Source organism: Hyla sarda, chromosome 1, assembly GCF_029499605.1.
Source record: "Hyla sarda isolate aHylSar1 chromosome 1, aHylSar1.hap1, whole genome shotgun sequence".
NCBI lineage: Eukaryota > Metazoa > Chordata > Amphibia > Anura > Hylidae > Hyla > Hyla sarda.
In genome coordinates, this window is record NC_079189.1 from 287,022,903 (window position 1) to 287,094,991 (window position 72,089).

Genomic DNA, 72,089 nt, shown 5'->3' on the forward strand with positions numbered 1-72,089 from the left:
TTAAATTGCATATTTCATTTTACAATATGTGACATGTAGATACTATTCTATATACTATCTAATGGCATTATTCACATATTTTACATAATTACATAGTACGGCTGAAAAAAGACACAGGTCCATCAAATTCAACCAAGTAGGTAAAGGGATAGATAAAAGGGAGGGAATGTGATACTAAATGTTCTATATACATTATTATTATTTTGTTGATAAAAGGGAAGGAATGTGATACTAAATGCTCTGTATACAGTAATATTATTTTGTTCTAAGAATGTATCTACGCCTGTTAGGAAGCCCTCACTTGTGACAAGTTCCTGAGGTAGATTGACCCATTTGTTCACAGTTCTTATGGTAAAAAAGGCTTGTCTCCCCTGGAGACTAAATGTTTTTTTCCCCCACATGAAAGTCCCCCCTTATCTTTTCGAGGGGATTTTACCTGGAACAGTTTTTCCCTATAATTTTGGACAAACTTTTTCTGTATTTAAATAAGTTGATCATATCCCCCCTTAAATTTCTTTTTTTCAAGAATAAAACCTTTTTTATAACTTTCTTTTTTTATTCATATTTAAGATGCTCCATGTCCTTATTAATTTAGTTACATGCCATTTTACCTTTTCCAGCTCCAGGACATCTTTTTTTATAAACTGATGTCTATTGAGGCCGTCCATGCCTCTTTTGATACATGATCCAGGCTGCTATCAGAAATTGTGTGGATTCTTATACAGCTCAAGGCCAGGGCCCCCAGTGGCCTGCCTGTTAGTCTGTCCCAGGGCCTGGCCTCTGTACATTAAGAGGAAATATTGCCATTATATATATATTACCAGTATACAACATGACAAGAAATTTGCCACCATATATATTACCATTATACTGTTACAAATCCTTTATATTAAAGGGGTATTCCGGTGGAAAACTTTTTTTTTTAAATCAATTGGTGCCAGAAAGTTAAACAGATTTGTAAATGACTTCTATTAAAAAAATCTTAATCCTTCCTGTACTTATTAGCTGCTGAATACTACAGATTCAATTCTTTTATTTTTGGAACACAGTGCTCTCTGCTTAATCATGAGCACAGTGCTCTCTGCTGACATCTCTGTCCATTTTCGGAACTGACCACAGCAGCATATGTTTGCTATGGGGATTTTCTCATACTCTGGACAGTTCTTAAAATGGAAAGAGATGTTAGCAGAGAGCTCTGTGTTCCAAAAAGAAAAGAATTTCCTCTGTAGTATTCAGCAGCTAATAAGTACTGGAAGTATTAAGATTTTTTAATATGCAAATCTGTTTAACTTTCTGGAACCAGTTGATTTAAAAAAATAAAAAACCTTTTCCACCGGAGTATCCCTTTTAAGACCAATATTATCAATAATACCATTATATAAGGATAAATATCTCCTTTATATAGTGATAGATAGCAGCTCAACAGACCATATAAATGATTATATACAGTTACATTGGGTGACTCGCAGGTGACATCTTCTCTAATTGAAGTTTTTTCTATATCAAGTGCCATGACAATTTCTTCCAACCACTCGTCTCCACAGAACCTGCCAAACAAAATTTTGGGCTCCTTCCTCCAGCACACTGCTGGACTCTCCACAGAGTAATTTGTCCCTTTTTGTGCCCCAATACAGTTGTAGGCTTAAGTGGCCCCCTCTGGGCCAGTCCCCCCCCCCCCCCTGTATAGTTGTTGGGCTGCCCCCTTTGTGCCAACTTGCCCCTACATAGTTATACGACCCCCTCTGTGCCAGCTTGCCCCATATTTTAGAGGGCAATGTGGCACAGAGGGGACCCTACAACCATATATGATATACAGTTGTAGGGTCCCCTCTGTAACAGCTTGCATCCATATATTTTTGTAGGGCATCCCCCCATAGATATAGTGAGGCCACGGCTCCCAGACATTAATGCCCCCAGCTCAGCCATATATGCTTCTGTGTTCCACTACTCTTCTGGTCCGAAGTCGCAACCTACTGCTATGGGCCATAGCAATAGGCCACAACCCCGGACCAGAGGAGCAGTGGAGCACAGGGCCTTAATTGCCCTGGACGGTCGAACCTCACAGACCAGGGGGTGACAGCAGTAGGGCCCAGGCTTCAACTGCTCTTCTTCCTCCTGTGCCGCTCCTCCTGTGCCATTTCATTTTATGTTACTTGGAATTTTAACCTTTTGCTTGATAACTTGTACACAGAATTTTCTCCTTAAAAGCCGCATGAAAACCTCAATGACTGACACTATAAGTGCACAAACCATAAATTAAATGCATATAGTCTATACTTTGTTGGTCTATGCTGTAGTGTTGGATACAATGCTTGAATATATGCAAATATGGTAGGACAGATACCTTAAAAGATACGATAAATAATATTAATCAACCAAGAGATAATCAGTATTAAAGGAAAACTGTCAGCTTGCTCCCCCCGCACTAACCAGCGCTACTGGCTGGTAGTGCGGGGGACGCTGATCAGTTTGATGCTTACCGTGCCTGGATCCGCCCCGCCGCTCGGCCTTAATCTTCTATTTTCGGTATATGCTAATTAGGTGCTAACTTGCACCGGCCGGGCTAACTGGCACTGTCATTGTCTTTGTCCGCGGCGCCGTCCAGCTAATCAATATTCCTCCCCTCCCTCCCCCTCTTCTCCCGCTCTGTTATGAAGAGGGAGATGTAGAGGGAGGGGAGGAATAGTGATGAGCTGGGCGGCGCTGCGGCCAAAAACAATGACGTCAGAGTGCCAGTTAGCCCGGCCTGTGCAAGTTAGCACCTAATTAGCATATACTGAAAATAGAAGATTGCGGCTGAACGGCGGGGCGGATCCGGGTACGGTAAGCATCAAACTGATCAGGGTCCCCCGCACTACCAGCCAGTACCACTGGTTAGTGCAAGGGGGAGCAAGCTGGCACTTTTCCTTTAAGGAATGTTGCATCTGTGACTATAAACATTCAAAAAATTTACGCGTAGAGACAAACGTATCTTTTTTAAGAAATATGCTTTATCTTCTAGTTTAAAGTTACAAAAATAAATATTCACCCTAGTGCAAAAAAGTCTCATGCATGCAGCACTAGCAGAAGAGTCCATTGCTCCAGCCAGAGCTTCAATATCCCACGCCGTTCATGCAGCCTTTTCTCCGGACTGATTTGAAAAAGCTCACAAGCCTATGAGCAACAGCAGCAATGTTTCAGGATCACGTCCCTTTATCAAGCCTACAATCGCACACCCTCCACCAGAGCAATAAACAACAAAAAAATTGCCTTCAAAAAATACAAATCTGATGGGTCAGCGATAACATTTAAACAGTACAAAGAGCTTAATAAAATCTGTAAAAATGTAATAAAAACAGCAAACATTCAAAATGAGAGACAGGTGGCCAAAGAAAGCAAAACTAATCCTAAATATTTTTTTAGATATATAAATGCAAAAAAAAAAAGGACAGAGCATGTAGGACCCCTTAATAATGATAATGGGGAGGTTGTCACAGGCGATCAAGAGAAGGCGGAGCTACTGAATGGGTTCTTTAGTTCTGTATATACTAGGGAAAAAGGAGCTGACATTGTCCAGGTCAGTGCTGGTAACACATCATGTAATGTACTGAACTGGCTTAATGTAGAGTTGGTACAAGGTAAGTTAAGTGATATAAATGTAAGCAAATCCCCAGGGCCGGATGGACTACACCCAAGAGTTCTTAGAGAGGTAAGTTCAGTAATATCTGTACCCCTGTTCATGATATTTAGAGATTCTATGGTGTCTGGTATTGTGCCAAGGGACTGGCGCAAGGCGAATGTGGTGCCAATCTTCAAGAAGGGCTCTAGGTCTTCCCCAGGAAACTATAGACCGGTAAGTTTAACGTGCATTGTGGGTAAATTGTTTGAAGGACTTATAAGGGATTACATACAGGAATACATAGGGGATAATTGTATTATAAGTGATAGCCAGCATGGGTTTACTAAGGATAGAAGTTGTCAAACCAATCTAATTTGCTTTTATGAAGAGGTGAGTAGAAGCCTTGACAGAGGAATGGCTGTGGATATAGTGTTTCTGGATTTTGCCAAAGCATTTGATACTGTCCCTCACAGACGTTTGACAGGTAAGTTAAGGTCCTTGGGCTTGGAAACTTTAGTTTGTAACTGGATTGAACACTGGCTCATGGATCGTACCCAGAGAGTGGTGGTCAATGATTCGTACTCTGATTGGTCCCCGGTAATTAGTGGTGTACCCCAAGGTTCAGTACTGGGCCCGCTGTTGTTTAATTTATTTATCAATGATATAGAGGATGGTATTAACAGCTCTGTTTCTATCTTTGCAGATGACACCAAGCTTTGTAGCACGGTACAGTCTATAGAGGATGTGCATAAGTTACAGGATGACTTGGATAGACTAAGTGTCTGGGCATCCACTTGGCAAATGAGGTTCAATGTGGATAAATGTAAAGTTATGCATCTGGGTACTAATAACCTGCATGCATCGTATGTCTTAGGGGGGATTAAACTGGCAGAGTCACTGGTAGAGAAGGATCTGGGTGTACTTGTAGATCACAGACTACAGAATAGCATGCAATGTCAGGCTGCTGCTTCCAAAGCCGGCAGGATATTGTCATGTATAAAAAGAGGCATGGACTCAAGGGACAGGGACATAATACTCCCCCTTTATAAAGCATTGGTACGGCCTCACCTGGAATATGCTGTTCAGTTTTGGGCACCTGTCCATAAAAGGGACACTGCGGAGTTGGAAAGGGTGCAGAGACGCGCGACTAAACTAATATGGGGCATGGAACATCTTAGCTATGAGGAGCGATTAAAGGAGTTACAATTGTTTAGTCTTGAGAAGAGACGTTTAAGGGGGGATATGATAAACGTATATAAGTATATTAATGGCCCATACAAAAAATATAGAGAAAAACTGTTCCAGGTTAAACCCCCCCAAAGGACGAGGGGACACTCCCTCCGTCTGGAGAAGAAAAAGTTTAGTCTCAAGGGGCGACACGCCTTCTTTACCGTGAGGACTGTGAATTTATGGAACGGTCTACCTCAGGAACTGGTCACAGTAGGAACAATTAACAGCTTTAAAACAGGATTAGATACATTTATGGAACAAAATAACATTAATGCTTATGAAGAAATATAAAATCCCATCCCTTCCCCAATATCGCGCCACACCCCTACCCCTTAATTCCCTGGTTGAACTTGATGGACATATGTCTTTTTTCGACCGTACTAACTATGTAACTATGTAACTATGTAACTATGTAACTATGTAACTATGTTACACAACACGCAGTACACACAGCACATGTATAGTGTAAACAACTTACAGAAATAGCACTACAATCATAAAAACACATTAAAGTTAATGTCATTAGGAGTAGGTGCAGCTGTGACTATAATCTATTGGGCTCCTCAGGGTGAAGGTGGGTGGTAGGTAGAGCATCTCTCTTTCTTATTGCCCAAGGCCCCATTTTCCCTAAAACCCTACACCTGAAACCTTTTTTCTTTTTTGTTTAATCACGCACTTTACATTTGCAAGAACAGGTAAATAAACCTTGCCTTGATCTCTGCACTGATTTCTAATAAAATGTGCTCTGATGTTTTCTAATTCAAAACAATAACCACAATCTAAGCTAATGACACACAGTTATATTGTATATACCTTTTATTGAGAATATTGAGTAAAAAAAAACACAGTGACGGGGGTAAACTGTAAAAAAAAATCTCAATAATCACATTCACCAAATGTTCATGTAAGTGCAAATTAGTTTGCCACGGGTCATGCCACAGCATTACAATAAGGTCAAGGTCGTGCCTCTGACTTGGTCATTCCAAACCTCAAAGTCTTTTCAGCTTCAGGCCATGAACTGCTACTCTTACACTTTCCTGTAAAATATTTGAATATACTTTAAGTTCATTGTTCCCTTGATGATCACAAGATGTCCATGCCCTGAGTCAGCAAAGTGGCCCAAAGCCATGATGCACTCTCCATTGTGCTTTAGAGTTGAGATGAGGTTTTGGTGTGTGCAGTGTTCTTTATCCTTCAAAAATATTGTAGTGCCTTTATTAAGTGCACTTAAAAAGTACATACATACAAAATGCCTGGAACACAATTATCTTTCATCACAGAGAAATATTAAAGGGGTACTCCGCCCCAAGACATCTTAACCTTTGGATAGGGGATAAGATCGCAGAGGGTCACCACTGGGACCACAGCCATCACGCCCCCCTCCATTCAAGTCTATGGGAGGAGACGTGAGGAAATAAGAAGTCTTTGGACGGAGTACCCCTTTAAAACTGCAAAACCGCACCATCCCCTGAAAGTCCTTACTATAAAGATTATTCTACTACTTGCTCCTGTACAATGGACATCCTAAGAATGGGTTCACACAGCCGAAAATGTGTGAAATGTCCACATGGAAAACACAGCTCATTTGATATTCTAAGACCTCTTGAAAATGCGCTGTATCATAGACGGCAATGCTTTTCCAAGCGGAATCCACAGAATTAATAGACAATTCTATTCTTTCTGTAAACTACAGAATCGGGATTTCTAAAGCAGAAACATCTGCCATGGAAATTCTGCAAGCCATATGCATGGTGGGAATGTCCGTGCAGAATATTCTGGCAGAATTCTTCACAGACATTCCGCCGTGAACATAACCTAAAAGTGTAAAGGAAAAGACATGAATGGTATGGTTGCTTGTATGTTATTAGTTTAGTTACATTTTTTATTTATTTAAATAACAGTCAGACCAAATTTTATTAGTGACCAATGCAGAAATCCAGGTAATTCCAGTGGGTTCACTTAAAGAGTACCTGTCATCAACAAAAACTTTTAATATGTTGTTCATAATCATTAATGAAGAGATATTGTAATATATCTTCATTAAAAAATATTAATATTTATACCAGTTTTTTCATTTTATACTTTTGGCCACTAGGGGTCTCTCTTCTATGCCTGGTCTGCAGGTAGCTTCCTATGCTTTTCATAGTAAGTGTACAGCTTTTAGGACTAATGCTGACAGGGTTCTGGTCCTTCCACCGGAAGTTCAGTACTCTCAGCTCACTGTGAGCTACAAGCCTGTGAGCTGAGAGTACTGAACTTCCGGTGGAAGGACCAGAGCCATTTCAGCATTAGTCCTAAAAGCTGTACACTTACTATGAAAAGCATAGGATGCTGCCTGCAGATCAGGCATAGAAGAGAGACCCCTAGTGGCCAAAAGTATAAAATGAAAAAACTGGTATAAATATTAATATTTTTTAATGAAGATATATTACAATATCTCTCCATTAATGATTATGAACAACATATTTAAAGTTTTTGTTGATGACAGGTACTCTTTAATTTTCTTGCACTTAGACGGGTACTCTGGTGGAAATTTTTTTTTTTTTTAAATCAACTGGTGCCAAAGGTTAAACAGATTAAAGGTTAAATCTATTTAACTTTCTAGAGACAGTTTATTAGAACAAAAATGTTTTCCACCATAGGACCCCTTCAACCTGCAGTAATATTATAAAGGATTACTTTTACTGACACAGAAAATTTCAGACTGGCCCTCCACAAAATCTTCTCACACCAAACGCTTACATTATATTATTTGATTTAGAAAACTCATGAGGTTTATAACTTTTTGGGGCATTTAGCAAATAAGACACTAATGATATAGCCTGTATGTAAACAGGAGGATTTACAATATACCTTTCCACATGCTTTTATTTATAGCTGGCACGCAATATCATTCCTTATGGTGGTGGATTAGCCCCAATCTAGGCACTGCTCATAAACGTTAAAGGGGTATTCCAGGCAAAAAAAAATGTTTATATATCTACTGGCTCTGGAAAGTTAAAGAGATTTGCAAATTACTTCTATTAAAAAATCTTAATCCTTCCAATAGTTATTAGCTTCTGAAGTTTTCTGTCTAACTGCTCAATGATGATGTCACGTCCCGGGAGCTGTGCATGATGGGAGAATATCCCCATAGGAGCTGGACAGCTCCAGGGATGTGAGTCATCAGAGAGCAGTTAGACAGAAAACAACAACTCAACTTCAGAAGCTAATAACTATTGGAAGGATTAAGATTTTTTAATAGAAGTAATTAACAAATCTGTTTAACTTTCCGGAGCCAGTTGATATATAAAAAAAAAGTTTTGGGCTGGAATACCCCTTTAAGTACAGTATAGGTTTACTGAGAATTGGCATTTTCCATTTGCTAAGATTTGGCACTTTCCATTTACATTATGTCAGTTGCTTCTTAGCAATGTAATACAAACTACAGTTTTCATAGGATTCACAGCTATGAAATCTGGTGCTAAGTTGCAAATCTCAAATGACATCTGGTAAATCTAAGCTAGAATAAACTTATGCTTTAAATAATACAGAGTAAAAATATAAAATAGAATTCTATATCCTTTAAGTTGAAAAGAATCAATGACTGTCTTTTCCATAGTAATTATTTTAATTTTTATAGTGATCTATCATATCCTACAAATGACTTGCTCAAATGCCTTATAGATAAACTTGCTGTTCTTCATTTCCTGTGGACAATAGGTCAAGGGATAGGCTGTGAGAAAACTGCACCATGTAATCTACCATCAATACACCTCACCCAAAATACCATACAAGGCCTTTATTGGCCTTTGTTGGCAGGTTGGGAGTCACAAAGGTCCAGATTCATAAACATCCTCGTTATTTAAAGAAGAACACGCAGGAAGAGCCAAATTCTGTTTAGGGAAAAAAATGTGGTTTATTTTGGCCGAAACAAGCGGAAACAATAATTAAACCCAGACACGTTAGTATAGAGAAGGAATTAGAGCAAAACATGGAGAAAATTGGTTTTATTTTTAAAGTAAACTTCTGTGTGATGGAGTAGGTGACAGCCCAAAATGATGTACTGTATAATAGTGCTGTTATACTATACGGTAACTAACCACTGATATTTAGGCAATGATGGGAAAAACAAATAGATATTTCTGGGAATATTCTGGAGAGTCAAATAAGATTACATTGCTAATATTTCTGTACATGTCAATTGCTATAGAACCTGTAGTCCGATGCCAGTCACAGTTGTGTTCACAAGGGCATGATGGCTTTCACAGCATAGTCACACTTAAGTGGGGTGCCCAACAGGTGTAGATGGTGGTAGTTTCCCTAGGGCACTTCCTCTAAAGTGTCCAATTTTAGGGAAACCACCGCAAAGCAAGAAATAACGCAGCATACAGAGCAAAGTGTGAACACGTCCTCAGGGGAGGTGTATAACAACTATATAACCTGATCCCATAGCCTGTAATATGGGATAGAATTAGCAGCCGCAGTATACAGATAAACCTGGGAGGTGAGGTGAGCAAGAAGCAAATATAATGGGGCAGGAGCTTACCCTGGAGGTGTGGAAAACCTGGAACCACTAAACTTAAATTTTTCTCACACTTCAACTCTAGTCTTGATTTCTTCTTCCTGAGAAAGATGTGCCACAACTTGTAGGTTCCAATTGAATTCACATGAAGTGCTTATTCACTTTGGGGCTACAATCCCCACTACAGGATGCTGGTTTCCAAAAAAGTGTAGATGGGACAACCACTTGGTTTCTAGGCCTAGGTCCTAGGGTAGCTATGGTGCAAATGCAAACTTCTTCCCACTGGCTGCCCTATTGTGGTTGGGGTCGGCTCAGTGACGGAATTCATATCTAGTTACCTTGTCTGGTAGATGTCTCCCATCTTAAAAGAGATCATAGAAACATAGATCCTCTCCTTCTTAAAGGATACAGGTGATTTAATCAAATATCTGGAGGAATTTGAGTGGAAGAGTGAATACTCTCTGGCCTTTATAGATGTAGAGAGACAGTACACCCGCATCCCTCACGATGTGGGTATACAGGCAATGGAGAAGTGTCTATGATATACCAACAAATATGTTGATCTTGTGACTTTTTTCTGTGAGTCACTTAGATTTCTTTTGACCAATAGCGCTTTCCAGTACAACAACAAATGGTACGTCCAAAGACAGGTGACCACAATGGGGACCCCTCTATCATGCGTTTACGCAAAAGTTTTTTGGGCCATTTTTTAAAGCAATTTCATCTTCACCTCCAGGAATCACTTTGTAAAACACAAATTATTTTTAAGATTTGTAGACAATATTTTTGTATTATGGGATGGAGGTTAAGATGAATTTGCAGGGTTTGTGCAATATTTGAATTTAACTATTGATGTTAATATGTTGTTCACATACCAGTTTGATGGCAAACAGCATGATTTTTTAGATTTCGAAATAATTGCTGCAGAAGACACCTTAATCACCCCATCATTCCGTAAAAGCACTTCTAGAAATGCTTTATTGCACTTTCAGAGCTCGCATCCCATGCACACTAAAAAGAGCATTCCTTATAGTCAATTCGTAAGATTAAAGCACATTAATAATAATAACAGCAAATATCTGGAAAGAGCAAACGATCTCAATGAGCGTTTAATAGCACAAGGTTAACCAAAAAAATTGTAACTTATGCTTTTGATAAAGTGGAGACAAAGACACAAAGGGAATTATTAACTAAAAGAAGAATAGAGAACATGTTAATAATAATAATGGAGAGAGCAGATTTATGTTTTCCTTTAAGAATTCTCCTATGAACAATATAATAATTAATATCATTAAGAAAAATTGGTTTATATTACAGGAGGATAATGATTTGAAATCTTGTACAGCCTCTAAACCCATTATAACGCAGAAACGAATTCATATGTTGGGATCCCTTTTAAAAATCAACTTCAACAAAAACAAACTAGACAAAACTGATTAACAGATTGGCTATTTTAAATGCCATAATTGTACCATTTGCTACCAAAATATTTCCAAACATTCGTTCAGACTTGGTGATCCCTAAATAGTAGTAAAAGAGTGAATTACATGCCAAAATGTTTATTTAGTCTATTGTCTTGTTTGTCCGTGTGGACATTACTATATAGGCAAAACTAAAAGAAAGCTCCTGTTGTGTATTAAAAAAAAAAATTGTTCTGTTCGCATAGGAATTTGGGCCTCTCGTTTTATAGCCCAATCAGTTATTTTCATAAAGGAGATGTGTCCAGTATCAAGTTTGTTCACATTGAGAAAGTTGAAATTACCCCTAGAGGTGAAGACAGACACTGCATTCTCTTAGAAAAAGAAGCCTGCTGGATAATCCGGCCAAATGAGCTGGGTCTGCTTAAATGATAATGAGATGGGTGTCTTCCTCCACTAAGTCTCCTGGCTTTGATTTTAATAAGGTACTGTTTTTATGGATATTTTGTTTGCACGCTACTTTTATTGTGCTGTTGTTATGTTACTATGGTAACGCCCGCAAGGCCACTCCATAAGAACATCACCTTGACGCTTTGACGTCAGTATAGGCCAAATGAAGCGCCATAGTGTGTGAAACATGTCGCCTCACCTGTACCACCTCCAGCTTCCTGTGTACCTGTCTCGTTGGACTGAAGTGTTATGTTCTATGAATAAAGCCTAAAGCATTCTACAATGCCAGTGGGGAGTGTGTTATCCTTAACCTTAATGTGCAATAGTCTCTACAGGAGTGATTTATACCAAGTAATCCTGGATGTTAGGCTTAACTATGGAAGTTCTGGGAGATACTAAAGGATACTTTTCTGTCTTCCTTACTCTACTGTAGACTACAATGAGCTTCCACTCTCTGCAGAGACAAAGACTGGGCTAGAACAATCTCCTCTCCACTCTAGAATGTTTCCAATATATGGGCCTGAATTTAGTGTATGAGTTAATCTCTTACTTACAGCCAGCATAATTGTAATGTTAAACATTATGAAAAATAGTACAGAGGTAAAAAGGCTCAAAGCAGATGAAAACAAGGCACTATAAACCATCAATCCAACCAACAAGCTCTGCAGGACACAGAGTAGGACACTACATCTTCAGCTTTAGCAAATAAAGTGTGGGGCAAGGTCTGGCAAAATACAACTTCAGTAAGAACTACTGCCCTAGAAATGAGCAATGTGGAATAGCAATGGTGAAATAAAACTAAAGTATGTCTATAAAAGGGTACTACAGCGCTATACAATTATTCAGTGAGAAATAATAGTTGTATAGTTATGCAGCTTTCTAAAATACAAATATTACATTTTGTGGCTGCATGTACCTTTTTTCCATATTCGCCTAATATGTGTTAGAGCAAGCTGGTCAGTGAATTCACAGTGGAATGAGGGCTTGGATTTTGGATGCTCAGAGGCCCGCAGACCGAAGTTGGTGGCCGAACGAGGAAGTGGAAAGCTTTAAAAAAAAGAAGACCGGATCTCTGGGGGTCCAAAAAAAACAGCAATATTTTTGCACAAAGGCAACTTGGGGGACTAGGTTAGAGCATATAAAACTGTTTAAAAAGAAATGTTTTCAGTTAAATTGCTAGAAAACCTCATTAACTTTAGTTGAGTCCATTTTGTAAAATGTTATATTCTGCATTGAGAATACCTTTTAATTCCTCATGTGTAGATTTGATACATTACTGAATCCAAACATTACTTACTATTGGTGGGGGTGTTTGGTTTAAGGAAATTGGATTTATATGTTCCGGATCTTCTGAAGTGCCTTTTTCTCCCATAAGTATGTAGTATTCCAAATACCTTTACCTCCTGCTCCCTTGCTCTTCATGTTGGGTTGTGTGCAGGATGTACCATGTGATGATTACATTAAGCGTTTTTTTGCATATATTTTATACAAATCTAGGAGATTAATTGCCTTTCATTGGCTCAGGAGAGGAGAAAGTGTTGTCATGTCAGGGAAAATACAGTGCAGACTTGTGCTCGCCCCATCCACTGTTGCTTCCTGCTTGGAGGATCTGCCCTAAACATTTAAATATCTTGTCACTGGGAGGTGTGAGCGCCGGTGGCACGGCTGATTGGCTATGGACACTGCTGGCAGCATGCAGAGAAGTGCTGGAACCAGGCCAGGTAACTTTGTTACAGTATGGTGAATTTGAATGGGTTTCCATGAAACATCCTCACAATTATCCTGGTTAAAAATTTTGTTATTTACTTATGGATCACTAACAAATTACCATACTTTGATACCATACCAAACCTCTTGTTATAAAGTGTTGATGTTCTATGTACAAACAATCCTGATATATTTGTAATTCATCATACTTTTTTTTTTTTTACTTTACTCTGGTCATTATTGATCTCAGGAAGGGGAGATTGTATGTATGTATGTATGGATTCCTGAAATTTGTATCTATACATAAAAAGAAAATCACGAGAATGAAATTGTCACCTGTATGATTTTACATGATTTTTACTGTAACCCTGATAAGATGAATGTCCACGGCCAACAAAAACTAAGCATACTAACAGAAAATGCATTCAGTAGCAAGGAAGACCCCAAGGAATGGACAAGTCTATTACATGTCCAATACAAGACTCCTCCTCCTTCCTGCTTCAATTTAGTGACGTCTGCATCCAGATGATTGTACATATAATTCCAATGTGTGGTCTTATCAAAGGGTTCCCTCTGAAAAAAAAATGCTCAAAAAGTGGTTTTAGTTAGGCAAAGGGGTTGTCAGCTTATACAGGGGCATATAGACTACAATGAAAGGAAAATTGGTCACAGAAAAAAGTGGTCTAAATGGGAGGGTGTCTTATTTCATTGTACTTTTACACAGCATAGCAGTACATAACCCAAAAAAAACAACTCATGCATTTGAAAATCAGAATACACAAAATATTCAAAAGACATTAATTTATCATACAAAGAACTTGTTTTGTGGATGTATTCTTGCAAGTTTGGTTTATTCAATGGCAATAACGGGATAAGGGTTGAATAGTGTTAGAAAATGGTGCATGGTAATATAAATTGTACTAAATTGGGTACTTGTTTTCACTACACACCTGTTGGGACTCACACTGTTTACTCTAAGGCTATGTTCACACTATCGAATGTTAGGACCAAAGAGGATTGTGCTATCTCATAGACGGCTATTCATTCTGTGCGGAGTCCACAGAAAGAATAAACATGTTCATTCTTTTGTAGAATAAATAACTTGGAACTCTATCATGCAATAGGAGTTTTGTTTAATCCGCAATCCAATACACCAATAACGTTTCGGTCAAGAATTGACCTTCATCAGATTCAGGATTGCTGCAGAGTCATAGTAAAACAGTCTCACGCTGTTTGTTTAGTAGTAGGTGATGCGACCAGCTCCAGATCACCTAGCGACCGCTGATCGCACCACCTACCACTAAACACATGGCGTGAGGCCGTTTTACTATGCCTAACTCTGCAGCAATCATGGATCTGATGAAGGTCAATTCTTGACTGAAACGTTATCTAAGTGTATTGGATTGCGGATTAAATAAAGCTCACATTGCATGGTAGAGTGCCAGGTTATTTATTCTATGAATTAAAGGAGTACTATGGCACTTTTTATTATTAATCCTCCGTGCCCGGGCTACAAAATGAAATAAAACAAACTTTTTTTTATTTTTTTTATTTCCATTTTTATTTAACTTTTTCCATCTTTAACATGGAAAATATCCATACTCCTTGCATCAAGATAAGCTTCTTTAAAAGTACATAAAAAAATAATAAAAGAAGAAGCTATAAGAAAGAGAACCCCACCACCAGAGAGAGGGGGGAAAAAAAAAACCTATGATGACCAACTAACCTAAAACTGACCATCTTTTTTCATTTCTCTTAATTCCCTTAACTGTTAACCAATCATTATTTTTTTAATTTATCTATCAGATTCGCCCAAGCTTTAAAGGGGTACTATGGTGGAAAACGTTTATTTTTTTTTAATCAACTGGTGCCAGAAAGTTAAACAGATTTGTAAATTACTTCTATTAATTTACAAATCTGTTTAACTTTCTGGCACCAGTTGATTTAAAAAAAAAAGTTTTCCCCTTAAAGAGTACCCCTTTAACATTAGGAATCACCTCAGAGATCCACACCCTGAGTATAATTAACCTAGCAAAAAAGAGTAATTTCAATGTCAATTCCACTTTATTTCTTGTCTTAACTTTAAAGGGGTACTCTGGTGGAAAAACTATTTTTTTTTTCTTTTTTAAATCAACTGGTGCCAGAAAGTTAAACATATTTGTAAATTATTTCTATTAAAAAATCTTATTCCTTCCAGTACTTAATAGCTGTTTAATGCTACAGAGGAAATTCCTTTCTTTTTGGAACACTGATGACATCACGACCACAGTGCTCTCTGCTGACATCTCTGTCCATTTTAGCAACCGTGCATAGCAGATGTATGCTAAGGGCACCATGGTGGTTTAGTGGTTAGCACTGCTGCCTTGCAATGCTGGGGCCTTGGGTTCAAATCCCACTAAGGACAACAATAAATAAAGACTTATTATTATTATAATAACGTCAGCAGAGAGCAGTGTGTTCGTGATGTCATCAGAGAGCATTCCAAAAAGAAAAGAATTTCCTCTGTAGTATTCAGCAGCTAATAAATACAGGAAGGATTAAGATTTCTTAATAGAAGTAATTTACAATTAACTTTCTGGCACCAGTTGATTTAAAAAAGAAAAAAAATAATGTTTTTCCACCAGAGTATCCCTTTAACTCTCTCTGCTAGGATGGCGTGTCTGCATTTGGAGTCTTACATCTTGGACAGGCTGCATCTCCATTATTCACAAATGTATTCAAATCTCATGGTGTTAAATACAATTTCCCTATTAACTTAAATTTAGTAAGTCTATGTTCTCTATTTATTGGCATACAATCTATATTTTCAAAAAGGGTCTACCAAAATCCCTGATCTTATTCCCCCAGCTCGTTCTTCCTCCACCATAAACAAATTTCTCCTGTTTACTTAGTGCAACAACAACTTATAAATATACGTCATATCTCTTCTCCCCACACAATTGTTAGTAAGAAAGTCCAAGATACAATGTGAAGCAACCTGAAAAATGTATTTATCTGCTGTGTATTTATAAGCATAATATATTTGATAATATCTTAGCCTATGTGCATCATTTATATTCCATTTCACCTTCATGTCTTCAAAAGTGCAAAAGTGATCATTTACATAAATATGGTTTACCCCTCTCACCCCTTGTGTCATCCAGAAATCATCATCTGGAATCTTCAAAAATTCTTCAAATTTACTATTAGCCCAAATTGGTGTTATATTTAAACTATTTTTAAGTGACAAATTTGTTTAAAGCTACTCCAAACCTTCAGAAACAAATTACATATGTGTTAAACCCTGCAGTGCCCCCAACCCCAAATTTTGCAACTTTTTTATTGTTTGTTATAACATACTCAAAAAATGTACTATTTCCCCAAAAATTTATTTTTCCAACTGTTTCGCCAGAAAATACACTCAAGCCCATCTTCCCTATGTGCTGTCAGGGTAGAGTATTTTAGTCATGCTCGTTTCCTCCCCCGCAAGAATAGCATCATTTTGAACCAGTAATCTGGTATCCAAATTGGTGATATGTTTATAATAAATAGAATTTGAGGCAGAATATTCATCTTTATCAGTGCTGACCTGTTTGACATAGAAAGAGGGATTTTCATCCACGTCATTATCTTCTTGCTAATAGCATTCATGGGAGGTTTCAGATTTAGTTTGAGATAATCTATTAAATTTGATGTAACTTTAACTCCAAGGTATTTCATCAGCCTATCTTTAGATACCTGGTGCATACTAAGATCTACTAAAGAACCTACAGTATTCAAAATCAATGGTACCGATTTGTTCCAATTTATCTCTAACCCTCCCAAGTAATTAAATGTTTCAAAAATGTTCATGATTTCTGCTATGCTCCTCTGTGGATGTTCCACAAAAAGGAGGGCATTGTCTGCATCTAGAGATATTTTATCCTCAGTACCACGTAAACCAAACCCTTTAATGCCTGGGGTACCCCTTATTGCCATCGCCAATGGTTCCATATATAAGGCATAGAGCAAGGGGGACAGGGGGCAACCCTGCATAGTTCCTCGACCCATTTCGCAAATTCTCTGTTAGTTCCCCTCTAAATCTTATTCTAGCCCTAGGTTTCTGGTAGAACAACTTAATCTACCTTGTTTAAGGCTTTCATGTTGTCCAACGACAGGATGGAATGTGGCCCCTCCCCAGCTAATTGCATGTTTACAAAGAGTTGTTTTAAGTTAGTATCCATCAATCTACCTGGTATGAACCCTGTTTGGTCCCCATGTATTATCGATACGACCACCCCCCTCATCCGGCCAGCTAACAATTTTGAAAATACTTTTGTGTCGGTATTGATCAATGATATGGGTCTATATGATTCCACTAAGCTCGGATGCTTATTTTTATTATTTTTTTATGTAAGAACCACAACTGGGAGAAGACAGGGACCGGAGAACGGGACACCGATATTGGAGCAACGGGGGAACGTAGGCAGGTGAGTTAAAGTTTGTTTTGTTTAATTTTGCAGCCTGGGCATGGAGGATTAATAATAAAAAAGTGACATAGTACTCCTTTAAAGGGGTGGGACCCTACTTGTGCACCACCAAAAGTATTTGAGAATGCCATATCCTACTATATTGACGTGTTCAATCCTTCTGCGGACACAGAAAATGGAATTTAAGTGCCAGAAACATCTGAAACGGAAATTCCACCATGTTCACAGCGCAGCAGAATCCCATTGAATTCAACAGGACTCCCATGCTGAAACTCTGTGCTGAATTCCATGCGGAATCTGGCACAGAACATGCCGAACATGGCCTTACTTTACTATAAGTATTTAGGTGCAGACAAAGTTGATGCTATTAAAATTAATATTTTTTGCAGTCTTTACAGGTAAGGCCAATTTATTATCTTTTTTTTTTTTTTTTTTTTTTACTTATGTAGTTTAATGAACATTAATGATTGCCAAAGTATAAATAAAGTGTTCCCTTTACAATAACATCAACACTTCTCTTAATAACTATTGAAAAAAGTTAAAATTCTTTAAGAACATTTTTGAACTTTACAGTAAGCAGCACACTGGGTTACCAGAAATGTCTTATCCTATTATTTACATAAAATGAATATCTGGAGATAAAGAAATCATATCATAAGAACAAACAATGATGTATTATCTCTCCTGGGTGCCTGTATACTAACATGTTTGACCGAAAAAAAGGGTCCTGTTTAACCCCTCCACAACATTGGATGTCCTGGAGCCCTGGTACTTAATGCACCAGGATGTACATTTACAGTGGGGAGAACAAATATTTCATACACTGCCCATTTAGCATGTAGAGGTCTGTAATTTTTATCATATGTACTCTTCAACTGTGAGAGACGCAATCTAAAGCAAAAATCCAGAAAATCACATTGTATGATTTAAAAAAAAAATGTATTTGCATTTTATTGCATGACATAAATATTTGATCACCTACCAACCAGTAAGAATTCCGTCTCTCACAGACCTGTTATTTTTTCTTTAAAGGGGTACTCCGGTGAAAACCTTTTTTCTTTTAAACCAACTGGTGGCAGAAAGTTAAACATATTTGTAAATTACTTCTATTAAAAAATCTTAATCCTTCCTGTACTTATTGGCTGCTGAATACTACAGAGGAATTTCTTTTCTTTTTGGAATGCTCTCTGATGACATCACGAGCACAGTTCTCTCTGCTGACGTTATTATAATAATGATAACACTTTATTTATTGTTGTCTTTAGTGGGATTTGAACCCAAGTCCCCAGCACTAGCAAGGCAGCAGTGCTAACCACTGAGCCACCATGCTGCCCTTAGCATACATCTGCTATGCATCTGCTATGCACGGTTGCTAAAATGGACAGCGATGTCAGCAGAGAGCACTGTGCTCGTGATGTCATCAGTTTTCCAAAAAGAAAGGAATTTCCTCTGTATCATTCAGCAGCTAATAAGTACTGGAAGGATTAAGATTTTTTAATAGTAGTAATTTACAAATATGTTTAACTTTCTGCCACCAGTTGATTTAAAAGAAAAAAGGTTTTCACCGGAGTACCCCTTTAAAGGGGTATTCCGGGCAAAAACATCTTATCCCCTATCCAAAGGATAGGGGATAAGATGTTTGATTGCGGGGGGCCCTCTACTGGGACCCCCCGTGATCTCCCTGCAGCACTCGCATTTTATGTGGGGCTGTGTCTCTAGTTTTGGAAACTTCCAGGTTGCCGGGACTGGGGACAGCCATCACACCCCCTCCCATAGACATGAATGGAGGGGGTGTGGCATTACGTCACGTCTCCAGTCCCAGAAACCTTGAGGTTTCCAAAACTAGAGTTGCAGTTCCGCATAGAATGCAGGTCCTGCAGGGAGATTGCGGGGGTCCCAGCAGCCGCCCCCCCCCCCCCCCCCCAATCAGACATCTTATCCCCTATCCTTTGGATAGGGGATAAGATGTTTTTGCCCGGAATACCCCTTTAAGAAGCTATTCTGTTCTCCATTCATTACCTGTATTAACTGCACCTGTTTCAACTCGTTACCTGTATAAAATACACCTGTCCCCACACTTAATCAAACAGACTCCAACCTCTCCACAATGGCCAAGACCAGAGAGCTGTGTAAGGACATTACGGATAAAATTGTAAACCTGTACAAGGCTGGGATTGGCTACAGGACAATAGGCAAGCAGCTTGGTGAGAAGGCAACAACTTGGAGCAATATAAAAAAATGAAAGAAGTTTACCATGATGTTAAATCTCCCTCGGTCTGGAGCTCCATGCAGGATCTCACCTCGTGGGGCATCAATGATCATGCTGAAGGTAAGGGATCAGCCCAGAACTACATGGCAGGACCTGGTCAATGACCTGAACAGAGATGGGACCACAGTCTCCAGGAAAATAAAAATAAACATATTTGGTAGTGCTGTGTGCAGCATTTTCCTAACTAGGAAAATATAACATAATACAAGAAGAATCCCTACAAATAACATTTTTAAATCTAAACAAGTGCGCATGTCCATGGGTTGTTTTCAAAATCCTACAGATTTTTTATTTAAATCTATACAAGAATGCAGGGTTTTATTTTTATAACCGAACTGTAGATTTTTTCCATTATTATTTTTCTATTAATTATTTGTTTAAACTGGATTGGAGAGCAATATTTCATATTAAATTGTTTTCCAAAACTTTTCTGGTAAAAAAAAAAAACCCAAGTTGGTTAAATTCAAATAGGGGAAAAAAAACCTATAACAATAGGAAAACTGGGCCGTTGGTTTTTATGATATGCACTGTTCCTAAACTGGTACATGCATTCAATATATTGGCAAGACGTGTGGTGCCTGCAGCTCCGTAACACTAGTGAAAACAGGGGAGGGTATAGAAGGAGAATGATATAGTGATAATATGCTTAGCCTCTACACTAGTTATCAGCATGTAACATTGTAATGCAGCTGTTTCCTTTCTATACTAGGACCGAATCAAAGACCTTTGCAGAAATGAACTGTGAGCACAGACAAAAATAAACAAGATGTCAAACTTCCATTTTCGACATTGTACAAGAAGGGCCTTGTTTATTGATTAATTTCTCCATATTTACATTGTAATTTGGTAACGTAGGCCAGTTCTATGTGAATCATGTCAGTTTCAGCTGCGACTGATTAAAATAATATCTTCGGCTGCACAAAGAGTGCATGCATGTTATTGGTATCAGGAAACTATTCAAAACAGGTTGAGTTATAGAGCATGGGCTGCATTCCAGAACATTAAAAGAATCCCTAATGCAAGGAAACATCACTTTACAAAACACCCTACCACATGGAACAAAGGAACTGTTTTGTTTTATGGGTCTTGCCTTCTAAAGTGGCTGGAGGGGGAGGGAACCCCATGGGACAATTTGGAATTGTAGAGACCATGATCTACATCGGTAGGGCTAGATTATATTAAAATGACCACACATACCTCGGGTGTGAAAATCTATAATTCCCATCTGTAAGACTCTTATTAAACCTTATTAAAGGGGAAAGCTGGGGACGTGAAGGAATGTATGTTCTGCTTTCATTTACTTTTAACCCACTCTTCAGTAGACATAAACATGTAGCTTATTACTATGTCCTAATAAAAATACAGTATGGCTATCTTTTCATCTAATATATATATATATATATATATATATATATATATATATATAGGTTGCTGTCTGTCTAAGATAAAAAGACACTGACATATTGATAAACCTGGGAAATTAGATAAAAGTACTTCGATGGTTTTATAGCTGTTGAACAAACAATCATCTGATTTTAAAAAATTATATCGCAGACACAAGCATCCGTTTTAGTCCTGTATGCTGCTACAGTGGTTTATTCTGACAACACATGATCAATGATACCAGGCAAACAAAGCAAAATGTTTCCTGGAACATTTTTGTGATATTATTTCTTGAAGGCTTATTCAGGAATTAAAGGGTTACTCCGGTGGAAAAAAAAATTTTCAAATCAACTGGTGCCAGAAAGTTAAATAGATTTGTAAATTACTTCTATTAAAAAATCTTAATCCTTCCAGTACTTATCAGCTGCTGTATGCTACAGAGGAAGTTCTTTTCTGTCTGACCACAGTGTTCTCTGCTAACACCTCTGTCTATGTCAGGAACTGTCCAAAGCAGGAGAGGTTTGCTATGGGGATTTGCTTCTACTCTGGACAGTTCCTGACACAGACAGAGGTGTCAGCAGAGAGCACTGTGGTCAGATACTAGCAAAAGTAGCAAAGAACTACACAACTTTTCCACTGACAAAGTTTTATTAGGGTTTCTTTTTTGTGGGGAAAGTTGTACTTTTAATTGGCGCATCATATAATGCACTACGGAGCCAGAAAAAAAATATATGTGTAAGGGTTCCGGCAGGTGGTGGATCCTCTGGGCCTGTGTGGATGATGATGTGAGCCGTGCCAGGGAGCTGAGTCTAAGATGCCGCTCGTTTTCACCAGAAACCGCCGCAAAGAGGGATGGTCTTGCTGCGGCAGGCAGCACCCAGGTAGCTACCCCTGGCACGACCCGTCCACACAGGTTGCTGGGATGAAGCCTGGCACGGAAGGATACAGACAAGATGTGTTCAGGATAACTAATGGACAGGACTGGTGGCACAGTAGCAGGGTAAGGACACGGAACAAGGGTCAGGTACACGGATAACAGGAACAATGGAATACAGAAGCTTTCTCTAGGGCACTAGGGCAACAAAGATCCAGCAACCAGTCATGGGAGGAACTGATACTTATAAGAGAAGGTGCAGGTGAATTCACTAATTAACCCCTTAAGGACCAAGCCCATTTTAACCTTAAGTACCAGGCCAATTTGGTTTTTGCGTTTTCGTTTTTTCCTCCTCGCCTTCTAAAATCCATAACTCTTTTATATTTTCATCTACAGACCCATATAAGGGCTTGTTTTTTGCGTGACCAATTGTAATTTGTAATGAAACCTCTCATTTTACCATAAAATGTATGGCAAACACCCCCAAAAAAAAATTTAGGAAATTTTAATGAAAACCACAATTTTGCACATTTTGGAGGGTTTTGTTTTCACACTGTATACTTTACGGTAAAAATGACATGTGTTCTTTATTCTGGTGGTCAATACGATTAAAATGATACCCATGGCTAGATACTTTTATATTTTTGTACTACTGCTTAAAAAAAATCTACTGATTTTGAACAAAAATTTTTAATCTAAAATTGCCCTTATTTTGACCACCTATAACTTTTTCAATTTTGCGTATATAGGGCGGTATGAGGGCTCATTTTTTGCGCCGTCATCTGTACTTTTTATCAATTCCACATTTGCATATAAAAAACGTTTAGATAATTTTTTATAATTTTTTTAAGCAAAATGTGACAGAAAAGCAGCATTTTTAAAAAAAATTTTAACATTTTTTACGTTTACGCCATTCATCATACGGGATCATTAACATTAAATTTTCATAGGTCGGACATTTACGCACATAGCGATACCAAATATGTTTATTAAAAAAAATTATGCTTTTTGGGGATAAAATGGGAAAAACGGAAAATTCCAATTTTTATTGGGGAGGAGATTTTTCACCTTTTTTTAACTTTTTATTTTTATATTTTTCAACTTTATTTTTTTCAACTTTTTATGTCCCCATAGGGGACTATCTATAGCAATCATTTGATTGCCTAATACTGTTCAGTGCAATGCAGAGGACATAGTACCGATCAGTATTATCGGTGATCTTCTGCTCTGGAGTGCTCGATCTCAGACCAGAGCAGAAGACCCCGGGAGACAGGTGAGGGGACCTCCGGCCGCCATGCTGGATGAACCGATCGCCGCGGCAGCACTGCGGGCAATCCGATCATCCATTCAAAGTACCGCACTGCCGCAGATGCCGTGATCTGTATTGATCATGGCATCTGAGGGGTTAATGGCGGACATCCGCGTGATCGCGGATGTGGACCATTACCGGCAAGACCTCGGGAGCTGCTAGCAGCCGGAACCTGCCATGTATGACGCGAGCATCGTTACGATGCTCGAGGGCATACACAGGACGTAAATGTACGTCCTGGTGCGTGAAGTACCACCAAACCAGGACATACATTTACGTCTGTGGTTGTTAAGGGTGTACTGGCCCTTTAATTATAAGAGCTCCAGCGCGCACACCCTAGGAGTCGGGAGCACGCGGGTCAGGGCTGAGAACACCCGCGTTGCGAATCCCAGCCCCGTCGGCAGCGGGGACATGATAGGAGAGCACTCACAGACAGCGTGTCTGGCCGAAGCGCTGACGTTACAATATGTAAGGCAAAATGTAAAAAAATATGAAATTGCACAATTTTGAGGGGCAATAATTTTTCAGGGTTCACAATACAGAAAATCTGACATGCTTTATTCTATTGGTCAGTAGAATTCCAATGATACCAAACTTGGGTAATTTTTTGTTTCCTTTTAAGGTAAAAAAAAATGAGAAAACTTGAAAAAGAAAAAACAAAAGTTTGTTTAATGCCATGTTCTGACCACTATAATTATTTTTTTTTTCACATATGAAGCTGTGTTATTTTTTGCACCATGATCTGTAGTTTTTAACGGTACCACTTTTTCATGTATAAGACTTTTTCAACACTTTTTATTACGTTTTGTTCTGGGACGTGATGAGACCAAAAAGCAGCAATTTTGTTGTATGGATTTTTTCTGTGTTTACGCCTTTTACCATGCAGCATCAGGAGCATCATAATTCGTAGTTTGGACAATTACGCATGTGGCGATATCAAACATGTTTATCATTTTTTTTTACAGTGTTTTATTTGAACCATGGGAAAAGAGGGGTGGATCTGAACTTTTATTAGGGGGAGTATTTTTAAATATTTAAAAAAAACTTTTTTTTACACTTTTTTTGGCCCCACCTAGGGGCCTACCATAAGCCATCATTTGATAGTAATTCCCATGTTGATTCCCTGGTTAAACTAATTCCCTGGTTGAACTTGATGGACGTATGTCTTTTTTCAACCGTACTAACTATGTAACTATGATGGCTTACATAGATTAATATAATGCTATTACATTACATTGATCTATATTTTCGGTGCTCAATTGCTTAGGGCTGCCAAAGGTAGCCTTAACTCCTTAGGGACTCAGCCCATTTTCACCTTAAAGGGGTACTCCGGGCGCTTAGACATCTTATCCCCTATCCAAAGGATAGGGGATAAGATGCATGATCGCGGGGGTCCCCCCGCTGGGGACCCCAGTGATCTTGCACGGCTCACCCCTTTAGAATCAGTCCTTGGAGCGTGTTTGCTCCGGGTCTGATTACTGTCGATCACGGGGACGGAGCATTGTGACGTCACGGCTCCGCCCCGTGTGATGTCACGCTCCGTCCCCTCAATGCAAGCCTATGGGAGCTGCCACGCCCCCTCCCATAGGCTTGCATTGAGGGGGCGGAGGTGACGTCACACGGGGGTGGAACCGTGACATCACAATGCTCCGTCCCCGTGATCAACAGTAATCAGACCCCGAGCGAACATGCTCCGGGGAGTGATTCTAACAGGGTGCGGCTTGGGGTCCCCAGTGGTGGGACCCCCGCGATCAGGCATCTTATCCTTTGGATAGGGTATAAGATGTCTAAGCGCTGGAGTACCCCTTTAAGGACTAAGAACTTTTTACAATTCTGACCACTGTCACTTTATGCATTAATAACTGAGATGCTTTTACCTTTAATTCTGATGCTGAGATTGTTTTTTTTTCCGTGACATATTCTACTTTCTTTAACATAGTGGTTAACTCCTTAAGGACGAAGGGCGTACTTGTACCTTCTACCCCGGTGTTTAAAACGGGGTCACGCCATGACCCCGCATCACACCGGGTCAGTCCCGGCTGCTAATCATAGCCGGGACCCTGGGCTAACAGCCCGCGGCATCGATCGTTGTGCTGCGCACTGTTAACCCTTCAGACGCGGCTATCAAAGTTGACCGCCGCGTCTGAAAATGAAAGTAAACGCTTCCCGGCAGCTCAGTTGGGCTGATCGGGAGATCGCGATAAAATCGCGATGTTCCGATCAGCTGGGACGCAGGCGGAGGTCTCCTCACCTGACTCCGTGGCGTCCGATCGTTGATTGATTGCTCCAAGCCTGAGCTACAGGCTTGAGCAATCAAGCCCCTATCTGACTGATCCGTGCAAAGCTATGGCTTTGCAGGGATCAGCATAGGAGATCAGTGTGTGCAGTGCTATAGCTCCCTATGGGAGCTATAGCACTGCAAAAAAAAAGGAAAAAAAAAAGTTATCAAAGGTCATTTAACCCCTTCCCTAATAAAAGTTTGAATCACTTTTTCCATAAAAAAAAAATTGGAATAAGTTTTCCCATAAAAAAAAAAACTGTAAATAAAAATAAACATGTGGTATCGCCGTGTGCAGAAATGTCCAAACTATAAAAATATATTGTTAATTAAATCACACGGTAAATGGCGTGCGCGCAAAAAAATTCCAAAGTCCAAAACACTGAGTATTTTCCTACGAAATTCCTAAGAAATTGTGTTACAAATTCTGGGGGTCTTTTTTTCCTTTTACCTCTTGTGAAAATGATAAGTATGGGGCAACACCAGCATGTTAGTGTAAAAAAATTATTTTTTTACAATAACATGCTGGTGTAGACCCCAACTTTACCTTTTTATAACGGGTAAAAGGAGAAAATGCCCGGAGTATGGAAATACCCCATATGTGGCACTTAACTTTTTCCCAGCATGCCTGGACAGTCAATGGCTGTTCGACAATACTGGGAGTTGTTGTTTTGCAACAACTGGAGGCTCCATTTTGGACACAGTGCCATACCAGAAGTTTTTAATTTTTTATTGGGGGGGGGGGGGGTTAACTGTGTAGGGGTATATGCATGTGTAGTGTTTTAGTTTTTATTTTGTGTTAGTGTAGTGTTTTTAGGGTACACTCACACGGCAGGGGTTTGCAGCGAGTTTGCCGCTGGGAGTTTGAGCTGTAGCGGAAAATTTGCTGCATCTCAAACTTGGTGCGAGAAACTCACTGTAAACCCCCGCCTGTGTGAATGTACCCTTTGGGCAAAGCTCCAGCTGTTGCAAAACTACAACTCCCAGCATGCCTTTTGACTGTCTGTGCATGCTGGGGGTTGCAGTTCTGCAACAGCTGGAGGCACACTGGTTGCAAAACACTGAGAGTTTGTTACTTAACTCAGTGTTTTTGCAACCAGTGTGCCTCTAGCTGTTGCAAAACTACAACTCGCAGCATGTATGGTCTATAAGTGCATGCTGGGAATTGTAGTTTGCAACAGCTGTAGGCACACTGGTAACAAACTCAATGTTTTGCAACCAGTGTGCCTTCAGAAGTAGCAAAAACCACAACTCTCAGCATGCAGTGACAGCCAAAGGGCATGCTGGGACTTGTAATTATGCGAAAGCTGGAGGCATGCTACTAAAACTCCCAGCATGCCCTTTGGCTGTCAGCGCATGCGGGGGGGTTTTAGTTATGCAACAGCTGGAAGCACACTTTTACATAGAAAAAATGTGCCTCCAGCTGTTGCATAACTACAACCCCCAGCATGATCAAACTACCAAAGGGCATGCTGGAAGTTGTAGTTGTGCCTTCTGCTGATGTGTAACAACAACTCCCAGCATGCCCTTTTGTGCATGCTGGGAGTTGTTGCTAAGCAACAACAGGAGGCCAGCCTTACCTCCTGCTGCTGCGCACTCCGGATCCTCCTGCCTGCCGCTGACTCCGCTCCTGGGGCCCTGATCCCGCCACCGATGCCGGGGGCCCCAGCATGAGGTACTAACTGCGGTAAGGGACATCCACACAGCAGGAGTGCTGATTACGGCCGACGAATCAAGAAGACCAGTGCCACCTCACTCCTACTGCTAAAGGGTGATAGGTGCCATCTTGAACGGCACTTATCACCCTTTTTTCCAGGTCACCTGGTCACTGGGAACCTGATTGACCTGGAATCGCTGCAAATCGCCGTTGTCACGGGATGCCTGCTGAATAATTTCAGCAGGCATCTCGGTTCGGTCCCCGCCCGGCGAGCGTCGGGGACCAGAATTCCCACGGGCATACAGGTACGCCCTGGGTCCTTAAAGGGGTACTCCGTCCCTAGACATCTTATCCCCTATCCAAAGGATAGGGGATAAGATGTCAGATCGCCGGGGTCCCGCTGCTGGGGACCCCGGGGATTGCTGCTGCAGCACCCCGCTATTATTACTGCGCAGAGCGAGATCGCTCTGCACGTAATGACGGGCAATACAGGGGCCGGAGCATCGTTACATCACGGCTCCGCCCCTCGTGACGTCACGGCCCGCCCCGGTCAATACAAGTCTATGGGAGGGGGCGTTGCGGTCATCACGCCCCCTGCCATAGACTTGCATTAAGGGGACGGGCCGTGATGTCATGAGGGGCGGAGCCATGACGTCACGCAGCTCCGGCCCCTGTATCGCCCGTCATTACGCACAGAGCGAACTCGCTCTGTGCTGTAATGATAGTGCAGTGCCGCAGCGGATATCCCGGGGCTCCCCAGCAGCGGGACCACGGCGATTTAACATCTTATCCCCTATTCTTTGGATAGGGGATAAGATGTCTAGGGGCGGAGTACCCCTTTAAGGATCGGGGATGCAGGGCATATGCATACGCCCTGTGTCCCCAAGAAATTAAGCAATTGTTGATCCACCGAGGACCAGGAAGGACAGGCAAGTCCCCATCCTTCCCCAGCAACCCATCTGCAGCCCATGATTACATTGCAGAGCTGCAGGTGGGTCCCCTAGACCCCAGGGATTACCTGCATTTAATGTTTAAATGCAGTGATCACTATTGATCACAGCATTTAACTATTTCAATTACAGACATTAGAGCCCGCTTCGATGTCCGTCATTACTGGCAGATGTCAACTGCTGATAGCAGCAGGGATCTGCCAGTTATGACGTGGACCTGACACACGGGCCCGAGTCATATTCCCCTCACCTGACCCATGACGTACCATAGGTCGGGAAGGGGTTAATGACCAGGCATTACCCCATTCACCACTGCCCGGCATTAGTGGTGAGTCTTGGCTGCTGTTAGTAGCCATTTCTTACCATCTATGAAATGAGGGCATCTCCTGTACTTGCTTCAACGATGGTTAACACAACATGGCGCAAATATATACGTCATATCATGTTAACGGATTTCCGCCCATGATACAACTAAACATCATAGGATGGCAAAGGGTTAAGAATAGCCACAATAAATACCAGTTCAAACAGTAACAAAAAAGATAGTTTGTTGTCTCCATCCTCAACATAAATAAAGAAAATAATGTTCACAAAATGACAAACCAAAGTATCTATCATCATCCATCATATTCTAAGATTACATGTTCTGTATTGCAAAGCCTAAAGGGTCTTTTACACTGCGTGATTATTGACTGACTATTATTGGCTCATGTAAAAAACCAAGTGATCAGCCAACAATTGAACCATTGCTTGTTCGTCACCGGATCACTGGGATTGTCTTGCCCTATAAATCATTGCTTGTCAGTTGCACATCTCTCTGCACCAGGGAATGGGCATCTGAGAATTATGTTAGTTAAAGGGGTATTACTAGTTACATCACTTATCTCCTATGCCTAGGATAGGGAATATGTGTCAGATTCAACCACTGGGACGCCTTATCTCTATAACAAGGCCCCAAGTCCTTGTTTTTGAATTGTATTTGTTCAAGGAACACCCCTTTAATTTACATACTTGTTGGATGCACATTCCCTGGTGCAAGAAGTGCAACCAACAAACAATAATTTTTGGGGCTATACACGACTGCTCATTCATGGGCTAATCACTTGGGGGGAATCTTCAAACTTGAATTTGAATATTTTGTGTAAACTGTGTCTGATTTGTTAAAAAGGTGACATAGCACACATTTTCAAATGAATTGTTCCTTGTTGCACCATTTTTTTTTTTAGTTTTTAGTTTTTTTTAAAGTGGACTGGTTAGTGTCCCAGTAGGTATGGGGACCACTAGTGGTGGGATATTCAGGGGCTGTTTTATTTATTAAACATTCAAAATATTACAAAAGGTCTCAAATTTTCCTCTGTAACAACATATAAAGAGTTTTTGGATCTGACAGTATACATTTAATGCTCTGCCGTACAGTGCCTGTGATCTTAGACTATGATGGATGCTAGTGTAATAAAACAAAATATTTTATTAAGCATTGCACACACTGTCATTTCTGTAGCATTTTATTAATGTTACTTCACAAGTAAAAATAATTCAGTGTTTCATTTTGTACTTTAATGCTTTTCATTGTGCCATATGGAGGTTATTCTGTATAATGCAATATGGGGCCTAGCATAGCAATATAATGCACCTGTCTGACAGTGTGTCCACAAATGTCCATGATAAGAGACATAGAGCAAAGTATGCAGTTAGGTTTGCATGTGAATACAATCCGTCTTGCTTTTGTCTTTCCTGAGATTGTTCAGAGCCTCTTCCAGCTGAACCTGGTGTTAAAATCATTAAGTTTTATGGAGCAAAGAAAATATGCCAGTGGAATTTAGAGGCAAATTGAAGGGAAGGCTCTTGTAAGTGATCCTGTGGTAATCTTCATGGACCTATTAAGACAATGCCCAGAGGACTCACAAAATAAAATCCTGTTATATCCTTGTTCCTTCCCGCTCAGCCTGCTTATCTGGCAGGGCTAATTTGTCTGACATATAGTACTTGCCCATATTTACAAAATAGGATAGTTTTATGGTTACATATCGATTAAAAAAGACATTTGCTGGCTGTTTTTTTGTTGTTGTTTTTTTTGTTTTTATGAAACAATTTTACATCCTAAAAACACAGCTGGAGATATAGAAAGGAAAGATATTTATAAGAGCTGAATGGTAAAATCAGCAGAAAAAAATCATATAAAATAATGCACATGAGACACAAGTAGGTCAATTTAGATGTTATAGATGTTTTTAACAAAATTATTTGAATTTACAGACTAAAATAAGGGAATAAAGGGAATTCCAGGGGAAAAAAATAATAAGAATAATAATTAAAAAATAAGTGAACTGTAGAAGCCAAGTACGAAAAGTTGAAACTTAGGGCCCATTCACAAGGCAGAATATCTGGGCAGACATTCCGTGCCATTCCATGCTCAAACCACTCAGATATGTAGTGTCTACCTTGACGGCGATTCCTATCTAAGCGGATTCTGCCAAAAGAATGAACAGGATTATTCTTTTGATGAAGTACAGAATTTTTATTTCCACTGAGAAAAATGTGCACAGTACAGAAGAATCCCATTGCTTGTGTTGTGCCAGAATCTTGTACCAGAAATCTGAAACAAGCCTGCCACACCTCTTTGTCAGGCACTGCTAAATCACATGATAGGAATTCAAGTAGAGAAAAAAAACAGATGTGGTCACACATCCACAACATGCACCTTGATCAGCAACATTTATTAAACTAGCAGGTTGTTAGTGTTCTTTATGATCATGAAGTGCAAGCCCGCTAGCCACATCACGGCCACCTGTAAGCAGGGGGTCCCCAACATTCCTAGCATAAAATGGCACTGCACTGAGCGGCGTCCACCACCGCAGCAACACCAGTGCCCACAGGGGGAATTGCCCACTGGCCCCAATGCAGCCGAACCAGTCCCTGGGCCACGGATCCCCACAGACACGGCGCCACGGCAGCAATGGATGCCGCACTGTGCAGCACCAATGTGAACAGGTGTAAAAGCTCACTTACCATGTGCTCTCAGTCAAAGACTGGGAGACTGCCAGAAAGAATAGGGCCCTTTGTGGCTTCCTGCCAAATTATATAGGCCTGGGTTGAGGGGGAGGGGCAGAGTGTTGACCAAGTAAAAACAAAGAAAAGAGGAGGATAGAAAACACAATGTGAATTCAAGTAGAGGAAAAAAAAAATAGACATGGATGCACATCCAAAACATGCACCTTGATCTAAGGCTTCTCAGCAAAATTTATGAAACTAACAGGTCGCTAATGTACTTTATGATCATGAAGTGCAAGCCTGCTAGCCACCTTACAGCCAACTGTAATTAGCGGGTCCCCAACATCTCTAACATAAAATGGCGCAACACCAGTGCCCACAGGGGGAACGACCCACTGGCAGAGCAGTCCCAATGCCGCCCGAACCAGGCCCTGTGCCACATCTCCTCACAGACATGGTCCCAATGCCGCCCGAACCAGGCCCTGTGCCACATCTCCTCACAGACATGGCAGCAATGGACGTCGCACAGTGTGAACAGGTGTAAAAGCAGGAAGCTGCATAGGGCCAGTAGGTATGGGGACCACTAGTGGTGGGATGTTCAGGGGCTGTTTTATTTATTAAACATTCAAAATATTACAAAAGGTCTCTAATTTTCCTCAGTAACAACATATGAAAATATTGTTTTCATATAATAGTTTTTGGATCTGACAGTATACATTTAAGGCTCTGCAGTACAGTGCCTGTGATCTTAGACTATGATGGATGCTAGTGTACTAAAACAAAATATCATATTAAGCATTGCACACTTTGTCATTTCTGTAGCATTTTATTAATGTTACTCCACAAGTAAAAATAATTCAGTGTTTCATTTTGTACTTTAATGCTCTTCATTGTGCTATATGGAGGTTATTATGTATAATGCAATATATGCCTTAGATCAAGGTGCATGTTGTGGATGTGCGACCATGTCTGTTTTATTCTATACTTGAATTCATTAAATCACATAATAAATGTGTGCAAATTGTGCCATAATTCTAGCACCTTTTTAATAATCTATATTATCTATATAGTGTTAATTTTGGAGTAATTTCAATATCATTTGTCTTTTTTTTTCAGGCTTATTTACTATTCTGTCGCACGTGTCGGTTATTCTTCTGTCGCACGTTTTTTTTGTGTCACACTAGTCAATTGTGTTGCACGAACTCGAGCTAAAGAAATCAGTTGTGTGAGTCAAAATGGTTTAGACTTGTTTGTTTAAAAATGTTTTCAGGAATCAAAAGTATTCATGTGTTATAATTTTTCAAACATTACAACAATTCTCCTTGTTTATCAGCTTGGGTGTTAAATTGATTTAAACCTAATATTGCAAATGTGTTAAAAAGAAAAAATATATAAATATTAACTATCACAAAAGCATTCAATATTTCATTCATAAAAGTGTTGAACTGTACAAAATGTTTTTAGGTTATAGAACAAGTTACTTTGACACAAAACACAATGGCAAACAGTCCCTTGTTAGAAATCCCTCCATTTTTGGAATTTCACTCGGCCTCTTTTGTATGGTTATTGTATGAGGCAAACTCACACTTTTTCTCAAGTGATTTTGGAAGTACTCCGAGGATTTTTTGTTTTTTGCCGGTAAAACGACCATTTTTGAATAAAACACGCCCATTTCAGGGTGAAAAAAAATGCTCCAAGTGTTTTCTAAAGTGTCGGTTGTGCGAATAAAATTTATTCGCAAAAATAGTCGCACAGACGTTGCGACTAAAATTTAGGCGCAATAACCGAGAAAAAGAGTTGGTTGGATTTTAGTAAATGAGGACCAATGTGTGTGTATGTATGTGTTTGTGTGTGTATGTTCCAGCATCACGTCCAAAGGGCTAAAGATATTAACATGAAACTTGGCACACATGTTACTTACATGTCAACAACAAACATAAGATAGGTGATTTAACCCTTACTCACCCTAATTTGCTTGGGTCGGGGTTTTTGTTTAAAGTCCCATTCAAGTCTATGGGAAATATGTTACTGCTTAACTTCCAAATGGCTGGAGATATAGGATAGTTAATTTAACCCTTAACTACCCCCATTTGTGAGGGTCGGGTTTTTTGTTTAAAGTCCCATGTCCCATGCAAATCAATGGGAAATGTATGTTCCCACATAACTTCCGTATGGCTGGAGATATTTCAATACCTGGTACACATATTACGGGTCGGGTTAGGAGGACGTGATAGGAGGACGGGATATGAGGACGGCATATGAGGACGGGATAGGAAGACGGGATAGGAGGTCAGGATAGGAGGTCAATAGAAGGTCGAGATAGGAGAACAAGATATGAGGACGGGATAGGAGGTCAAGATAGGAGGTCAATAGAAGGTCAAGATAGGAGGACAAGATATGAGGACAGAATATGAGGTCGAGATAGGAGGTCAAGATATGAGGACGGGGGAAAAGAGGTCCGGATAGGAGGTTGGGACATGAGGTCAGCATAGGAGGTCGAGATATGAGGACAGGATAGAAGGTCAGGATAGGAGGTTGAGATAGGAGGTTGGGAAAGGAGGTCGGGATAGGAGGTCAAGATAGGAGGTCGAGATATGAGGACGGGATAGGAGGTTGGAATAGGAGGTAGGCATAGGAGGTCTAGATAGGAGGTCGAGATATGAGGACTTGAAAGGAGGACGGGATAGGAGGACATTATAGGAAGTCGGGATAGGAGGTCGGGATAGGAGGTCGAGATAGGAGGTCGGGATAGGAGGTCTAGATAGGAGGTCGAGATATGAGGACTTGAAAGGAGGATGGGATAGGAGGTCGGGATAGGAGGTCGAGATAGGAGGTTGGGATATGAGGACGGGATATGAGGACAGGATATGGGGTTGGCATATGATAACAATATATGAGGACGTGAAATGAAGACAAAAGCTTCCTCAGTTGTTGATTTTCCTCCACAACAAGGATTAGGAAGGAAAAACCGGGCAACTCCAGGTACTCAGCTAGTGTACTAATAAAGGTGTGTTAAAGTGTACTAATAAAGGTGTGTTAAAGTGTACTAATAAAGGTGTGTTAAAGGTGTGTTATGTTGGTTGAGCATTTTCATGGTATTTATTACTTAGTTATAAATAATGGTATTTATTATTTTTTTGTGCATTGGGACATGAAAAGCGCACTGAGCACATCTCCTGTCACTTGCTTGTGTGCAGAACTGGGACATTGTGATCAGAGTTTCTAAATTATTTTTTCCCAGAAAATGATGTAAAAAATTAGCATGATTTATTTTTCTTCTAAATAATCATTTTGTAAAAAAAAAAAAAAAAAATAAGAATACCACAATGCTAATTCAGAAGTTCACTTTAAAAAATGTGCAATATAACAAAATTCCCCCCCCCCTAAAATAAAATAGGGAAGTGCATTGACAATGTTTACATTTATAAAATTATTAAATTAGAAAATTATCCAATTTTTAAATAGAAAAAACAAACAAACAACAATTTACCTATTTGTCTTGTTTCATTAATCCATCCAAAAATGCAAAAATAGTTGTTATTTCCCACATAAATGTTTGCTTTCTTACTACTTTCTAGTTGGTGAGAAAAGTTTATACAATATATTGGGATTTGGAGATTTTGTGTCAGTTTGTTTTTGTTTGTTTTTTTGTTGTTGTTTTTTTGTCCCAAATTCTGGGAGCTGTGTACCAGAACTTTGGAACAAAACTCATTTAAGAAAAGTCAGAAACTATTGAAGTACGTGAGGGCTATTAACTGTGGTCTCTTTTGGTCTGTTTTCAGAGTGTGTAGAAAATCCAAAGCAATTTCATATCTGTAGTGATTTGGTTATGCTTACGTGGGCAGGATACATGCAAGTGGGTTTTCTGCATCAGAATTTCCACAGTGGAAAAGCTGCAGCAGACCCCATTGAGGTAACTTGCAGGTAACCCACCAGTGTAATTGTACCCTAAACGTGTGTATTTTCCATTGCAATTTTTTTCTGTGTAAACACCAGGAATTTTTGACCCAGATATTCAGATGAAAAATGTGTAGCATTTCAGTCCCATGTGGCTGGATGTACCCTAACATTTTAATAAAGTTGTATGTACAAATTCACAAGTTAATTATGGTCAGCATTCATGAAAGTGGGTAAGAGTTGAAAAAGTTATGCCAACATTTACCATACCATGGTCACCATTTTAATAAACTTGTCAAAATGTACACAATTTTCAAACTCTTTGTTCACAGTATAAAATTCAATGGCATATTTTAGTTTGCACATTTTCAGCATAATTATTGCAGATTACAGCCGCATAATATAACATGTGCCACAAAATTTTACACTATGTGAACTTAGCAGTAATGTTGTTGGTTTGTTAAAAGCTAGGTAGCCACAGGTAAATATTTATAAGGCTATATTTACACACAGTATTTTGCTCAGTGTTTGGATCAGTCAGATACTGACAAAAACACTGGAAAAATACTGTGTAAACATAGCCTTAAATTTATATATCCTCACGTAGTTGCATAGTTGGTAAGGTTAAAAAAAGACAGGAGTCTATCAAGTTCAACCTATCTCCCTACTGGGTTAATTCAAAGGAAGGCAAAATACCCTTATGAGGCTGATGCCAATTGCCCGATTAAAATTCCTTCCAAACTCAAAATATGGCATATATATCCTTGATCAATGTTCTGTCACTATAAATCTAGTATCCATAACCTGTAATATTATTACTCTTCAGAAATTCATCCAATCCTCACCATGACCACTTCCTCTGACAAAAAATTCCACAGTCTCACTGCTCTTACAGTAAAGAACCACCGTCTGTGCTGGTGTAGAAACCTTCTTTCCTCTAAACATAGAGGATGCCCCCTTGTTATAGATATAGTCCTGGGTACAAATAGATCATGGGAGAGAACTCTGTACGGTCCGCTGATATATTTATACATAGTTATTAGCTCTCCCCTAAGCCTTCTTTTTTCTAAACTAAATAACCCTAATTCTGATAATCTTTTCTGGGTACTGTATTTCTCCCATTCCCCGTATTACTCAGGTTGCCCGTCGTTGAACCCTCTCCAGCTCCACTATATCTTTCTTGTACACTGATGCACAGTACTGTACACAGTATTCCATGTGTGGTCTGAATAGTGATTTGTACAGCGGTAGAATTATTTCCTTGTCGTGGGCATATATGCCCCTATTGATGCACCCCATGATTTATTTTCCTTTGGCAGCAGTTGCCTGACACTGGTCGTGACAGGTGAATTTACTGTTAACTAAAACTCCTAAGTCCTTTTACATGTCAGTCATCCCCAGTGTTTTCTCATTTAATACATATTCCCATTATTGAGATACTACAATATAGCATCTCTTAGAAAACTCTTAAGCAATTTACATACAACGGTAGTTTAGCTAACAGGTCTACAATTCCAAATAGAAAGGAAGACGGCACTCCAGTATTGGTGTCCAAACGTGGGTAGTAGTTTATTGATCCCAAAACATACAGAAACAGATGCGACGTTTCGACCTAACAATAAGGTCTTTATCAAGCATAGTGCATATAGTGACAACCATGTGTTTTATAGGGTCACCAATAGATGACATCATATGGGGGAGTCACCCTCCAGTGTAAGGGGTGTCACCCCGAATGACAGTGGGCGTGAACAATATGTCAAAACATAAAATGAAAAAAGGTGCTATAAATACATTGTGCAAGTGCATAATAAATATACAGTATTACAAAAATAATACATTGTATCCACAGTGACCATCCTAATCTTCCGATCTCTGTTATAAACATAATCATAGACAAACAATATTATATCTGGCCTGTCCGTCAGATGACATCAGGAAGAAACAACCAATCCGGAGAGGACCCGCTTCCATCCCCTCTGCTAAGGTTTATAGCTTGTAAACAAAGCATATGCGCATTTCCGAAACACACCGCGCACTGGAAGTTACGTCCATATACTTGAGAGGTCGCGTCACTTAGTACAGAAAACATAGCGCATGCGCGCTGGATGGATGAAATCCACGTCGGCCATTCTGGATAAGGGAAATGCCTCCGGTCAGACCTGCGCATTAGAGTGGCCAGAAGCCGCTTCATACATCTCAGATGTGGGCAAATCATATAGACATACACAATAATTAGGGCAAATAGATATAACCCAGCACGGGAGACAGAACATACAGAGGATATGATTAGTCACTTATGAGGTCCAGAGGGATAAAACTGGTACCGACCATTATATAGTTTGCAGACATTAACAGATAGAAACCATCTGATAGACCACAACCGGACATTCAGGACGACATCTAGCGACAAAGACCGCTGTCTTGGAATGGACATAAAAAAATATCCAAAAAAAAATGGAAAAAATATATAATTGTACACTTCCGGATCTGAAAAAATAATAATAGTGTAGCAGACGGAATGCACTTTTATGTGCGGTCTTTGTCGCTAGATGTCATCCTGAATGTCCGGTTGCGGTCTATCAGATGGTTTCTATCTGTTAATGTCTGCAAACTATATAATGGCCGGTACCAGTTTTATCCCTCTGGACCTCATAAGTGACTAATCATATCCTCTGTATGTTCTGTCTCCCGTGCTGGGTTATACCTATTTGCCCTAATTATTGTGTATGTCTCTGTCTCCCGTGCTGGGTTATACCTATTTGCCCTAATTATTGTGTATGTCTATATGATTTGCCCGCATCTGAGAGGTCTGAAGCGGCTTCTGGCCACTCTAATGCGCAGGTCTGACCGGAGGCATTTCCCTTATCCAGAATGGCCGTGGTGGATTCCATCCATCCAGCGCGCATTTGCTATGTTTTCTGTACGAAGTGACGCGACCTCTCAAGTATATGGACGTAACTTCCAGTGCGCGGTCTGTTTCGGACATGCGCATATGCTTTGTTTACAAGCTACGAACCTGGAAGGGATGGCTGTTTCTTCCTGATGTCATCTGACGGACAGGTCAGATATAATATTGTTTGTCTATGATTATGTTTATAACAGAGATTGGAAGATTAGGATGGTCACTGTGGATACAATGTATTATTTTTGTAATACTGTATATTTATTATGCACTTGCACAATGTATTTATAGCACCTTTTTTCATTGTATGTTTTGACATATTGTTCACGTCCACTGTCATTCGGGGTCACACCCCTTACACTGGAGGGTGACTCCCCCATATGATGTCATCTATTGGTGACCCTATAAAACACATGGTTGTCACTATATGCACTATGCTTGATAAAGACCTTATTGTTAGGTCGAAACGTCGCATCTGTTTCTGTATGTTTTGGGATCAATAAACTACTACCCACGTTTGGACACCAATACTGGAGTGCCGTCTTCCTTTCTATTTGGATTTATCTGCCTTGGTCAAGCCCTGGGACTGGCACCCAATTTCCTCATAAGGATTTTTTCACTGTGCATCCACCAGAATTTTCTCTTTTAGGTCTACAATTCCTGTGGTCACTTTTTGAATATCCACATCTGCTATGTGCCTGTCCTGGGGAACAGACCCTGTCACTATAGAGTCCTTAATTAGTTTTCAAAATGTGTGTTGAAGAGTGGTGCAGTTGCCCATAGCAACCAATGACATCTCTTTATTCATATTTCAGAGCCGTTTTAAAAAATGAAATAATCAATCTAATTGGTTTCTATAGAGGAACTGCTCCACTCTTCCTCTGCGCAAGTTTTGATAAATCTCTCCCCCCCCCCCCCCATATCCTTAAATATTAGTTCTTGTCTATTATATTACTTTACTCCCTTAGATGGAGAATGCCATCTGAACCTGGTGATTTGTCTGTTTTGACATTTTTTAACAGCACTGTGCTTTTCCTGGGATATATAGGTGACATGTAAGGGGGTTTTTAGCTTATCCCTATATTTCACCTGTCTTTTCATTTTCCTTTGTAAATACGGTGGAGAAGAAAGTGTTGTATATATAAACTTTTTCCTTATGCTTACCTATAATTCCTCCTGCATCACTTTTTAAAGGGTCAACACTTTCCATTTTAACCTTTTTACAATTTTTCCATTCGCATTTTTTTTTCTCTGTTTCTGACCATTCCAATAAGGTACCGTATATACTCGAGTATAGGCCGAGTTTTTCAGCACGATTTTTCGTGCTGAAAACACCCCCCTCGGCTTATACTCGAGTGAACTCCCCCACCCGCAGTGGTCTTCAACCTGCGGACCTCCAGAGGTTTCAAAACTACAACTCCCAGCAAGCCCGGGTAGCCATCGGCTGTCCGGGCTTGCTGGGAGTTGTAGTTTTGAAACCTCCGGAGGTCCGCAGGTTGAAGACCACTGCGGCCTTCAACATCATCCAGCCCCCTCTCACCCCCTTTAGTTCTGAGTACTCACCTCCGCTCGGCGCTGGTCCGGTCCTGCAGGACTGTCCGGTGAGGAGGTGGTCCGGTGGGACAGTGGTTCCGGGCTGCTATCTTCACCGGGGAGGCCTCTTCTAAGCGCTTCGGGCCCGGCCCCAGAATAGTCACGTTGCCTTGACAACGACGCAGAGGTGCGTTCATTGCCAACGTACTTCTGCGTCATTGTTAAGGCAACGCCTCTATTCCGGGCCGGAAGCGCGGAGAAGAGGCGCCCCCGGTGAAGATAGCAGCCCGGACCACCTCCCCACCGGACCACCTCCTCTCCGGACAGCCCTGCAGGACCGGACCAGCGCCGAGCGGAGGTGAGTACTCAGAACTAAAGGGGGTGAGAGGGGGGCTGGATGATGTTGAAGGCCGCAGTGGTCTTCAACCTGCGGACCTCCGGAGGTTTCAAAACTACAACTCCCAGCAAGCCCGGACAGCCGATGGCTGCCCGGGCTTGCTGGGAGTTGTAGTTTTGAAACCTCTGGAGGTCCGCAGGTTGAAGACCACTGAGGGCGAATGATGAGAAGAGGATGATGAAGGGGGGGTGTGGGGATGATGAAGGGGGGTGGGGATGATGAAGAAGGGGGGTGGGGATGATGAAGGGGGGGGGTGTGGGATGATAAGGGGATGATGAAGGGGGGATGTGTGGGATGATAAGGGGATGATGAAGGGGGGATGTGCGGGATGATAAGGGGATGATGAAGGGGGGATGTGTGGGATGATGACAAGGGGATGATGAAGGGGGGATGTATGGGATGATAAGGGGATGATGAAGGGGGGATGTGTGGGATGATAAGGGGATGATGAAGGGGGGATGTGTGGGATGATGACAAGGGGATGATGAAGGGGGGATGTGTGGGATGATGACAAGGGGATGATGAAGGGGGGATGTGTGGGATGATAAGGGGATGATGAAGGGGGGATGTGTGGGATGATAAGGGGATGATGAAGGGGGGATGTGTGGGATGATGACAAGGGGATGATGAAGGGGGGATGTGTGGGATGATAAGGGGATGATGAAGGGGGGATGTGTGGGATGATAAGGGGATGATGAAGGGGGGATGTGTGGGATGATAAGGGGATGATGAAGGGGGGATGTGTGGGATGATGACAAGGGGATGATGATGAGGATGTTAATGACGGGTCTGGATGATGACAGGGGGGGATGAGGTATTTCCCACCCTAGGCTTATACTCGAGTCAATAACTTTTCCTGGGATTTTGGGTTGAAATTAGGGGTCTCGGCTTATACTCGGGTCGGCTTATACTCGAGTATATACGGTATGTTCCTCTTACATTGATATTAAAAATATTTTAAAATATTACTTAGTTATTGTCCATACACTTGTTTTTGAAGACATTTTCCCAATTTATAATGTTATGGGCTTCTCTGAGATGATCAAACGTTGACATGCTGAAATGTATGTTTTTTATGGCTCCTTGAAGGGATCCCATATGGGCAAGTTATAATGTATAAAATTATTGTCACTATTTCCTAGGTGTCCCCCTTCCTGCACATTAGTTACTCTATCAGGTCTGTCCTGTGATGCTATAGAAAGATTTCAACCATTGTCTCAATCATTTGTATAGGGGTTAGGAAAGGTAATGTAATCTAATGTAATCTCACCTGCTAATTGATTCCCTAAATAATTCCTTTACCTCTGGATTGATTTACTTAGATAAATAAAGAGTGCCCTTCTTTTCTTCCAAACTTATGTCTGGATGACATTGTATAACCAACAGAATGTTACAAATTCTTCCTGTGATAAATTTGGTGCTACATGTACAGTACTTCTAATTTTCGTATAAATTTGTAATGCATTTTTTGTCATCCGTTGGCAGTACATGTTTTCTCCAATGTGTTTTAAATTTATTAAACATTAGTATTTGTGATATGTTGTGTTTCTCTTAGGTAAAACATATACATATGGTATTTTTCTATCAATTGTACATTTCTTGTATTGAAATTGTGATAAGAAATTATCTCTTATCTCAAATGACTAATTTGCTAAACTGATGGAATAAATCTGGTTTCAGGTGCTTCTATAGTCTCAGATTTGGCAAATGCTTGCATGTTAGTTTTATTAAAAACATTTTTTATATCACACAATGACATACCAAGGTGTACACAACGCTTGCCAAAAACATTTGGACAGCCAGAGTGGAAAAAGATACATATGAGATTTTTAAGCTATGGCCACTGTTTTGAAATCGATGCTATATTATAGTTTTTACTTTCCAAGTCAGATTTTCTACTATGTCACTTAAAGGATAGAGTCCAATGGAATTACTGATTCATGAGCACATATGGAGATAGATACACCCTGCTAAAGGGCCAAGAGGCTCTTGGTGAAGGAGCTTGCAGAAACTATCAGAAGGGGAAGTCTTTCAAGTTGACCCTATATCCTCATATGCAAGTGCCTAACTCTGAGTAACAAGCAAAGTTCGTATCAGCTCACCCTCGCATGCAGTGCACGGACCAGGCGTGGACTCCCCCCCGCCAGGTAAATGTGAGAAGAAAATTTGTCCAGCACTTGACTCAGGGAACGTTATCTTTATTAAGGTGCCATGGAGAACAAACAGGTACACGAAAGGTTGTGACGCGTTTCGGCTCGAGTTACTGAGCCTTAGTCATACAATAAAAGCCTTACAAATCTTGCTATTTATATGCGGGCTCGACAGGTAAAAGCCACGCCCATTAGGGCCGCGGCACCTGTCTTGAATCACATATAATGACATCCGATCCACAGATGAGTAACAAATGGTGCAGTTTAATGTGTCTATACAAGCATGTTCAGACACAATATTTGAGAGAAAAACCGCAATGAATTTCACCCACTGTGGATCGAATGTTACAATACAAAATCACAATTAAAAATACATACACTTCAACACTGCACCAGAACACTTTGAGTACAGCATCAATATTAACAAGATGTTTATAATGTATGTTACTACGGTGCTATAGAGAAGTTACAATAATAATAAAAAAGAGAAAAAATATATAATAATGTTTAAATAAGAGGAGGCAGAGTTGGAGGCCTAACTGTATGCATCAGATAGAAGTGCATGAACACATATCAGAACCGGGGCTATCGGGTAAAGCTGCCAGATAGAAAATGAGGGTATATTATAAAAATATATATCTAAAAGATGACTCATTCGAAAATTCAGTACAAATTTAATAATGGAGAATGGTGTCAAGTCTCCCATTGAGACCGTGAGGAAATCTGGTGTTCAATCTGAGAATCCAGTAGACCTCACGGTCCAAGATTTTTTGTTTCAGATTGCCCCCTCTTGGGGACAGTCTCACCCTCTCAATACCTTGCAGTTGTAAGGAGGATGTATTTCCTCCGTGGACTTCAGCGATATGTTTGGAAACCATAGACACATGCCGTGTCTGAAAATGACCTATGTCAGATAGGTGCTCCCGTATCCTTACCTTCAAAGGATTTGTGGTGCATCCTACATATTGAAGGTTGCAGTCACGGCATGTGAAAAGGTAGATAAACCCCGATGTGCTGCAGTTAATATACTCTTTAAGGACAAAGCTGTCCTTATTTCTACAAGAAACAAATGTATTAGAGTTATATATATAACTGCAGCACACACATCTATTGGCACCACATTTGTAAGAGCCCGTATGTTTGAGCCAGGTTGGTTTCTTAGTAGGACCATCAGTAAACAGGCTAGGTGACAACATCTGACCGAGGGTAGGGGCCCTGCGTGATACACACATGTATCCCGATTCAAGAGCTTCCCTCACCCCGGTCGAAATTCCGTACTGTACTGGGTAGAAAAGATTATGGGTTTAGAAGTCTCACCGGATAAGGATTTAGTATTTTGAGTTTTGATCAATTCATTACGAAGCTATCTTGATAGCTCTCATAATCGTCCAGTTCGGGTATCCGCGCTGCCGCTTCCTAAGAAAAATCAGGCCCAAGGGAGCAATTACGGCGTGCCCGGATCATTTCCCCGACTGGAAAATTTTTGACGACATGAGGGGGGTGACAGGAGGTAGCGTGGAGAATAGAATTTACGGAGGTCTTTTTTCTAAATGTTGTAGATATAACCCTGCCGCTACCCCTGTCACCCCGCAAATGTAAATCAAGAAAATCTAATTCATCATGATGGTAACTGCCTGTGAATCTGAGATTGAGATCATTGGAATTGAGAAATTCCATGAACCCCGGTATGGCCGCCACATCGGACCCCCAAATAAATAGTAGGTCGTTAATGTAGCGGCCATACCACAGCAGATGTTCGCTGTAGGGGTTGCAGGGGGCGAAAATAATCTCCCTCTCCCACCAACACATATATATGTTGGCGAGAGAGGGGAAGAATTTTGCCCCCATCGAAGCTCCCGTGACCTGGAGGAAAAAGGAATTGTTAAACATAAAAAAAAATTGTGGCTCAGCGAATACTCAACCACTACCAAAATATATTCATATAATTCTTCAGGGTAACGGGAGTAAATTCTCAAAAACCATGAAAGGGCAACAAGTGCCCTGTCGTGGGGGATGACAGAATATAAGGATGTGACATCCGCCGACACCCAACAATGTGACTCTCCCCACGTAACCCCATGCATCATATCTAGCAGGTGTTTAGTGTCCTTAATGTGGCCCGGGATGTGTGGAATAAGGGGTTGAAGGAGTGAGTCCACCCAGGCGCATAGCCGCTCATTTAATGAGGAAATGCCAGCGACTTTGTGCCTGAGTGGAGGAGGAAACACCTCCTTATGTACTTTAGGAAGGGAATGAAATATGGGGATGACAATGATAAGATACTTAGCAACCTTGTGATTAAGTATCCCCCTCTCTAAACCTAACTGTACAATCCCACTTAATTTATATTTAAAAGTGTCCGTGGGGTCTCTGGTAAGGGGTCTGTACGTATCAGAATCCTCAAGCATCATCATATTGAGCTTACAGTAGAGACCCTTATCCAGGACAACCACGGCACCCCCCTTATCTGCCTGTCTAAACACAACATTCTCCATGTCATTTAACTCTTGCAGTGCACTTTTTTCTTTTTTTAGAGAGATTATGACCCCTATTGCTACTCTGGGTAGAGAGCTGGTAAATGTCTCTTTCCACTGCATCCTGGAACAGATCCAGGGCAGTGGACCGGGACATGACCGGATAGTATGAGGGATTGGTAGTGCTGTATTCAGGAGTGTCAGTGCAGGGACCCTGATCGCAGGACTCCTGTAGGTGTGCAATGACGCTGAGCTCAGCAAACCCAAATCCCGAATGAGCATAGCTACTGCTAACAGTGGTGACATTCCCTATAACACTATCACTCAACACATTATGTTGCTGCAATTCATTTATATCAACATTATCAGCTATAAGAGAAATGTCACTGTTAATGCAATCGGGGTCAGACATCTTAGAAAAATGCTTGCGGACGGTGATGTTGCGGACAAAGCGGTTCCCATCTAACATAGTCCTGAAAAAATCAAGTCTGTTCGTAATAGCAAAGGTGAGTCCACGGGCAAGAACAGATAACTGGGTTTCAGACAAGACAGCTGCTGTTCAGCCTGCTGTTCCTCGTATTTCTCTTTGAAGTGGCTGTGCTTCCTCCCTGCACGTCGTTTTTTGACGTTTTGTTTTGCGGCCTGACTTTGCTTGGTGGTTGCAGCAGAGAAGACCCGGCATTGAGCGGAACAGGATCAGGGTATCCATCCGAATCCCCAGAATCTCCATTCGTGGAATCCAGTGAGGAAAAACTAACCCTCAGGTCCTTTCTTTCTTTAGATGCTTTGTTATTTGGGGTCCTCCTGCGTGTCTCAAGGATAGACTTGGGTGTATGCATAGGATGCTCTCTGTTAGGCCATATGAACACCGTATTGGTATGATAGTCCTCAAGGTCTCTCATAAACTTCTTTTGTTTTATGTCTGTAATAGAGTTCTCAAGTCTTTGTAGATTGTCCTTCATTTTTTCATCATATTCCTTATAGGTTTTGTCCTGTTCATATTGGGCAAGTGTCATGCGGAGATCATCAATCTTTTCATTGATTCCCACTAGTGGCCTTTCTTCGTAATCAATGATTAACTGGAAAAATCGAAGTGACATATCAGCCAAAAGGTGTTCCCAATCGTTCTTAAACTCTGCCGAAAAGATGGTTGTGGGTAACTTTCTAATCCGAAGTCCCCTAGGGACCATGTTTTGCAATACATACTTTTTCAATGTAGACATGTCCCACCACACCTTTGTTTCATTAATCAATGCCTCCTCCAGCGCCTTCATAGTGATTTTAAGATCCAGCGTGTCCTGAGTCTCCACATCTTTGGCATTAAACAATTTTGCAATACGTTCCTCACGTGTCAGATTCCCGTTATGATTGTCCATATCATCCCCTCCACCAGTGGCCATGGGGGTACGTTGGAATGGGAGCGAAGGGAGCACGGTATAGTCCAAGTAGTAGCAAGCAAAGTTTGTATCAGCTCACCCTCGCATTCAGTGCACGGACCAGGCGTGGACTCCTCTGCGGCAGGTAAATGTGAGAAGAAAATTCGTCCAGCACTTGACTCAGGGAACGTTATCTTTATTAAGGTGCCATGGAGAACAAACAGGTACACTAAAGCTTGTGACGCGTTTCAGCTCAAGTTACTGAGCCTTAGTCTTACAATGAAAGCCTTACAAATCTTGTTATTTATATGCGGGCTCGACAGGTAAAAGCCTAGCCCATTAGGGCCGCCGCACCTGTCTTGAACCACATATAATGACATCCGATCCACAGGTGAGTAACAAATGGTGCAGTTTAATGTGTCTATACAAGCATGTTCAGACACAACAACACCGCACCAGAACACTTTGAGTACAGCATCAATATTAACAAGATGTATATAATGTATATTACTACGGTGCTATAGAGAAGTTACAATAATAAAAAAAAAGAGGAAAAAAAGGAGGAGGCAGAGCTGGAGGCCTAACTGTATGCATCAGATAGAAGTGTATGAACACTCTACCCAGAGTAACAAGAGGGGTCATAATCTCTCTAAAAAAGAAAAAAGTGCACTGCAAGAGTTAAAAGACATAGAAAATGTTGTGCTTGGACAGGCAGATAAGGGGGGTGCCGTGGTTGTCCTGGATCGGGGTCTCTACTGTAAGCTCAATATGATGATGCTTGAGGATTCTGATACGTACAGACCCCTTTCCAGAGACCCCACGGACACTTTTAAATCTAAATTAAGTGGGATTGTACAGTTAGGTTTAGAGAGGGGGATTCTTAATCACAAGGTTGCTAAGTATCTTATCATTGACAACCCGGTCATCCCCATATTTCAGCGGCTATGCGCCTGGGTGGACTCACTCCTTCAACCCCTTATTCCACACATCCCGGGCCACATTAAGGACACTAAACACCTGGTAGATATGATGCATGGGGTTACGTGGGGAGAGTCACATTGTTGGGTGTCGGCGGATGTCACATTATTATATTCTGTCATCCCCCACGACAGGGCACTTGTTGCCCTTTCGTGGTTTTTGAGAATTTACTCCCGTTACCCTGAGGAATTATGTGAATATATTTTGGTAGTGGTGGAGTATTTGCTGAGTCACAATTTTTTTATGTTTAACAATTCCTTTTTCCTCCAGGTCACGGGAGCTTTGAAGGGGGGGGGGGGGCGAAATTCCCCCCTCTCTCGCCAACATATATATGTGTTGGTGGGAGAGGGAGATTATTTTCGCCCCCTGCAACCCCTACAGCGAACATCTGCTGTGGTATGGCCGCTACATTGACGACCTCCTATTTATTTGGGGGTCCGATGTGGATGCCATACCGGGGTTCATGGAATTTCTCAATTCCAATGATCTCAATCTCAGATTCGCGGGCAGTTACCATTATGATGAATTTGATTTTCTTGATTTACATTTGCGGGGTGTCAGGGGAAGCGGCAGGGTTATATCTACAACATTTAGAAAAAAGACCTCCATAAATTCTATTCTCCATGCTACCTCCTGTCACCCCCCTCATGTCGTCAAAAATCTTCCAGTCGGGGAAATGATCCGGGCACGCCGTAATTGCTCCCTCGAGCCTGATTTTTCTAGGGAAGCGGCAGCGCAGATACCCGAACTGGACGATTATGAGAGCTATCAAGATAGCAGCTGAAAAGAATCGTAATGAATTGATCAAAACTCAAAATACTAAATTCTTATCCGGTGAGACTTCTAAACCCATAATCTTTTCTACCCAGTACAGTACGGAATTTCGATCGGTTCAGAAAATCATTGATAAGCACATGCCAATTTTGCATACCGATCCCAGGGTGAAGGAAGCCCTTGAATCGGGATACATGTGTGTATCACGCAGGGCCCCTACCCTCGGTCAGATGTTGTCACCTAGCCTGTTTACTGATGGTCCTACTAAGAAACCAACCTGGCTCAAACATACGGGCTCTTACAAATGTGGTGCCAATAGATGTGTGTGCTGCAGTTATATACACAACTCTAATACATTTGTTTCTTGTAGTAATAAGGACAGCTTTGTCATTAAACAGTACATTAACTGCAGCACATCGGGGGTTATCTACCTTTTCACATGCCGTGTCTGCAACCTTCAATATGTAGGATGCACCACAAATCCTTTGAAGGTAAGGATACGTAAGCACCTATCTGACATAGGTCATTTTCAGACACGGCATGTGTCTATGGTTTCCAAACATATCGCTGAAGTCCATGGAGGAAATACATCCTCCTTACAACTGCAAGGTATTGAGAGGGTGAGACTGTCCCCAAGAGGGGGCAATCTCAAAAAAAAAATCTTGGACTCAATAGGAGAATCTTGGTCTCAATAGGAGACTTGACACCATTCACCATTATTAAATTTGTACTGAATTTTCGAATGAGTCATCTTTTAGATATATATTTTTATAATATACCCTCTTTTCGATCTGGCAGCTTTACCTGATAGCCTCGGTTCTGATATGTGTTCATGCACTTCTATCTGATGCATACAGTTAGGCCTCCAGCTCTGCCTCCTCTTTCCCCATTTTTAAACATTATTATATATATATTCTCTTTTTTTTATTATTGTAACTTCTCTATAGCACCGTAGTAACATACATTATAAACATCTTGTTAATATTGATGCTGTACTCAAAGTGTTCTGGTGCAGTGTTGAAGTGTATGTATTTTTAATTGTGATTTTGTATTGTAACATTCGATCCACAGTGGGTAAAATTAATTGCGGTTTTTCTCTCAAATATTGTGTCTGAACATGCTTGTATAGACACATTAAACTGCACCATTTGTTACTCACCTGTGGATCGGATGTCATTATATGTGGTTCAAGACAGGTGCCACGGCACTAATGGGCGTGGCTTTTACCTGTCGAGCCCGCATATAAATAGCAAGAATTGTAAGGCTTTTATTGTATGACTAAGGCTCAGTAACTCGAGCCGAAACGCGTCACAAGCTTTCGTGTACCTGTTTCTTCTCCATGGCACGTTAATAAAGATAACGTTCCCTGAGTCAAGTGCTGGACGAATTTTCTTCTCACATTTAACTCTGAGTAAGTACTGAAAGCATAGTCTGATTCTAAAAATCTTTGTTCTTATTATATACTTTGAAGTTTAACACATTTGCAGCTAAAAAACGATTAAAAAAAATATGGATGAAATCTGTGCTGAATGTGTGTGTATTCATCATGTATTCGTACTAGTATATGTGCACATATAAATATATATATATATATATATATATATATACATATATATATATATATATATATATATATATATATATATATAATAAATAAATAAAAGTAAACACAACAATAAAACAAAACAAACAAAATAATACATATTTGGTATTGTTTAGAATCCCACAAGGTGAATGGTAGAGATGAGCGAAGTTACAGTGATTTGATTAGTCACAAACCTCGCGGCTCGGCGTTTGCTGACTTTAGCCTGCATAAATTAGATTAGCTTTCAGGTGCTCCGGTGGGCTGGAAAATGTGGATACAGTCCTAGGAGACTCTCTAGTGGGAGTGTATCCACCTTTTCCAGCCCACCGTAGCACCTGAAAGCTGAACTAATCTATTCCGGCTTAAGTCGGCAACTGCCGAGCTGTGAATTCGTGATGAATCGAATTACTGTAACTTTCTTCATCTCTAGTGAGCGGCATGAATATATAAAAATACAATTTTCCACTGTAAATATAAAATACCATTTTCCATTTTACACTGTAATTTTTTTTTTAAATAAACATATTTGGTATCACTGCATGCATAATTGCCCAATTTCTTAAATTGTTACATTCCTGATCCTGCATGATCAAAGATGTGAATGATAAAAATTTCCAAATGACAAAATTGCTGATTTTTGGCACATCACATACCAGAAAACAATTTATAAAAAAAGATCAAAAAGCCAGAACTACACAAATGTGGTACTAATAAAATATACAGCTCATGGCACAAAAAATAAACCCCAACACAGATCCGTAGGTAGAAAAATATTTACTGTTCCCACTTAAAGAAAGAGTAGAGCCCGTCGGTACTGTCACAATACACCCCTGTTGCTTCTTTATCCAGGTGTGTAACCGATACTTGAAAGGTGAGTAGTAAATAAGTGAATGTCAGGAGTGTCAAACCAAGCCGTGGTTCAGATGCTGTTGCTATATAGGTGGTGCTACTCGTATATGTAAGTCCCAACAGTAGATCAAAAACTCTTGAAGAAAGATAATAATGGAGCACTTACCTCGTACAGTGCAACAAATATTAAGCCTTTTATGGCTGCATTTGTGTGAGGGGAGGAGTAACTCGGCCCCCCTGCACTTCTAGGCGGGTGTTAGGAAGTTTTGGGTAGGGGCGGGGGTATATAAAAGCCCTCTGCTCCTACGGGCGGGGTGTACGTGACGTTTTGCGGACGCCTGCTTTCGGCGGCACCATCTGGTGTTTGAATCTCCTGACAAAATCTTCTGAGCGGCTGCTCACTATGCCGGTGACTCGCTGATTATGAGCCTATCTCGTGGATACAGGCGCAGCATTCCTGGTAGCTCTGCTGGCTGCCTCACGGTGGGATGCGGCGTCACCCACGGCCTGCATAGTTATACACATAGAGCATACAGCAGTGGCAGGCTGGCTCTGCCGGCAGGCGGTGGTGGGAAGCGTGAGTAAACCTAGTCCTGGAGGTGGTGCCACCTTGGCGTCTCACACAGACCCAACAGCCGCCTCAGGGTGGGAGGCAAGCTTGCCAGCCACCGGTGCAGATGCGGTCACACTGTCTCTGGTAAGGAGGTTTCAGCCGGTACCAAGGGGTTGGATGTGTTCCGGCAGAGTGTCCCAGTTTTTTATCTGCCACACGTTAGGCGGCCCTGTCGGCTTGTGCGTCGAGAGGCTCTTGCCAGTGTCCTGCTGCACAAGGTGACTCAGGTATTGAGCTCTTACTTCTAGGTACTGCAGGGGTTTATTTTCAGTGCAGAGTTTGGCTGGCTCTGCTAGATTCACAACCTGAACCCAATGTCAAGTAGGGGTTGAGTGTGTTAACAGTGAAAAAAAAATTATAATTCATACACAATGTCAATATAATACTGTTTTAAGCAACATGTTGTGCAGTTTGTTCTTTGTAGGTCGTGCATGGCATTTATACAGTATTCACGGTCATGGTACACACTGCTCATTCGGTTTGCATTTGTGTTCAGGGCATACGGTCAAAGTCTTGTTACGATACAAATGGGTGTAGCAATTATATACTAGTCACAGTACATACGGTCATAGTAATCATTTATAGTCCATGCGGTCATAGTGTGTATACTATACATGGTCATAGTATTTATATAAAGTACATATGGTCATAGTATTTTATACACAGACATAGTATCATGATAGGTACAGTGCATATAGTCATAGTACTTTTAATTATGTAGGTGGGCAGCTATATACATATACATGCATACGGTCTTAGTATACAAGGTGGGCCATTTATATGGATAAACCTTAATAAAATGGGAAATTGTTGGTGATATTAACTTCCGGTTTGTGGCACATTAGTATATGTGAGGGGGGAAACTTTTCAAGATGGGTGGTGACCATGGCGGCCATTCTGAAGTTGGCCATTTTGAATCCAATTTTAGTTTTTTCAATAAGAAGAGGGTCATGTGACACATCAAACTTATTGGGAATTTATCAAGAAAAACAATTATGTGCTTGGTTTTAACGTAACTTTATTCTTTCACCACTTATAAAATGTGTTCGATGTGCTGCCCATTGTGTTGGATTGTCAATGCAACCCACTTCTCCCACTCTTCCCACACTGATAGCAACACCGCAGGAGAAATGCTAGCACAGGCTTCCAGTATCCGTAGTTTCAGGTGCTGCACATCTCGTATCTTCACAGCATAGACAATTGCCTTCAGATGACCCAAAAGATAAAAGTCTAAGGGGGTCAGATCGAGAGACCTTGGGGGCCATTCAACTGGCCCACGACAACCAATCCACTTTCCAGGAAACTGTTCATCTAGGATTGCTCGGACCTGACACCCATAATGTGGTGGTGCACCATCTTGCTGGAAAAACTCAGGGAACGTGCCAGCTTCAGTGCATAAAGAGGGAAACACATCCTGTAGCAATTTCGCATATCCAGTGGCCTTGAGGTTTCCATTGATGAAGAATGGCCCCACTATACCACACCATACCATCAATTTTTATGTTCCAAAAGTCTTGGAGGGATCTATACAATGTACCCCATATACCACACCATACCATCAATTTTTATGTTCCAAAAGTCTTGGAGGGATCTATACAATGTGGGTTAGTGTCAGAGCAATAGCGGTGGTTTTGTTTGTTAACCTCACCATTCACATAAAAGTTTGCCTCATCACTGAACAAAATCTTCTGTGTAAACTGAGGGTCCTGTTCCAATTTTTGTTTTGCCCATTCTGCAAATTCAGTGTGCTGATCTGGGTCATCCTCGTTGAAATGCTGCAGTAGCTGGAGTTTGTAAGGGTGTCATTTGTGAGTAGCTAATATCCGCCGAAGGGATGTTCGACTAATGCCACTCTCCAGTGACATGCGGCGAGTGCTACACTGTGTGCTCTTGCTGAATGGGCTCTTGCTCTCACTGATGTTTCTTCATTAGTGACAGATTTAATGCGTCCACATTTTGGCAAATCCAACACTGAACCAGTTTCACGAAACTTAGCAAGCAGTTTGCTAACTGTAGCATGGGAGATGGTGGTCTCGTAGGGTGTCTTGCATTGAAATCTGCTGCAATGACCCGGTTACTGCGTTCACCAGACATCAACACAATTTCTATCCGCTCCTCATGTGTTAACCTCGATGACATGTCAATGGCTGTAAACAAAGCGAAACTTGTAAAAAACTCATGAAAGAATAAAGTTACGTTAAAACCAAGCACATCATTGTTTTTCTTGTGAAATTTCCAATAAGTTTGATGTGTCACATAACCCTCATCCTATTGAAAAAACTAAAACTGGATTCAAAATGGCCGACTTCAAAATGGCCGCCATGGTCACCACCCATCTTGAAAAGTTTCCCCCCTCACATATACTAATGTGCCACAAACAGGAAGTTAATATCACCAACCATTCCCATTTTATTAAGGTGTATCCATATAAATGGCCCACCCTGTACATTCATTCACAGTATCTTTAGTGCTTACGGTTGTAGCATCTTCAGGGTATATGTTCATAGTATTCTTAGTACTTATGGTCATAGTGTTTTTACACAGTACATGTGCGCATAGTATTGTACAGGACTCACAAAAGGGTCCACAGTGTAAGATACAGGGAATACACTCACAGTATCATATACAGTGCATATGGTCATAGTTTTACATGCAACATGGTCATAGTGTTCACATGCAGTGAGTACGGTTATAGTATCATGCACTCTTGACGTCGTACTGTATATATCATGCACACGGTCACATTAATTGTATGCAGCACATGCGGTCATAGTATATCTATATGCTTTACATTAGGTCATAAGATGGCATTTATAGTTTTCATGCGCTTATGGCATTTATTCTGTTCATACACTCACGGCATTTATATGGTTCACATGCTCACGTTACTTATACTGTTCATACGCTCATGGTATTGTTACGGTTCATACGCTCATGGTATACTGTTCACACTCTCATGGCTGTTATACTGGTCATACGCTCATGGCTTTTATACTGTTCATACACTCATAGCATTCATACTGTTCATACGCTCTTGAAATTTATAGTGGGATCAAAAGTTTGGGCATCCCAGGAAAAAATTTGTTTTAATGTGCATGAAGAAGCCAAGGAAAGATGGAAAAATCTTCAAAAAGCATCAAATTACACATTAGACATTCTTATAATATGTCAACAAAAGTTAGATTTTATTTCCATCATTTACACTTTCAAAATAACAAGAAAACAAAAGAATTTAGAGCATGCACTGCCCCCTTTGCAAAATTGAGACCTGCGAGTATCATGGATTGTTCTCAATCATCATCTGGGAAGACCAGGTGATGTCAATCTCAAAGGTTTTAAATGCCCAGACTCATCTGACCCTGCCCCAAAAATAAGCACCATGGGTTCTTCTAAGCAGTTGTCTAGAAATCTGAAACTGAAAATAGTTGACGCTCACAAAGCTGGAGAAGGCTTTAAGAAGATAGCAAAACGTTTTCAGATGTCAATATCCTCTGTTCGGAATGTAATTAAGAAATGTCAGTCATCAGGAACAGTGGAAGTTAAAGCAAGATCTGGAAGACCAAGAAAATATCAGACAGAACAGCTCGCAGGATTGTGAGAAAATCAATTCAAAACCCACGTTTGACTGCACAATCCCTCCAGAAAGATCTGGCAGACACTGGAGTTGTGGTACACTGTTCCACTATAAAGAGATACTTGTACAAATATGGTCTTCATGGAAGAGTCATCAGAAGAAAACCTCTTCTACGTCCTCACCACAAAAATCAACGTTTGAACTTTGCAAATGAACACATAGACAAGTCTAATGCATTTTGGAAACAAGTTTTGTGGACCGATGAGATTAAAATTTAACTTTTTGGCCGGAATGAGCAAAGGTAAGTTTGGAGAAGAAGGGGAACAGAATTTAATGAAAAGAACCTCTGTCCAACTGTTAAGCATGGGGGTGGATCAATCATGTTTTGGAGTTGTATTGCAGCCAGTAGCACAGGGAACATCTCACAAGTAGAAGGAAAAATGCAGAAAGAAAAACATAATGTATATAGTAATAACTTGAAGAAGTGCAAAATAATATTTTCACTGAAAAACACGCTTTATATAAAAATTTTATTTTACTCAAGATAAAAGTAACATATCTCCATCAAATGTACAAGAAGCGTGTGGAGCCCCCAGTCCAACATAAATAGAACAAGGGACTGGTAGGATCCCAACACACAATTTCAGGCTATACACCAAAAAACATTCAAATGCACCCACAAATAATAAATGCTATTTGAAGAAAAAACAACTGTCAACGCGTTTCACCCCTCTATTAACGGGGATCCTCAGGAGAGACACCGGACAAATACAGTATATTAATGCAAAATGACAGATTAAAACTTAAGCGTCAGCTGGGACAATACCCCAAACATATATTAGCTGTGCTCAGTGCAAATAAAGATAAACGGACGCTCCCATAATGGAGCACTCACGAGACCCCGCGTCTATGATGATCAGATGGAGGCTCGGTCTGACTCACAATCACTGGTTTAAATACAGTTGGATGGCGCCAAAATAGAATAGAAGGCGGCATTTTCCTACCATCTTAGTACTCGCCTGGCGTCTGCGCAGACGTCCCGCTGAAGCTCCGGAATATGCGAAGCATCGGAGGTGTATATATGACAACTTCTGGTCCGGCAGAGACGTCCGCGCAGGCGCCTTAAGCAGTGCCGATAGAGATACCGGAGCTGTCTATAGCTGTGGTTCGCCGGGCTGCGCATGCGCCCAATTATACAGGTGCTACACTAAATATAAGGTTAGTAACGATATAAGTTATTAAATATATATGGATCCTAATCAAAGATATACCATGATAATATAACAGCATAAAATAATATGCAATATTAATATTTAATTTAATATAGGACCAAAATATTTAGTTAATAGACTAATTAAGATAAATTAAATGATGGGCCAATAAGGACACATGATTTATTATTTGAAATAAACCGGGTATATGATAATAAAAAATTTAAATTTAAACAAAGTCAAACCGAACAATTAATTAATAGTGCACTCTATCATGAGGCACTATCAGCCTTCCATTATTTTACCTGAGTCACGGCATTTAGGGAGAAGTCCACCACGAAGAAATAATTGACAGATATTTACTAAATTAACAAAACAGCCTACATATAGATTACCAAATCTCAGATGTATTTCATGGATATAATGCCAAACATGAGTGGGCTCTAAATAGGAAGAGACAGCTTAGCCTACTATCCCTAAGGACTAGTCTGCCCTACTGTCCTTGTGGGGGGTGCTAGCCCACAAGGTATTAACCCTATATCTAAAATATCCCTTTCGGTCCCACTAGATAATTGGGGCTGTATACCCTACTGGTCCCTTGGATGCCCTAAAGACCTAACCACGGAGCACTCGCCCTAATAAGGGCAACCCCGTCCGGAACCTTTCCCTATTATACCCTACTGCACCCTATTCTATTAGCGGTACGGGAATCGGGGACCGCTATGGAAATTAAAGATAAAGCAAAAAAAGGGAAATTAAGAGAGAAAGGAAAATAAATAAATAAATAGAAACACCCTCCTCATTGTATTAGGAAATCAGTAGACACAAGGATGTGTTCAACATCATTCCTATATCAGAAAGGATACTACTATCTAGACAAACTATCATGGTGGACATTCTCCCCAAACTTACCATGGCTTCTGGCTAGGCGGGTAGAAAATGGGCTATATTAGATTAGTTATCGGGGTTACTATAATTTCATAGAGATATCCCCTTGCCAGGTATGGTATCCTAATGATATAATAAAAATACTATGAAGCCAGTAAGTATTTTACAGAAAGCACGTATAGGTCAGTCTCTCATTGAGACCTTTGGGCTGCTGCGAATCAAACCGATAGATCCACACAGCCTCCTTAAATAGAATTTTCTTATCTAGATCTCCAAGTCTTAGTGTTGGTCTGATTACTTACAACACCGAAAATGTTAACGCACTGATATTACCGGCGTGTACACTATTAATATCTCGCCCATTCAATGCATCATTAATGTGCTCAAGCACCCGTCTCTTCAGCTCTCGTCTTGTCTTGCCAATGTAATCCAGGGGGCATGTGCATTGACATAGATAAACTACCCCCCATGTCTTACAATTGGCAAAGTCTCTTATCTCATATGCTGTTCGTGTCGCAGAGGACACGAGTGTAGAGCCAGTTTTGATGTATGAGCAGGCCCTACAATTACCACAAGGATACATTCCCTTTGTACGTCGACCAAGCCAGCATGTATTAGTCGTGGGGCGAACATAGTGACTATGTACTAGCCTATCTTTGATATTTCGTCCCCTTCTGAAAGTAACAGCTGGTCTGTCATCAAGAAAGGGGGCAATATCAGGATCATTTTTCAAGATCGGCCAGTATCTACCAAGAATCTCATATATCTTGCTCACTTGGTTGTCATATGTCCCTATTATCCTCAATTTTTCGGGACCACTTACTCTTGGTTTAGGGACTAGTAACTGCCCTCTATATTGATTACACGCATATTTAAATGACTTACGAAGTAAGTTATCAGGATACCCTCTTAGGGCAAATCTATCATACAGATTACGTGCCTGTTTATGAAACTCGTTCTCATTCGAACAGTTACGTCTTACACGTAGATATTGCCCTTTATGTATACCTCGTCTAAGGGCCGGTGGATGAAAGCTCGACCATTGTAGCAGACTATTAGTCGACGTTGGCTTACGAAATAAGGATGACATAAGCTTATTGCCTTGCTTGTAAATCCAAGAAATTAATGGAATCATCATGGATTTCTGAGGTAAATGTAAGACCGATCTCATTAATGTTAATCTGATTCATAAAGGTGTTAAACTCTGAACTTGTGCCTGACCATAAAACAAAAATATCATCAATATAACGGGACCAAAATAAAATATTATTTGACCAATCCAATGACTCAACCGGAAAAATAATGGTATCCTCCCACCAGCCCAGGAAGAGATTCGCATAAGTGGGGGCACAAGGGCTCCCCATTGCGGTCCCCCTGAGCTGGTGGAAGTACCGTGAGTCAAAAAGAAAAAAATTGTGAGTCAAAATAAATTCAAGCAACTGCAAAATAAAACAGTTGTGATGTTGAAATTGACTGCCCCGAGAACTTAGGTAGTATTGTACAGCATGCAGACCCCAACGATGTGGAATCGTACTGTACAAAGACTCCACATGAATACTAGCTAGTAGGACATTGTTGTCCACTTCCAATGACTCAATTTTCAATAATAGATCCATACTATCTCTGGTGTAAGATTGTAGCGACGTCACAAACTCCCTAAGGACCACATCCACATAAGTACTTATATTCTGGGTTAACGAATCAACCCCAGACACAATAGGTCTGCCCTTCAGTGGATTAGTTCCTTTGTGGACCTTAGGGAGTCCGTAAAACGTCGCAATCTGTGGGGATCTTGGGAGGAGATATTCTCGCTCAACTTCAGAAATAATTTTAGATGATAAAGCATTGTCAAGTATGTCCTTAAGCTGTACAAAGAAGCAGTCTAATGGATTCCTATCAAGAATACGATAACAGTCCCTATCATCAAGTAAGTTTCTACACATTCTGGCATATTGAATATGGTCAAGCACAACAATATTGCCCCCCTTATCGGAGGGCTTAATGATGATGGTGTTATCTTTCTCAAGATTAATCAAAGCCTGTATTTCCTCCTTAGTAAGGTTAGGATAATAGGAATGAGATGAATGAATAGTTCTTAATTCTGTAGTGACTAGCTCTAGAAATATATCAGCATGCGATTGATTATCCACCGGGGGCATCCGGGTGCTTTGTGCTCTTAGGTTGGTAAATGGACCCTCTCCTTCTGGTCTTTGTGACTCCTCATATAATGAGGCTAATAGCTGAACATTACCCATGTCACATGCATTTACCCCTAATTCTGCTCCCAGCCTCGCATCCTGCTGTTTAAAAAATGTCTTCCATTTCAGTTTATGTATAAAAAGATGTAAGTCTTTCACCCAATTAAATTCATCAAATTTTGTGGTGGGAACAAATGATAAACCCTTATTAAGTACTGATATTTCAGTGAAAATAGAAGGAAAAATGGATTCAATATTTCAGCAAATTTTGGATGCTAACTTGATGCCATCTGTGAAAAAGCTGAAGTTAAAGAGAAGATGGCTTCTACAAATGGATAATGATCCTAAACACACCTCGAAATCCATGGGGGATTACGTCAAGAGGCGTAAACTGAAGGTTTTGCCATGGCCTTCACAATCTCCTGACCTCAACATAATTGAACATCTATGGATAGACCTTAAAAGAGCAGTGCGTGACAGACAGCCCAGAAATCTCAAAGAACTGGAAGACTTTTGTAAGGAAGAATGGGCAAAGATACCTCAAACAGTAATTGAAAAACTCTTGGCTGGCTACAAAAAGCGTTTATAAGTTGTGATACTTGCCAAAGGGGGCAGTACAAGATATTAACTCTGCAGGGTGCCCAAACTTTTGCAGATGCCATTTTTTTGTTTTCTGTTATTTTGAAGGTGTAAATGATGGAAATACAATCTAACTTTTGTTGACATATCATAAGAATGTCTAATCTGTAATTTGATGCCTTTTGGAGATTTTTCCATCTTTCCTTGGCTTCTTTATGCACATTAATACAAATTTTTACCTGGGGTGCCCAAACTTTTGATCCCCACTGTATCGGCGCCATCGTACATCCTCTCGCAGGTCTGACTCAGGGGGCCCCCTGCACTCACCTTCAACTGTCATGGCTGCTGGGGAGGGGTGGGGTGGCAGGAGCAGTACCAGCTCCATCAGCAGCAGCCTGAGTCTACAGTCGCTGATGAGTACCTTTCTTTACTAGCATAGTGATGCAACTCATCAGCTGCAGGTAGACACGGAGCAGGGCCTGAACCAGCAGGTGGTGGCATACCTTGACATGACCATTTCAACAAACCTTGAAGATCCGCTGGACTTCTGGACAGCCAAACTTGATTTGTGGCCGCAACTAGCAGAGTTTACCCTGGAAAAGCTGTCCTGCCCGGTCAGTAGTGTGCCATCAGAGTGCATGTTTAGCGCGGCGGGGGCCATAGTCACCCCATGGAGAACTCGTCTGTCCACGGAAAATGTGGAGAGACTGACCTTTTGTGAAGATCAATCAAGCATGAATCAGCCAGGATTTCCAACCACCAATGCCTGATGCATGAGAATAGATTGACCATGGTGCCACACTAACACTTTACAATATGGATAATGCCAAACAGATTTCAGGTGCTGCTCCCCAGATACAAACATTCCTCCACATCAGACCTATTTTCACCCACCTTTGTCACCGAGTACTGGTATTGCCACCCACCACACCACTCTGTCACCGTTTCACTTTCAGGACTCCAAATGCCACCTCAAGGCTGTCTCATTCAGCCACTATATATTTCCTTGTCAGTTTGGGTTTTGTGGTCTTACAGTATTAGTTCAAAGTGAACACTGGGACATTAAACTTGGGAAACTAATATAAATTTTAAATTTAAATTGTAAAAAATCGATGTAATCGTTTAAAAACTGTGGCCCTATGGTGGTCGCCATCATATTACCTGTGGAATTATCACAAGAATCCAATGAAACAGCTTGGAGCGATGACAATGAACCATAACTGATAAAATGAAACATTCGCACTTTCATAGTCAGGGGGGCGCTGAGAGGCAGGGGCTGGAACAGGTGATATCTCGCCTGGCGGAGGACCGCCAGCTCCATTTTAAGAAACAACTACAAGCTTTTTCACTGCAGCCACTTCTAGCTTTATGCGCCCACGTATCCAATGGTATGGAAGCTGAATGTGCTCCTGTTCAAGTTGCTGGTAATGCAGTCCCTCCCTTTTCTAGTGGACACTCAGAGTATAGGGGTGCGCTGAGCAGCAGGGGCTGGAACAGGTTGTAGCTCGCCTCGTGTCGGACCACCAGCTCAATGTTCACCAGAATGGATAATCAATAATTTTTCATAAATTCAAATAAAATAAAATAAAAATTACATAAAAAATGTGCCACATCCAGACGCTCTGCGGTAGTGATTCTAATAGCGATGCCTGTAATTTGCATGTCATACTGAATAACAGTATTATTTCACTAGCACAGCACAATCAAATTTTTCAAAAGTTCGCTCATCTCTAAATATGTTAGATTCACTGTAGGATATATCCCTTTCATGTAGCATTTACAATCATGGTTGAGAGAATTAAACTTTACACACTTTACTTTTCATATATAGCAAAATATTTAGCAGATACTAAAATGATTAAATGTTCTCCTATTCCTTTACTTTTCAGGTCCATTTAGATAGAAAAATTATTATATAACTCTTTAACTTTAATTTTAAATTTATAAGGTTGGTTGTGTTTTGGGAAAGAGGAGTGTGTAGTGTTGTAAACAGAAAATATGGCCAAGAGTGCTTGAAAAAGAACATCACCAAAATTACATCGCTGACAGAATGCTTACCTGGCATATAATTAGTGATGAGTGGTAGGGGCCATATTCCAATTCGCGATATTTTGCGAATATATGGATGAATATTCATCCTATGTTCATGAAATTCACATATTCACAATGTTCATTCCCTTTTTTTTTATGCTAAAATTCATTATTAAATTTGCATAGTGCGCTAGCGAATATATCTTTCACCTAAAGAAGGGAGGGATTAATGTCCTCTGGAAGTGCCGATATTCACGAATATTTGCATATTTGTATATACAAAATATTTGCACTCCACACTGACTGACACAGTAAATAATACTGGAGCCCTTTTTGGACCACAAGCTGGAAGCAGGGAGGGATGATCCCTTTTTTTTTTGCACAGTACACATCATTGTTGTGATGTGTGCTGTGAAGGAAAAAATAACGAATTTTCATCATTACGTGTATATATATATCTCTATATTCTAAATATTCGCGAAATCGCGAAGTGCCGATATTCGTGGTTAAAATTAGCATTTTGAATATTCGCACTCAACACAACGTATAATGTGAATCTCCTGTGTTGCTTTATATTTAGCTAAGGGCTGGACTGAGGTGTGGAATCTAAACTTACTTTAACCCATATTCAATTACCTGGACTTCTCTCCAGGAAATCTGCAAGTTGCTGCCCTCAGGATAGTCTCCGATAAAAACACATGATGAATCAAAGCACAGTACTAAAGGAACAGACAATGGGTGTAATAGGACAAATAGATGTCAGAGCAGCCCCCTCCCCTCAAACTTCATTTACAGGTTATACTGACATCTAGCACCTTATATCTATTTTAGCACTTTATTTGGGTAGTACTTTGTATAATAGGTTGTGTTGTGTTTTATGGACATATCAGTTACATACCGTATTTATCGGCGTATATAACACGCACTTTTAAAACTTAAATTTAAGGCAAAAAGTCTGCCGATAAATCTTCTGGTCACTGATTTAAAGCGGCTGCTTGTTAAGTATTAGCAGCACGGCCGCGGCCACTTTAAGTCAGTGACCAGCGACGTCTCCTACCCGCTCTGGAAAACTGTCACTTGTTTTCTCCCTCACTATCCACAGGTACTGGTGGATAGTGTGGGAGACACTGATTAAAATGAGCCCTACCTGTCCGGACCTATGCCGCCGTTCTCCCGCAATTGTAGTTTTATTATGTATTGAAATCTTCCTGTAACTGGCACGGGCAGGGCTTCGGCGCTTAACTGGCACTGACGTCAGCGCCACTTATTCATCCCCCCTCCCTCCAGTTCTCCCTCTCTTTGCCGCTCCTAACTGGAGGGAGGGGGGATAAATATTCATAAGTGGCGCTGACGTCAGTGACATCAGAGAACGGCGGCGCAGATCTGGACAAGGAAGGGCTCATTTTAATCAGCGTCTCCCGCACTATCCACCAGTACCTGTGGATAGTGCGGGAGAAAACAAGTGACAGTTTTACTTTAAATTTTTCTTACCTCCCCCTCCCTCATCATTCCCCCTTTTCCCTGCTTTTTATAGTTTTTTTTTATTTTCCTTACCTGGCTGCGCTTCGGCAGGCCAGGTCAGGCGGGGGGTCTTGCGGGCTGTGGTCAGTGAAGCAGATGAATGACATCCTCTCCCGGCTTCTCTGCGCGGCATAAAAGACGTCACTTTTCATTTCCTGTAGTCGCCGCACTCCAAACTCTGACTAGCGGCGTTTACAGGAAATGAAAAGTGACATCACTGATGCCACGCAGTGAAGCTGGGAGTAGACATCACTCATCTGCTTCACTGACCGCAGCCCGCAAGACAGCCGAAGCGCAGCCAGGCAAGGAAAATAAAAAAACTATGAAAAGCAGGGAAAAGGGGGAATGATGAGGGAGGGGAAGAATAGGAGGAACATGATGGGGGGATGATGAGACAAGGTGGGGGGATGATGAGGGAGGGGGAAATGATGGGGGGATGATGAGACAGGTTGGGGGGGATGATGAGACAAGGGGAAATGATGAGGGGGGAATGATGGGGTGCATGATGAGACAGGTTGGGGGGGATGATGAGACAGGGTGGGGGATGATGAGGGGGGAATGATGAGGGACATGATGAGACAGGGTGGAGGGATGATGAAACAGGGGGAAATGATGAGGGAGGAATGATGGAGACATGATGAGACAGGGTGGGGGGATGATGAAACAGGGTGGGGGGATGATGAGGGGGGAATGATGGGGGACATGATGAGACAGGGTGGGGAAATGATGAGGGGGGAATGATAGGGGACATGATGAGACAGGATGGGGAATGATGAGACAGGGGGAAAATCATGAGGGGGGAATGATGGGGGACATGATGAGACAGGGTGCGGGATGATGAGACAGGGGGAAATGATGAGGGGGGAATGATGGGGGACATGATAAGACAGGGTGGGGGATGATGAGACCGGAGAAATGATGAGGGGGGGGAATGATGGGGGGACATGATGAGACAGGGTGGGAGGATGATGAGACAGGGGGAAATAATGGGGGGGACATGATGAGACAGGGTGGGAGATGATGAGACAGGGGGAAATGATGGTGCGGGAGGCATTAAAGGCTTAATGTCTGTATGGCTAGTGGTTGTCTATGACAGGGAGAAATGATAAGACATGGGGGGATGATGAGACATGGGGGGTGGCGATGAGAGGGATAAATGTTGCACAGGGACTGATAAAGGGGAAGGAATGATGTGGCACTGAAGGGGATGTAGCATTTAGTCCAAGTAATTTATTTTACATTTTATTTTTTTTACTTAAATTTCCCTGTTAAAATGGGGGTGCGTGTTAAACCCCAGTGCGTGTTATACCCCAGTGCGTGTTATACGCCGATAAATACGGTATATTATTTGCTTTGTAGTATATGTCTGGCTGCTGTTTTGATATGGAATTTTGTGTCTAGGGGATATGTTTAGTACTTATTATGCTCTCGCCTATCAAATTGTTATTTTAAAATGTTTAATTGAGGTTTGGTTGTTTTTTTGTGTGTAAAATAAATATAATTTAAAATTTTTGGTAATATAAGTGGTAACAAACAGCTTCTATCTTGTTTTATAATCTGCCTTTGCTAGATTACCCAAACGTTATACTAAGATTGTTTCAAGCTCACGACATTGGCCCTGATTTACCAAGAGTGGAGTGTAGTTTTCTTTGTAGGTTTTAATTCCCTACAATTTTATTCCACGGTATTTACTAAGGTTTCCCTACATTTTGCACTATTCCCTTCATTTTCCTTTTTTTTTTTTTTCTTACACATGCTCTGATCTGTAGGGTTTTCCTCAGCTCAAATACTCCACATTTTCTGTGGAAACCATAGTAAATATGTTGGGTTTTTGTGAAAATGTCGGGGACAAGCCCCCTTTTGGCAGCCACTTTCCCTAGCAGCCATGCCCCTTTTTTGGGTTCTCTCAGTAAAATGGAGAGTTAGCTGGGTTTTTTTCAATTCTGGCGCAAATTCGCATGCACATTCTGCGCACAACCCGACAAAACATGTTGTGTTTACAATAGTAAATCAGGGTCATTGTACGACATTGTTATCAACACATTCTACAGTAGTATGGGAACAGATATTTTGTATTTAACCCCTTAACCCCTTAAGGACCGGAGGTTTTTCCGTTTTTGCATTTTCGTTTTTTGCTCCTTGCCTTTAAAAAATCATAACTCTTTCAAATTTACACCTAAAAATCCATGTGATGGCTTATTTTTTGCGCCACCAATTCTACTTTGTAATGACGTCAGTCATTTTGCCCAAAAATCTATGGTGAAGCGGGAAAAAAAATCATTGTGCGACAAAATTGAAAAAAAAAAACGCTGTTTTGTAATTTTGGGGGCTTCTGTTTCTACGTAGTACATTTTTCGGTAAAAATGACACCTGATATGTATTCTGTAGGTCCATATGATTAAAATGATACCCTACTTATATAGGTTTGATTTTGTCGGACTTCTGGAAAAAATCATAACTACATGCAGGAAAATTAATACGTTTAAAATTGTCATCTTCTGACCCCTATAACTTTTTTATTTTTCCGTGTATGGGGTGGTATGAGCACTCATTTTTTGCGCCGTGATCTGAAGTTTTTAATGGTACCATTTTTGCATTGATAGGACTTATTGATCACTTTTTATTCATTTTTAAATGATATAAAAAGTGACCAAAAATGCACTATTTTGGACTTTGGAATTTTTTTGCGCGCACGCCATTGACCAAGCGGTTTAATTAATGATATATTTTTATAATTCGGACATTTCCGCACGCGGTGATACCACATATGTTTATTTTTATTTACACTGTGTTTTTTTTTTTTATTGGAAAAGGGGGGTGATTCAAACTTTTAATAGGGGAGGAGTTAAATGATCTTTATTCACTTTTTTTTTCACTTTTTTTTGCAGTGTTATAGGTCCCATAGGGACCTATAACACTGCACACACTGATCTTCTATGTTGATCACTGGTTTCTCATAAGAAACCAGTGATCAACGATTCTGCCGGATGACTGCTCATGCCTGGATCTCAGGCACTGAGCAGTCATTCGGCGATCGGACAGCGAGGAGGCAGGAAGGGGCCCTCCCGCTGTCCTGTCAGCTGTTCGGGATGCCGCGATTAGCCGCGGCTATCCCGAACAGCCCGACTGAGCTAGCCGGGAACTTTCACTTTCACTTTTAGCCGCGCGGCTCAGCTTTGAGCGCGCGGCTAAAGGGTTAATAGCGCGCGGCGCCGCGATCGGCGCTGCGCGCTATTAGAGGCGGGTCCCGGCTTCACTATGACGCCGGGCCCGCCATGATATGACGCGGGGTTACTGTGTAACCCCGCGTTATATCAGAAGAGCAGGACCAAGGACGTACCGGTACGTCCTTGGTCCTTAAGGGGTTAAGGACTCAGCCCATTTGGGCCTTAAGGACTTAGACCATTTTATTTTTGCGTTTTCGTTTTTTCCTCCTCGCCTTCAAAAAATCATAACTGTTTTATATTTTTATCCACAGATTAGTATGAGGGCTTGTTTTTTGAGCGACCAGTTGTCCATTTTAATGCCATCCCTCACTTTACCATAAAATGTATGGCGTAACCAAAAAAATACTATTTGTGTGGGGAAATTAAAAAGAAAACCGCAATTTAGCTAATTTTGGAAGGTTTCGTTTTCACGCCGTACAATTTACGTAAAAAATGACGTGTTCTTTATTATTTGGGTCAATACAATTAAAATGATACCCATGATAACATACTGTTCTATTACTGTTGCGCTTAAAAAAAAATTGCAAACTGTTTAACTAAATAAGTACGTTTAAATTACGTTTTGAAGACCTATAACTTTTTCATTTTTCCGTATAAGCGGCGGTATGGGGGCTCATTTTTTGCACCGTGATCTGTACTTTTTATTGATACCATATTTGCTTATATAAAACTTTGAATACATTTTTTATAAATTTTTGGGGGGAATAAAATGTTATAAAAATGCAGCTATTTTTTTTAATTTACGTTCACGCCATTCCCCGTACGGTATCATTAACATTTTATTTTAATAGTTAGGAAATTTATGCACTCGTTGATACCAAATATGTATTTAAAATATTTTTTTTACACTTTTTGTGGGTGAAATAGGGAAAATGGGATAATTTACGTTTTTATTGGGGGAGGGTTTTTTCGCATTTTTAAAACTTTTTTTTAACTTTTATTTTTACACTTTAATAGTCCCCATTGGGGACTATTTATATCAATCATTTGATTGCTAATATTTTTCAGTGCTATGCATCGGACATAGCACTGATCAGTATTATCGGTCATCTTCTGCTCTGGTCTGCTCGATCGCAGACCAGAGCAGAAGACCCGTGGAAGGCAGCAGAGGCAGGTGAGGGGACCTCCATCTGCCGTTCTCGATGATGGGATCACCGCGGGAACGCTACGGGTGATCCGATCATCCATTTTAGTGACCGCAGCGCTGCAGATGCCGTGATCTGTATTGATAACGGCATCTGAGGGGTTAATGGAGGACATCCGCGCGATCGCGGATGTCCGCCATTAATGGCGGGTCCCTGGCTGCTATCAGCAGCTGGGACCTGCCGTGCATGATCCGAGCATTGCTCTGATGCTCGCGTTGATGTATAGGACGTAATTGTACGTCCTTGTTACGCCGAGCGCTCCGGGTCCCCGCTCCTCCCCGGAGCGCTCGCTACACTCCTCTCACTGCAGCGCTCCGGTCGGTTCCACGGACCCGGGGCGCTGCGATACCGCCTCTGGCCGGGATGCGATTCGCGATGCGGGTAGCTCCCGCTCGCGATGCGCACCCCGGCTCCCGTACCTGACTCGCTCTCCGTCAGTTCTGTCCCGGCGCGCGCGGCCCCGCTCCCTAGGGCGCGCGCGCGCCGGGTCTTTGCGATTTAAAGGGCCACTGCGCCGCTGATTGGCGCAGTGGTTCCAATTAGTGTTTACACCTGTGCACTTCCCTATATCACCTCACTTCCCCTTCACTCCCTCGCCGGATCTTGTTGCCTTAGTGCCAGTGAAAGCGTTTCCTTGTGTGTTCCTAGCCTGTGTTCCAGACCTCCTGCCGTTGCCCCTGACTACGATCCTTGCTGCCTGCCCCGACCTTCTGCTACGTCCGACCTTGCTTCTGTCTACTCCCTTGTACCGCGCCTATCTTCAGCAGCCAGAGAGGTTGAGCCGTTGCTAGGGGATACGACCTGGTCACTACCGCCGCAGCAAGACCATCCCGCTTTGCGGCGGGCTCTGGTGAAAACCAGTAGTGACTTAGAACCGATCCTCTAGCACGGTCCACGCCAATCCCTCTCTGGCACAGAGGATCCACTACCTGCCAGCCGGCATCGTGACAGTAGATCCGGCCATGGATCCCGCTGAAGTTCCTCTGCCAGTTGTCGCTGACCTCACCACGGTGGTCGCCCAGCAGTCACAACAGATTGCGCAACAAGGCCAACAGCTGTCTCAACTGACTGTTATGCTACAACAGTTACTACCACAGCTCCAGCAACCATCTCCTCCGCCAGCTCCTGTACCTCCTCCGCAGCGAGTGGCCGCTTCTGGACTACGACTATCCTTGCCGGATAAATTTGATGGGGACTCTAAGCTTTGCCGTGGCTTCCTTTCCCAATGTTCATTACACTTGGAGATGATGTCGGACCAGTTCCCCACTGAAAGGTCTAAGGTGGCTTTCGTAGTCAGCCTGCTGTCTGGAAAAGCCCTGGCTTGGGCCACACCGCTCTGGGACCGCAATGACCCCGTCACTGCCTCTGTACACTCCTTCTTCTCGGAAATTCGAAGTGTCTTTGAGGAACCTGCCCGAGCCTCTTCTGCTGAGACTGCCCTGTTGAACCTGGTCCAGGGTAATTCTTCCGTTGGCGAGTATGCCGTACAATTCCGTACTCTTGCTTCTGAATTATCCTGGAACAATGAGGCCCTCTGCGCGACCTTTAAAAAAGGCCTATCCAGCAACATTAAAGATGTTCTGGCCGCACGAGAAATGCCTGCTAATCTTCATGAACTTATTCACCTAGCCACTCGCATTGACATGCGTTTTTCCGAAAGGCGTCAGGAGCTCCGCCAAGATATGGACTCTGTTCGCACGAGGCGTTTCTTCTCCTCGGCTCCTCTCTCCTCTGGTTCCCTGCAATCTGTTCCTGTGCCTCCCGCCGTGGAGGCTATGCAGGTCGACCGGTCTCGCCTGACATCTCAAGAGAGGACACGACGCCGCATGGAGAACCTCTGCCTGTACTGTGCTAGTACCGAACACTTCCTGAGGGATTGTCCTATCCGCCCTCCCCGCCTGGAAAGACGTACCCTGACTCCGCACAAAGGTGAGACAATCCTTGATGTCCACTCTGCTTCTCCACGTCTTACTGTGCCTGTGCGGATGTCTGCCTCTGCCTTCTCCTTCTCTTCTGTGGCCTTCTTGGACTCTGGATCTGCAGGAAATTTTATTTTGGCCTCTCTCGTCAACAGGTTCAACATCCCAGTGACCAGTCTCACCAGACCCCTTTACATCAATTGTATAAACAATGAAAGATTGGACTGTTCCATACGTTTCCGCACGGAGCCCCTTCTAATGAGCATCGGATCTCATCACGAGAGGATTGAACTTTTGGTCCTCCCCAATTGCACCTCGGAAATTCTCCTTGGACTTCCCTGGCTTCAACTTCATTCCCCAACCCTGGATTGGTCCACTGGGGAGATCAAGAGTTGGGGGCCCTCTTGTTCCAAGGACTGTCTAAAACCGGTTCCCAGTAACCCTTGCCGTAACTCTGTGCTTCCTCCAGTAACCGGTCTCCCTAAGGCCTATATGGACTTCGCGGATGTTTTCTGCAAAAAACAAGCGGAGACTCTACCTCCTCACAGGCCTTATGATTGTCCTATCGACCTCCTCCCGGGCACTACTCCACCCCGGGGCAGAATTTATCCTCTCTCTGCCCCAGAGACTCTTGCCATGTCTGAATACGTCCAGGAGAATCTAAAAAAGGGCTTTATCCGTAAATCCTCCTCTCCTGCCGGAGCCGGATTTTTCTTTGTGTCCAAAAAAGATGGCTCTCTACGTCCTTGCATCGACTACCGCGGACTTAATAAAATCACGGTTAAGAACCGCTACCCCTTACCCCTCATCTCTGAACTCTTTGATCGCCTCCAAGGTGCCCACATCTTTACTAAATTGGACCTAAGAGGCGCCTATAACCTCATCCGCATCAGAGAGGGGGATGAGTGGAAAACAGCATTTAACACCAGAGATGGACACTTTGAGTATCTGGTCATGCCCTTTGGCCTGTGCAACGCCCCTGCTGTCTTCCAAGACTTTGTTAATGAAATTTTTCGTGATCTGTTATACTCCTGTGTTGTTGTATATCTTGATGATATCCTAATTTTTTCGGCCAATCTAGAAGAACACCGCCAGCATGTCCGTATGGTTCTTCAGAGACTTCGTGACAATCAACTCTATGCTAAAATTGAGAAATGTCTGTTTGAATGCCAATCTCTTCCTTTTCTAGGATACTTGGTCTCTGGCCAGGGACTACAAATGGATCCAGATAAACTCTCTGCCGTCTTAGATTGGCCACGCCCCTCCGGACTCCGTGCCATCCAACGTTTTTTGGGGTTCGCCAATTATTACAGGCAATTTATTCCACATTTTTCTACCATTGTGGCTCCTATTGTGGCTTTAACCAAAAAAAATGCCGATCCCAAGTCTTGGCCTCCTCAAGCGGAAGACGCCTTTAAACGACTCAAGTCCGCCTTCTCTTCGGCTCCCGTGCTCTCCAGACCTGACCCATCTAAACCCTTCCTATTGGAGGTTGATGCCTCCTCAGTGGGAGCTGGAGCTGTCCTTCTACAAAAAAACTCTTCCGGGCATGCTGTTACTTGTGGGTTTTTTTCTAGGACCTTCTCTCCGGCGGAGAGGAACTACTCCATCGGGGATCGAGAGCTTCTAGCCATTAAATTAGCACTTGAGGAATGGAGGCATCTGCTGGAGGGATCAAGATTTCCAGTTATTATTTACACCGATCACAAGAACCTCTCATACCTCGAGTCTGCCCAACGGCTGAATCCTCGTCAGGCCAGGTGGTCTCTGTTCTTTGCCCGATTTAATTTTGAAATTCACTTTCGGCCTGCTGATAAGAACATTAGGGCCGATGCTCTCTCTCGTTCCTCAGATGCTTCTGAAATTGAACTCTCTCCTCAACACATCATTCCTCCTGACTGCCTGATTTCCACTTCTCCAGCCTCCATCAGGCAAACTCCTCCAGGAAAGACCTTTGTTTCTCCACGCCAACGCCTCGGAATCCTCAAATGGGGTCACTCCTCCCATCTCGCAGGTCATGCGGGCATCAAGAAATCTGTACAACTCATCTCTCGCTTCTATTGGTGGCCGACTCTAGAGACTGATGTGGTGGACTTTGTGCGAGCCTGCACTATCTGTGCCCGGGATAAGACTCCTCGCCAGAAGCCCGCTGGTTTTCTTCTTCCTCTGCCTGTTCCCGAACAACCTTGGTCTCTGATTGGTATGGATTTTATTACTGACTTACCCCCATCCCATGGCAACACTGTTATTTGGGTGGTCGTTGATCGATTCTCCAAAATGGCACATTTCATCCCTCTTCCTGGTCTTCCTTCAGCGCCTCAGTTGGCTAAACAATTTTTTGTACACATTTTTCGTCTTCACGGGTTGCCTACGCAGATCGTCTCGGATAGAGGCGTCCAATTTGTGTCTAAATTCTGGAGGGCTCTCTGTAAACAACTCAAGATTAAATTAAATTTTTCTTCTGCATACCATCCTCAATCCAATGGACAAGTAGAAAGAATTAACCAGATCTTGGGTGACTATTTACGACATTTTGTTTCCTCCCGCCAGGATGACTGGGCAGATCTTCTACCTTGGGCCGAATTCTCGTATAATTTCAGAATCTCTGAATCTTCCTCCAAATCCCCGTTTTTCGTGGTGTACGGCCGTCACCCTCTTCCCCCCCTCCCTACCCCCTTGCCCTCTGGTCTGCCCGCTGTGGATGAAATTTCTCGTGATCTCTCCATCATATGGAGAGAGACCCAAAATTCTCTCTTACAGGCTTCTTCACGCATGAAGAGATTCGCGGATAAGAAAAGAAGAGCTCCTCCCATTTTTTCCCCTGGAGACAAGGTATGGCTCTCCGCCAAATATGTCCGCTTCCGTGTCCCTAGCTATAAGTTGGGACCACGCTATCTTGGTCCTTTCAAGATTTTGCGCCAGATTAATCCTGTCTCTTACAAACTTCTTCTTCCTCCTTCTCTTCGTATTCCTAATGCCTTTCATGTTTCTCTTCTTAAACCACTTATCATTAACCGTTTCTCTCCCAAATCTGTTCCCCCCACTCCTGTCTCCGGCTCCTCGGACATCTTCTCCGTCAAAGAAATTTTAGCATCTAAAAAGGTCAGAGGGAAAACCTTCTTTTTAGTGGATTGGGAGGGTTGTGGTCCAGAAGAGAGGTCCTGGGAACCTGAGGACAATATCCTGGACAAAAGTCTGGTCC